The sequence below is a fragment of the Coturnix japonica genome, chromosome 3 (genome assembly GCF_054131305.1).
Source record: "Coturnix japonica strain WE chromosome 3, WE-NBRP24, whole genome shotgun sequence".
NCBI classification, from domain to species: domain Eukaryota; kingdom Metazoa; phylum Chordata; class Aves; order Galliformes; family Phasianidae; genus Coturnix; species Coturnix japonica.
In genome coordinates this window covers 27,953,700-28,025,788 of record NC_140665.1, presented here as the reverse complement: position 1 = coordinate 28,025,788, position 72,089 = coordinate 27,953,700, and the positions used below count along the sequence as shown (strand labels likewise).

General features: G+C 38.1%; 1 long non-coding RNA gene across 1 annotated transcript; it reads right to left on the bottom strand.

Moving 5' to 3' along the window:
• Positions 1 to 58,448: 58,448 nt before the first annotated feature.
• On the bottom strand, positions 58,449 to 70,685 carry LOC107311131 (uncharacterized). Its single transcript, XR_004306809.2, has 3 exons — positions 70,562 to 70,685; positions 69,483 to 69,548; positions 58,449 to 60,246 (listed from the first exon to the last, which is right to left on the bottom strand). It is a non-coding gene; the product is annotated as an uncharacterized LOC107311131 (long non-coding RNA).
• Positions 70,686 to 72,089: the final 1,404 nt, after the last annotated feature.

The following is a 72,089-nucleotide window of genomic DNA, read 5'->3' as shown; positions in this document are numbered from 1 at the left end:
ACATTGGCATGCCATGTAGAGAAAAGCTTTTGGGACTGTTAGCTTGTTTTAATCAGCATATATTTCATTTAAGACTTCCATAATCCTTGTTTTCCTGCACACTCAAACTTCTCAGAGCCTTGCAACTGTCTTAAACAATGAAGGAGAGCTCAATTTTCAGGACAACCTCCTGTGATTTTGGTTGCCAGTTCATTGCTATATAGCTACCTGTGTGCCCCGGTGGCGCAGTGGTAGGAATGCCACGTTGCAACACCGGAGGCCCTGGGTTCGAAACCCCCCTGTGGCGCAAGTGGTAGAAGTGCCGCTCTGCTACACAGGGGCTCGAATCCTGGGGGGTTGGATTCGATGATCTCTAAGGTCCCTTCCAACCCGCACGAGACTATGATACCTATGTAGAAAGAGATAGCAAAGTGGGATAACAGGAAAAAATGACACAAATATCAAAGGCCGCATCTGGACAACAGTTACAAGTGAAACTACGGTTGCCTACAGCTCAACTGAGATTTCATCTTTCAAGCAACACGGTACCTCCATACTTCACCAGCCATATACCAGCCTTCACCCCCTCCTTGATGCATTTCCTAATGAGATTTGTTTGGCACTGTGCCACAGAAGTTAGATCCATCCCTAATTCACACAGAGGGTAAAGGAGGTTAGATGTAGATTTCAGTCAGACTAGAAAGTTCAACCTCATTCGCAGCTCTACAAATTTCAAAAGTTCAGATTCAGTCAAGTAACGCTTCTAAAATCTAAGGGTAAAAACATAAACATTTATTATGTTTTTGAGATGGGTGTTGAATGGAGGAACGGAGGGGAAATAATCTAAACAGTTTTACCTTAACAAAGTCCATTGTGGAGCTCTCCTTTCAGTATGGGAAGGCACTTTCAAAACATATCTAGCAATGAAAATGTAACTCTCTCATGAAGAATAAAAGTTGTGACAAGCTGGCTACAGATGGAGATGACAAGGTTTTGCCTGCTGCAGACAGCTCAGAAAACACTCAGAAATGTACTGGACTCGCAACGAGTTAATGGATTTCAATCAGGGCCCAGTGAAATCAAGTGCAACTAAAAATGCATTAGCTGTACCATCCTCGTGTATTTATGAGAAGGTAAGTAATGCATGAGGATGCTGTTTTCTTGTCATTATCTCTTCACATCTAAGGGTTGATACTACCTGACTGACACAGGAATCTTATTTTGCCCTGAGTCTTATAACTTCATCCAAAAAACAAAGGTATCAGTCTCAAAAAATCTAGTTTGCTTTGCAACTTCACTGGCCAACTTCCTGCCTGACATTTTTGAACACTTCTTTAAGGGAGAGATTGGGTGTTTTTCATTTTAGGTTTTGTTGTTGTTGATTTTTGTTGTTTTTGTTGTTGTTGTTTGTATGCTTCAAATCCCTTTCTGTAAAGTGAGGACAACATTGTTTTATTTGTTTATTCTTTTATAGCATGAGTTTTCTTCTTAGTACAGTGGAAAACTGGCTTTATCTTGATGTTTCCAAAATAATAAAGTAGAAATTATAGAGAAAATGTAATAATACTTTCAGTTAATTCAAGATGATGTATCCTACTGACTTTATTAGCCCTGCTATTGCTTGGAACAGAATGAAATCACCCTCAGCTGAGAATTCTACTTTCTATTTCTATTTTGAAGACACAATTGTTGAAATCCATTATAAATAAATGAAGGTTGAGGTGATCTAAACAATGTACTTACAAAACTGAATCTTTTGGCAATAATACATGTCACTAGATTTGCAAAACTATTCATTGCATCTGTTACGTCCATAACATTTCCAGTAGGACTGGAAGATAGAGAACTGAAATCCCAGAAGTGAAAACTCTGTCAGATGCAGAGAAAGGCTGGCACTCTTCCATTTGGAAAGCCATACTAATGAAATTTCAAATGCTCTACCGTATTTTTTACAAATTCAGAGTAAGTTCAAACAACTGCAACCCAAACTTAAATATTAAAATTACTTAAATAGAAAAAGAGGCATGGACCTGTTGTGAATGGCGAGAATCCTCAGCTTCTTCCATCTATCTGGTGTTACTGTGAACACATGATTACTGCTCCTTTTCCAAGTGTTAAAAAAAAAAAAAAAAAAAAGAGAGATTCAAACTTCCTACTGGACTCTTGTGAAATTTAAGCATTCTGAGATCACTTCTACCATGACAATGTAACAATGCCTTACTTTCAGAAAAACAAAATGTGATCTGTAAATACACTCTGAAATACTTATACTGTTAACATTGGTTAGAAATGTACAAAATGACTGTAAATTTTATCTATGGCAAGATTCTAATGCTTAGAGCTTCCCTGAAGAGCCACTTCCATATCTAAAGACCAAAGGAAGACTGGAGAAAACACTGTCTTTCTGGCTGCTGAAGAGCGATCTCGTTTACTTAATTATATTCTGATAGTGCAAAGACTGACTGCTTGGGTACATTAGAATAAGAGTTTCATGCTTCTGGAAGTCCTTTGCATGGTAATTCATATTTTTTTGTGCTGTCTTTCTTTGCAAGTAGAACTCATCCTCATAATGTCTATGAATTCTCTCCTTCCCTCTCCCACATATTATCTTCATATTCCAGAATTTTTTGCTTAAGTCATGTTATTATTGATTTTTTATAATGTTTCTCAGGAGATTTGATCTGAAACTTCATAAACTTTGTGTCTTAATTTTTTCAGCTAATACTGAAACTCATCTCTCATCAGTGTGGAACGCAGTAGTGGCCTGGAGATAAACTGCAGACTGGGAGTTGAAAGAAAAGCTTGTAACAGGAAGTGACCACAACAGAAAAATTATATATATATATATATATATATATATATATATATATATATATATATATATTTTTTTTCAGTCTCAAAATTAATCATTTTAACTAAAACACACTGAGTTTTTCATAAAGCAACAAGGATTTTTATCTAAAAGTTGCATAATACTTATTCTGCAAAGCACGTAGAAGTACATTCTCACAGCATCCAAGCTGTGCACAGAAGATATACACATCTGGAAAAAGGTGAACTCCTCTCATCATGGCTTATTGCAAGCCTCTAAGGCTCCATAACATCATTCCCACAGTTTCAGTGGGATGCTTGAACCAAGTCAAATGCCAGAATATATGTAAACTTTCTGTCAGACTAACCATTAGACACTGAAATGATGACAGGGAAATTAATTGCGGCAGGAAGAGGACACACTTCTTAGAGTCATTTCCCTGAGCTCACAGCACTCAGCTCCTTGACCCAGATTTCCTTTGAACTCACATGCCATGTCAACCAACAACTGCACTTTGCCACAAGCTCTGAGGAAGAACATCATATTGAGTTAAAATTCCCACTTTTTTTTTTTTTTTTTTTTTTTTTTTGGAGGCACTCTGCATACCAACACTGACCAGATATTCTCTTACTGAAATGCCAGCTATTTCTCTACAGCTAAGTACCAGAGGGTCAGGGACAAAGTGCAGCCATTAAACTACCATAAAATCATCCTCAAGAAGTGGTAGCATGGTGCTCTGGGAGGAATTTGGCTTACTAACACTCTCAAAAATGGTGGCAAAGTGTGGGTTAGAGGCTAGCGCAAGGGCCAGGAGGGAGCATGCAGCTCAGGTGACAGCATACTAGGGACTATCACCTTACTCAGTACAGGGAGTTTTGTCTTACAATACAACATATTCCAGAGGGCTTTTTCCCTTGTAGGGCCAAAACATGCCCCTGCTCAGTATCAAGCAATATGATGTATGACTAGCAGTTTGTGCCATTTGGTCTTCAGGCCATAACATGTCCCTGAAGATTTTACTTAGCATAAAAATGTAGACTCTAAATTCCATCAAGCAGTACGAGGCTGACAAAATCTTTGCATTAGATTTCTTTCACTCATGAAAATAGAGACAGAATTCATTTTTCTCCTCCACTGCTGTTGTGTTTGGCAGATGATCTCAGCTGCTTATGGATTTTAAATTGGATTTAGGAGATTTACTTTTGTTGTGATAAAGAGATAATCTCACCTGTAGATCCCTCCTCCTCATTCAACTTTCCATTCTCTTTAAATAACAAGCAAGAAAAAAATGAAGTCTAATGTTGCAAGAAAACTGCAGTAGCAATATTAATAATAAAAAACTGGAAGCACTAGGAAGGAAAAATGGCTAACATTTGATTTTGATCTTTGCATCACTAAGCAGTAAAGCATTGTATCATAAGAAGTGGTGGAACAGGAGGGAAAAATCTCTCTGAAATCTGGGTTAACCAGAAACTTGTGTCAGGAAATACGGGATCTAAGACCTAGTACTCATGCCAGTCAATTTAATTTTTTCACATACATTCAAAAATGCATGTTTTCCAGTGTGCAATATTTGATCAGACCTGAACGAGATTTTAAAGCAGGCTCCAAGGATTTTCATAACTTCATCATCTTGCAAGTTCACACGCTAAATTTACATAAATGAAGACAAAGAGATTTTAAAAAAGCAGGGAATGTAATGAAAAATGATGTCATCCTAGATTTTAGGAGGAACAAAAGGGATAAGAGGAAAAGATCCTTAAGAAAAAATAAGTACTAAAAAGAGAATTTATCAAAGAAATATGCATGGAAAAGACATCCAAAGAAATAGCCATTCACTCTAAATGGCTAATAGGTCTTTTCATCTGTAGATCTTGTATTCCAAGAAGTAAAAGAAAGTTCATTATTATAATTTTACTAAAGGGGGAAGCTGAAGCACCAATTTTGGTTACCCCAGTGAAGGTTGCAATTGACTGAATGACACACACAGCACACTAGCTGTAGTTAAAGAGTGATTTTCTTAATCAAGGATATTGTGAAGGATGGCATTAAATGCTTTGCACAAGTTTAGGAACATAACATCAGGTTTGTTTTGCCTTATCCACCAATACTATAACTTTGTAATTGAAAGTCACTAAATCTATCAGTCAAAATTTGCCCCTAGTGCAAAGACATATTGGCTATCACCCAGTCATCTCTCTGTTTTCCACGTGCTTTAGCACAATTTCCAGAAGGATCTACTCTACTCCCCTCCAGGAGGATCTTGTTGGGCATAAAATCAAGACTATCTGTCCTGTACTAATCTGAGTCTTCTTTTTCTCTTCTTAAATCTGAGGGTTAAGTTTCCCCTTTCCCAGTCAGTGGGAAATTTACCAGATTACCATGACCTTCTCAGATATGACAGAAAGTGGCTTAGCAACTTAGTCATCAGTTTTGTCAAAGCCCGCAGATGCATCTTCTCATTTCCTATGGACTTGAACACTTCCAGATTACTTAGATGGCCTCATACTTGACCATCCTCTACAGTGGATAGCTTTATTCAATATTTCAGTTCTCTTTAAGGCTTCAGGAACAGATCTCATATTTCAAGGTTTGACTATCTTATTCTTAAAGGAAGAGTTGAGTGAGACTCTGGTTTAGATAGCTCACATAGAGAAAAAAGTACTGGGACTAGGTTGTAAGACTAGAATGGAATATTGGTAGAGTACTGACAACATTGTCAAGGGGAAAAAAAGAAAAAAAAAATTACAACTATCATGTATTTGTTGCCCTTTTCCCTTGAATTACCAAAGCACTTTATTAGCTATTGATTACTGTTTCTCCAGTTTTCTTACTTATTTGTCCTCATAAGCTACTGTAACTCAAATACTATGAATATGAATGTACTACGTCTTTTAGAGAATGTACTACTGGCAGTAAACAATAAACTTCTACACTGTTTACTCTGGTAGAATCAAAAACTATATGCAGTTTGCTTTCACAACAGCTTCAATTTAAATAGTGGATATATTAAAACACATTTTTAAAAAAAGTAATTAAATGGAAGCAATAAAAAGTCAAATCTATACTTCCAAATAAATCTAGGAAGTTGGTATGCTTAAAGAAAAATAGCGAGTAAGCACCGAATTTAATGAAGACAAAAATCAATTTCAAACAACACTATTCCCCTTCCCTCCTTTGGTGCAGACTACATTGCCATCACTGTCAACTCTGTCACAGCAAAGACTAGCCTACAAGCCTGTAACATCTCCCATGTGCATATCACTAATTAGCTGCAGCGCAGAAGCATGTTCGGATTTTAGCTACACAAAATAACAACCCAAGCGTATGGATTATGACAGACAAACTTTAACATCTTGAATTCATGAAGTGTTGGTAACTGGCAATCCTCAGCCCACACAGAGAGCAAAGAGAATGTTTTGTACTGTTAAAACTCTTTTTTTCTCTCCATGTGCGGATGACAGGGGGTTCACAAGTGATTTTTATTACAGCTCAAAGGACCAGTCAAAAGATCTGGATATCACTCAGAGGGAGTAGGTATTCTGTGTGTTGATGGATTAGATTCCTAATGAAGCATGCCTCCCTGGGAAGTAGGTATAATTAAACACCTTTTGCAAATGAGTAAAGGGAACCATTATGGACTGAAATGACTTGCCCAAACTCAGAAGGAGTCCGGGCTAGTTTCAGCGGGGATGGAATTGTTTTCTTCAGAGGGCCTGGTATGATAGTATAATCTGATTCTAGGGGGAAAACAATATTGAGAACACATCAATGTTTATAGTTGATAAGCAGTGTGGTACAGAGCCCACGGAGCTGGGAGGGAACAGAACCTCAAGAGTTTTTTGGTTCTGGAGGTGATATGACCCTTTACAACCACTGCAGTAGAGACTGTGACAAGCTGCACACTGGGCACCAGAAATCCTGTGGTGGTTTAAACTGATAGGTGCTTAGGTGGTGCTCAGGCACCACACAATGATTCACTTACTCTCCCCTTCCCAGTGGGAGGGTAGGGAGAATTGAAAGGAAAAAAAATAATGGAACTTAAGAGTTGAGATAAAACAATTCTCTAAGATAAAGAAAATGAGAAGTATAATAAATATGAAGGTGAATGTATGTAACAAGTAATGCACAAGCAAGTACTCACTGCCCTCTGACAGATGCCCAGCTAGTCCCCACCCCCCGGCAAGAGAGAGTGAGATGAACTCCCACCCCCTTCAAAACTCTGCTCCTACATGATGACATATGGTATGGAATATTCCTCTGCCCAGTGTAAGTCAGCTGTTCTAATTCTATTCTCTCCCATTTCCTTCACTGAGAATGACCTTGGCTCTGTACCATACTGGTCAGCAACCAAAAACAATGGTGTGTTATCAACATTGTTTTTCTCCTAGGATCAAAATGTGACATCACAGCAGACGCTCTGAATAGTACAGTTCCATCCCAGCTGAAACCAAGACAGAAACATAGAAAATGCTGGGACATAAGTTAAAAATCTCTATAGATTCATGAACAGAATCAGTTATATGAAGGATGAGGTTGGAAGGAACCTCTCGTGGTTATTTGGTCCAAGCTCTCCTGCACAACAGGAGCCACAAGCTGTCCTGGACCACGTACAGATGGCATTTCAATACCTTTAGAAATAGAGACTCTGCAAGCTTTTTGGGCAGCTTGTTCCAGTGCTCATTCATCTGCACAATAGATTTTATGTTCATATGAAACCTTTTTCCATCTATTATATTTTTTTCCATCATCTGTGGTCAGGACAATGGTTAGGGTTGCCTAGAAACTCTGTGGCTTCTAGCTATCTTCACAATACGAGAAGAAATGTAGTGACAGCTTATCTGTTGTCTGCCTTTCCAGGGAAGAAAGAACATGCTTTGCCCCTTGTTCACCTTGGAAAGGCCAGTGAGAGTATGCTGTTGGAAGTTTTTTGTGAGTATCAATTAGAATTTCTGGATCTTCCTTACACTATAGTGCCTGTGCTGTTTATCTAGGTCTGCTTAGATGAAGAAAAGTTATTTTTACTTCCCTGTTCCCAGTATTGTACTTGGGTAAACAGCTCTGTAGGTAATTTTCCCTCCTAATCAATGTATTTTCATTTTCTCTTTCAATCTCTAAACACAAAATTCACTTGTCTTTTTCTTGTTGCATCACTATAATAAATGCTTTCTGAACTATTATCTCTCAACTAGTGTCATTTTAGCATTCACTTTTGTCTTGCTACATATCAGGCAATACAAAACACTGCTCTGAAAATAATCCTCATCATTCCTTGAGACTCCTACATGAACCTCTTCTTCAGGTTTTCCAGTGACTTTCATCCCTGCTAGAGCTAAATGACAAAAAAATAAGGCTAAGAGGAGGAAGGTGCAACTGAGTATTTGGAAATAAGACAGTACATTGCACAAATTATGCCTTCTGACTTCCCAGAGTATGATTCTTCTCAAATCCTAGCTCTCACTCACCCATACCACTCACTGTAACACCGTTATTTACTCATTGCTTCATACCTTTTTTCATGAACTCAGCCTCTATCCTTCAGCATATATAATGACAATGATTCTCTTTCAAATCTCTTTCAAAAACCTATTTTATGATCAGCTCTGTCATCTTTTTGCATTTTTCTCTCCTTTACTTCTTACATCATTTCCCTCAATAAAGATTCAGTTGTTGGGAGTGCCCTGAAGAAATAGTAAAATGATTTCCATGAGCTCAGCCTACTGAGAGCATTCTGGAGAGATGCAACATTCTGTGTTTGTTTCGAACCATTGAGAAGAGAGCCATGTTTCCTGAACTAAGAAAGATGTAGATATCCTCTTTGTACAAGTGAAAGACTAGTCTCTGTGGCAGGAAGAGAATATCGTGTCATACTTCATTGCTACTTCATATGTCTCTTTTTAAAGTTTAGAAGGAATCAAGCAAACAATTTAAAATCTTTTGGGGGACTAAGAGATGAACAAGGTGTTAATCTAATGTGACCTGCTGTTGAATGCATTGCATACCAGAAGCAAGCTTTGTTGTAGACCTGAAGAAAGTCCTTTGTTAGAGACAATGGGAAACACACTATGTTTGAACTCTCATCTCTCCTTAGAAATAGCACTGGGAGACAATGGTGATTAGAAGAAAATGCTTTTGCGAAGAAAAGAGTCTGATGGAACTAGTTCACAACAGGAAGATAGGAAGGATAAAGAAGTGAAGCAAAATATTCTCGGCCCATACAGCACTGAATTAAGGCAACATCCCTGTTGGTATGAATACACAAGCATTTTGTTCCCCCTTTAACTGCTGCTACTCCATAACCTTATAAGATGATGACATCTCATTGGTCCTTCTGTCAGTGGTGCTAGACCACTAACTCAGAACAAAAGGAAATAATGTTGGAGACGGGGGAGAAACTGTCAACTAGCTGAGAAGTGCATCTGAGGAGTACTGGAGGAAGAATCCTTCTGTCCTCACTGTTTCCCTCAAAGAACTCATGACATGCAAACCACTACTACCTTATTCCATCTTTCTGTTCCTAAAAGGAACAAGTCCTTTATTTGCAGGAAAAAGTAGTATTTCCATTAATCTGAGTTTCATATCTTGGAAAATTAAGACCACAGATGAGTAGAGCCCTCATCTATTCATAGTAGTAGTCATGAAGCAACCTATGACTGCTGACTTCACAGACAACAGATTTTGCCTCATTTCCTTATTCCTGTCCACTTTACATACATCCAAAGTATTCTGGCTAATTTTTATTCCATCTCTAACTATAAATATATTGACACCTGTATATTCAGAACTGTCTCAAAGCACACTACCTACCTGCAAAATTTTTTTTCCACAGTTCATGAGGTCTAGGATAAACAATCAAATCTATTTGATTAGATACCACTGTGAAATACAATGGAGAAATTCAGGAATGCCATCTTCTTAAGCTTCACAAAAGCATTAATAGACACAAGGCCCTGTTATGCCTGAATATTCCCAGTGACTCCTACTGATGTCTAAAAAACTGAAAAGAATATATAGCTACTAGCAGAAGGATTTATACATATTGTGCACATATATTAATCATTAATATTAGCCTCCCATTCTTCAGAAATTTTTGTGAGGAAAATAAAGACAGGTGTAATAGTAGTACATACTTTTACTTTTTCACTGAACTAGTTCAGGTGAGCACTGTACATAACATCACAGCACATAACCATTGCTAGCAGTAGAAAAAAAATACCTCTTATATGGAATGACTTGACAAAGTGCCCAATAGAATGTACTGCGCAAGTAAAATTCAGTGGACTCAAAGACACAAAACAAGCCTTAGGAGCTCCATACAGATATAGTCAGCATGGCTGATAAAAAATGGCACAAAACTAATAAACTACTTTCCTTTCAAACCCAAGCATCCATCCTCATACCCTGGCTATAAATGCAGAGAGATTATACATTGATGCATTTGTTCACTAGAAGAACTACGAAAAAGACATTTTTGCTTTTTCAGAGAAAAAGTTATTCTGAGAAACTGAAAAAACTGCTGCAAGGTGAAAGCAAGAGAAAAACAAGGAGGTGTACCAAAACAAGGAAGGATACCAAATAACATGATGAAAATAAAACGAAGATTTGTGAAAACAAAACAACACAAATATTCCTTCTCCTTATACATTAAGTTTTGTTTCAATGAAAGGATAACCACAAAGATGCACACTCAAGAGGGTTTTCCTTTTGCATTTCACGGGAACAGAGCCAAGGGATAACTCACAGTAGACGGAGGTCTGTTTTCTCCTGTTCTGGATAGAAGTGGTATCAGCTATGTTATGCAAAATGGCAGCTCATGAGCATAAGCACAATTGTCTGGTGAACTTACAGAAGTTCAGCTCAGTCCTGAATGAAACTGTAATTCCCTGAGACACAAACAAGAAACAAAGAAACTGTTGGTTGAGGGACTGAGAAGTAGATAAATGAGCAATTTTGACTCCTTTCTTAAAGTTGCACGGAATGGGTGAGCTTTCCACTGATTTCAAATGAAGTAGAAATACCTGTTGTGAAATTATGAGGAAAGGATGATTCCTAATGCATTGAAATCCTCCTTTGAAATTGGTTTATAGCAGCGCTATCAAAAACACTGCAGACAGAGGCAGGGGACAGACACAAACCAAGTTTACAGTGTAATGATGTAGAAAACAGGTGAGGATAATCTTTTTCCTAGCTTCTTCCCAGATTCATAATTAAACGTTTTCAGAGCTCTAATTATAAATCAAAGCTAAGTTCTTCTGTGAACCAGCCTTTGAAAAAGCTGTAATTTTGCCCCTTAAAGCATTTTGTCAGTTATTTGAATGCAGAAAGGGTAACATCTTTCTTTTATATATGTTAGGCAGAGAAGGACAGTCAGCTGCAAAGTATGAGGCACAGTGTATGCCTTACATTAAACAGAGACATGGATAAGCTTGTGAATAGCTCAGTCTGGTAAATTTATTCATCTTTCTCTTCACACAACAGTTGTGGTAAAACACAAGGTAAAAATGAGCACACTGCTCACAGTAGAATAGTCTCACTATAATTTTACTTCTGTAGAGAGTAACTGCCAAAGACAAAATGCTTTGCACTGCAGTGTAGTGAACATATTCCAAGGAGATTTATGAAGCCTTGAGATATTTAGGAAGGCTCACTGTGCCCTGGGCTGCATTAGGAGAGCAGCAGCCAGCAGGAAGGTGATTGTGAGGGCCCATCTGGAGTACTGTGTCCAGACTTGGGGTCTCCAGCACAAGGAGTGGAGCTGTTAGAGTGGGTCAAGAGGAGAGTTGTGTCCTACACTGGATGTCAGTCAGGTGCAACACAATACAAATCAAGAAGGTAAAAAACAAGCTGACATGAGACTTATGTAAACAAACTGGGGTATTACACTTCACAAAAAACTCAGATTCTGTTAATACTAATTCATATGTTTAGTCCCATATGAATTAAGCTTGGATTTATATAAACTTGAAAGGATACTTCTGAGTTACCACACCTGAGAAGCACTAAAGAAAAGAGGAACACAGCAGTGATCAGTCTCTGCCTTACTTGACAGTTTGATTCAGGTGTTTTTTTATGAGCTTTTTTTGTTTGTTTGTTTTATGTTTTTTGTTTTTTTAAAAACTTTTTGCTAGTAACTTTCCTAGACCTCAGAACCTTTCCTCAGCAGCAGCTTTGTGTCCTCGGGAGGGCACAAACACCTGTTCTCACAGCCCTGCCCAGCTGCAACTAGTCTTATCTGACAAAGTGGAATAAATAAGTTAATAAATAACGCTCACTAGAATCATCTACATCAATCATAAGGAGCCTCCAGGAAAACACTTGGAAAAGGTGGTACAACATGAGTAGAAGAATGATTGTATGGGGAAAAAAATAAAATAACACTTAGTTCTGCCACAGATACAAGTTTTCTCAAGCTTAACAGCCTTGATTCTAATGTCTCTCATCTGATAATCATAGTTTCATTCAAGGTAAGCAAGTAAAACAATAAAAGCAATAAAAACAAGTTATAAAATTGATTAGAGGGAGAAATGCTTCTGCTCTCACAATGTTTTTCTCTCAAAGTAAATGAAATTAATACAAGACTTTAGATTAAATTCCAAAGGGAGGAAAATTTAAAAAAAAAAAAAAAAGAAACAAAATCTAAACAGGAAAATTACTTCTGCATAGTGCATGTTGAATGTTCATTTTTCCAGTGAGAGAAGACAACTGTGTTCTACAAGCAACAGGAATCATGATTCCCTGTTCAGATGATCATTCAGTTGGCTTTAGGTGAAGACTACTCCAGCAAGCAATGAAGTCTCTCATTCAATTAATAATATAAGCCTTTTTTTTCCTGACATATTAGGGTCTGATTAGTACTTCTGGATCTCAACTAATGTTATATCTTTGTGCCAGAGGACATAAACAAGCTGTGTTCATAACAGCTAGAGGAGGTAAAATAATTCTTATTGAAAATTATTCTGATTCATATAGTCTCATTTTTAGAACAAGTTGTTCACAATATTTGCACCTACTTAATGTGACTTGCATTCACTTAATCCACCCTATAGGTAGCAGTATTGGACTAATAAGATGGCTACTGACTCTTGCAAGTATATATATCTATTCCTGTCTTGTGCCTCTTCAGAAAGATTTTAAAATAAATGCAACACCATTTAAAATAAATTGAGTTTAACACCTCCTTGTCAGTGAAAGTCATTCTTAAAGTAATAAGGCAGAAAGATAATTATTGTTTTTTCACATAGATAAATTATTCACAGTCTACTTGTATTAAGGACTGGCTCCCAAGTTGAAGAGAAATGAGCTAGAAGATGCCGTTTTTTAGAAGAGGAAGAATTTGCTCAGATCCATTCACAGACAACCCTAATCTGTGGATAGCAGGAACTCAGTTATGTGAGCTGGAGAAATAGGCTGTCCACTTCATAACCACCAACTCCAATAAACAGACTGCATTAGCTCTGGGATTAACTGATGCCAGAAAAATGAAGGGATGGAGGAACTGAGGCAAACAAACACTTATTTATGAGTACGGCACAAAATACTGTAATTTTTTTTTTTCTCCTCCTTATATCTACAACAAGAAAACCTGATTTGCAGCATGTAGAGTATGAAAAATGTTCTTAGAATCATAGAATCACCTAGGTTGGAAAAGGCCTCCAAGATCATCCAGTCCAACCATCCACCAATAGTTCCCACAAAACCACATCCCTCAGTACAACATCTAAATGTTTCTTGAATGCTTCCTAGGACAGAGACTCTACCATCTCCCTGGACAACCTGTTTCAGCACCTGACTGCTCTTTTGGAGAAGTAGTATCTCCAAACATCCAATATGAATCTCCCCTGGCACAACTTGAGGCCATTCCCTCCACTCCTATTTGCTAGTTAAGTGGGAGAAAAAGCTGTCTCCCACCTCACCTCATCCTCCCTTCAGGTGGTTGTAGAGAGCAAGAAGGTGTCCCCTGAGCCTCCTCTTCTCCAGACTAAAGCTCCCTCAGCAGCTCCCCACAAGACTTTGCTCCAGACCCCTCACAAGTTCAGTTGCCTTTCTCTGGAAACACACCAGGGCTTCAGTGCCTTTCTTGTAGAGAGGGGCCCAAAACTGAACACAGTACTCAAGCTGCAGACTCTCCAGAGCTGAGTATTAAATGATGATCACCTCCCTGCTCCTGCTGGCTGCACTGTTCCTGATACAAACCAGGATGCCACCTGGGCACACCTCTTCTGATGTACATTTGGTTGAGATTTCCTTGAATCAAGAAAAGTAAAAATAGAAGGATCACAAAAAACTGGTATAATTGTAAACTTGTGAAACCAATATTTACACTAAAAAACAAACAAACAAAAAAAAACCAACATTCTTTCCTAAAAAATGTCTGTCTGCAATCCACATTTACCAGGATCTTCAGTGTCAATAGTTTCCACAAAGTACAACACCATGCACCCACTGCCACACAACATCTGCAAGCGCCTATCACCCAGAAATTGAGGCAGCTAGTTCCTCACCATCATTTCAGGTCAGACAGTTCTGACCTCTCATTTCTGTGCTCTACCATAGGAGTGCATTGCAACTTGCATGCTACATCCCAAAGCCTGGACCTATTTTATCTGCTTACATTTAAATGAATAAACTTCCAATTTTAATTGCTTAAATTCATTTTAAAAAATGCATTGTCTCAGTAAGTAGTTAATTCTCACTTCTGTAATGACTTTATTATATGACAGTAGTTTAAACAAATTACTTGCTGTTCTTAAGGAACTTTTAAATTCTGCTTTTAAAAAGGCCAAAATATTTGTTAAAATTAAGTGATTTTAACTTTAACCAGACACAAGTGGGACTTATTAATTGCCCTAATACAATACAGAAGAATAATTGTGGAACTTGTAATATGTTTCTCAATCTTGAAAAAATATATGTTTTTTTTCAACTAACTAACTGGAACTAAGGAAAATTTCTTTCCTATTCCATTCAGTGCTGCAGAATTTAAAATATATCTTTGAAATATGAACATCTTAGATGTCATGATGTCTGCTTTAAACAGGAAAAATAATATCATAAATTTACTTAAAAGCTTTATCTAAAAGATTAAAAAACCATTTTAAAAATGCAGTGCATTTTACAAAGCACTGTTAGGAAAGAGGCTAGTAGATCTATATGGATGCTTAAATACAAGCACACATTCATAAATGTATCCATATACATACAACATACAGTGCAGCATTTACAGAATTATAGAAACATTTGAGATGGAAAGGATTCTTAAGGGCCATCTGGTCCAACTCTCCAATCTAGTCTGACCTAGAGTGTCTCCAAGGACAGAGCTTCCACCACCTCTGGGGAAGCCATGCCAGTGCCTCATCACCCTTAATGTAAATGACTTCCTTATGTTCAGACTAAATCTCCCCTCTTTTAGATTGAAATCATTTCTCTTTGTCCAATCACAACAGATCCTACTAAAGAATGTCCCCTTTTCTCTTATAGTCTCCCTTTAGATGTAGAAAGGTTGCTATGTCTCCTCCCAAGCCTTCTCAGCTATGTTTATAATAGTGTGCAAACGCTTTCAGCATAAATCTATATGAAGCCTGAACTCTAAGCATGTTCTTTCTCTTCTTCATACCCTCTCCTCTCAAACTTTCCTCTTGCTCAGCTCCACACAGAAACGCAGTTTCTGTAACTGCGTTAGGATGTTCGTATTGCCAACAGAGCTGCCATATCTCTCTGGTGTTGCCTCCATTCACAACAGGAATGCCCACACACTCAGATTGAGCATGGAACTCTATAGGACCACAGAAAGGAGCAAGACATTTTAGATGTTCCATCAGAAGAGAAGCTGTTGATTTCACCCACTATCTCTTTGCCTTCCCAGGTCCTTCAGAGATCCTCCTCCACCATTTCTGCCAGATCCTTCATAGTTCTTCTTAGGTCTCCAGGACACCTGAAGCTTCTGCTTTCACCTTCCCACATTTCCTACTCCTCTTCAAGGAAGCTTTCAATCCTGCTAGTCTCTTAGATTGCATTTGGCAGAAATTTAAAGACTTGCTAAAAATCAGAAATGATGAGCAGAAGCAGGAAGACCAACTGTGAAGAAAGAGAGCAGGCCTGGAGAGAAGCTTATTTATGCAAACCAACTGAAAAAATGTTCTCTTGCAGCTGTGCTAACGTTGGCTGAACAAGATGTCACAACCCCAAATAAAACTCAATTTAGGTTCCAGCTTCAGTGAAACAACACAATAATATAGACAATTAGAAGAAAAGAGTAATTCCAAATCCATGCTGATGGAATTTATCCTCTCCAGCTGGTTTTTCTGAGACAATACTCATCACACAAGTCACAGGCCCTTTGTCAAATGTGTAAGGTGTTCTAGAAGGAAGCAAATCCACTATATTTCTGAGTTGTTACGGGTCTTCATTACTTTATTTTTATTCCCCAAATTAAAAATCTTCCCCCACCCCCCCACCCAGTTGCTTTGAATCGAGTAGAAACCTGCTTATTTCTCTGAATTTTTTAACTCATAAAACTGAGAATTGTAAAATGCACGATATAAAATAAAGTCAAATACAAAGATAAGCTGAAACCAAACTTCTCTGAGGTTAAAACACTGGTTTTAGCAAGCAATTCAGACATACAAAACAAGTAAATCTTGATGCCTTGGCTCTGCTAAATGAAAGTATGTGTATCAAAAAAAAGCAAATCTCTAAAATCCAAAGTCATCACCAACTCTCAAGTAAGTCTGTGGTGTGGGCTTTCATGCCAGACTGAATTGGTAGACTGACTGCTTCTTGATATTAGAAACCCGTCTCCTACCCAACTAGGGAAAAGTATTTTCAAATGACTCTAATACTACCGTTTGAGTAGTTGGCTCATGGTCAAAGGAGAAGGTTTTGAATCATTATCCCATGGTGATTTGGCCTGAATTTGGTTTTATTGATGATTCTGAAAAAAGGATGTTTACAAAAAAAAAAAAAATCACACAAGTAGCAAGTTGAACAAGACTGCAAGCTCCTCAGAAGACAGCACTGAAAGTGCTAAATGTACTGAAAATGTGGGAAGACATTTTGAAATCTGTAGGATGAAATTCAGTAGACACAAGGCCAAAGTAATCCATGAGAAGTGAATAAGCTGACTGAGCAGAGAAGAATCAGTAAGTACAGCAGGTCACAAACTGCATATGACAAAATAAATGAGATACTGTAGCAGAAAGGGAAGATCTCATACTAAGTCATGTTACTCAAAAGTGCCGTGCATAGGGAAACAGTAATTTTTCCAGTGTACACACTAACACAACAGCACAGGAGACTACTGCCAATTTTGAATGATGTTTTTGGAAAGAAAAGGAAACAGATTTAAAGAGAAAAAAAGAAGGATTCTGTTCATCATCTGTGAGGAAAGGTTAAAAGTAACTGAATGTTTTATGCTAAGAAAGAAAGAAGAGTGGGGGAAGATATATTAATATTTTTCCATTAAAAAAAAAAAAATAGTGACTATAAAAGCAGATCAACAGCTTTCTAGCTGCTTAGAAACAAGAGAAGAAGATACTTGTAGAGATTCTATTTAGTATTTAGAATTAGTTTCTTCCAGTAGACACTAGAGAAAAATCTAAATCATTGAAGCTCTAGAATAGACTTCTTAGAGAGAGCTGCAAGAGATTTTTCTCTGAAACACTGTAAGAATAGTTGGACAAATACCCAGCAGAAATACTCTCAGTATATATGAGATAATGCAGAGAAGTACATTTTGGTCTCTTGAGGTCTTTTCTCATCTTGCATTTCACTTATTCAGCATTCACAACTATTTGGAAGATTATTCTCAAAGACAAACTTAACTTGTGGATACAGTTTCTTTTTCTCCACCATTTTAAGCTATATGTATATTAGCAACTTTATATGTAACCACCTGGGTTGCTGGAATATATGATAACATATATTTAGTAAATTATATATTTGGCAATCCTTCTTATGATGAGGGGGGTGGAACTAGATTATCTTAAAGGTCCACTTCAATCTAAGCCATTCTATAACATTCTATGGCATTATTTTTTCTTTCTTGATGTTTCAACATTCTCACACAATGCAGAGTCACGTTCTACTAGAAGCTGTTTCTCAGAGCTGATCAAAATGAAGCATGTTACCCTACTTAATTTTAGTGAGATTTTAAAATTCTGATTATTTTTAGTTTGTTTGGAAGTTTGATAACTCTTCTATGTGCTTATCAAACAATGATTTTTGATGAATATCTGGCATGTATTTAAAGAAAAGTAACAACAATCATTTGTTTTTAATATAGAAAAAAAATATAGAGATCAATTTCAAGGAAGCATAACACACCTCCTATGCAAATTTCCATCAAGAGAAAGTAAAACTTGCTAGTATGGCAAAAGTAAAATGTTACTTCCTCTAGAATCTTTCAATTAATTTCTTCCCATATTACTCCAGTTTACTTCACAATAGAAACAAAATGAATTTAAAAAAAGAAAAACAAAAATGCCACTGCCTGGGGAAACTGAGTTTTCCCCTACTTACACTTTTGTATTGGTATTTTAGTAAGCTGTACTGCCATTTCAAAGCCATCCCCAAGCCTGCACTACATTTAGCACAAGGAATAGTTCTCCTGCAAAACCACATAGATTTGTAACATCACAGAACAACCTCTATTGTGATAGAGAAAGGCACAGGTTTGCTGGTATAAATAGATCAACAGCAGGATGAGTGTTAGAGTTAAATCTGCCTGGGATCTCATTTCTTCCCAGGCATGATCTACACAGCTATGCTAGCAGAAGCCTGAGGTCTTGATTTGGCATCAGATATTCTGCAATTGGCATCAGGCTCATTATATAGGCGTATTTGCCTCAGAAGAAAACTCAGTACATCTGAACTGGAGTCACAGAGCAATCATTTAGACATACCAATGAAATTGTACTCTTTTTCTTCACTCTGAAATGGAACAAGAACTGCTGTCACTTTAATGTGAAACCTTGCGCTATAACTGTGAAATCAGAACAAAGCCTTGAGGACTCCTTGAAGCTTCCAATGGAGTTATTTCTTGGTGAGAATTGCAATCCTTGAAATAGAGTGAAATAAGGACACAACTCCACTTAAGGTACCTGAATACTTATTTACATGGTTAACATTGATCCTCTAAAATAATAATTTAAATGTTTTCACCCTTTTTTAAAAGCAAAGGGGAAAAGATCCTGAGGCCACAAAAGGTATCTGATGGCTATGAAAACCAGTACAGATCACTCCAGTCTAGTGCTACAAAAGACAGCATTATCACATTGAGACTCAACCCAACAAGGCTGTCAGGTAGAGAGGTATCTCCCCACCACATAGCAAAAACAGAACACTGCAGTTGCAAAAAAAAACATTCCACTCATTTTTAATGCAACAGTGCTTTAAACTAAACACAAATTAAACCACCTGACTGCTAATAAAGGCAGCCTCAAGAAACTTACATGTCTTAATGAGAACCCCTGACATGAGCATTGCATATGGTGGTTGAGTACAGTAAGTTATTTAAGATGAAGTGTTTGAATGCACTGAACATTGATTTATTTGAAAAAGCAGCACAAAAGGGCAAGTCAAATACAGCCCTAGAGAGGAAGGTAAAGCTGCCACTTCACACCTTCACACTCTTCATTCCTCCACACTGTAAATGTCTGCTCTATCAAGAGACTGACTTGCCTGGTCTGCCTACCAGCTCGTGTGCTTTGAGATCTCTGTCAGAAACGCTTGATCCTGGGGATTTAAATCAAAAAGCCTGCCACATTTTGTGACAGGTGAAATTGACTTATTTTGAAGCCCAGTCAATTTGTCAAGTTGTTGGAATGGCAAGATTGTCACTTGTTATTATCAGTGACATACAGTTCAGAGCAAAGCTGGCCATCAAGTTAACTGCAAGCAAATTCTCTGGGATGCCAGCTGCAATACAAACAAAAATCCACCACCCCATTAATTGAGGTTTTGAAACTGAAGTGACTTCTGGCCAAAAGCATGAAAAATAATTCAGGCAGTGGAGACTGAGAAGGAAATTATGACAAACTTGTTTTAGGCAGCATTGACTGTCTCTTCACTGTGTCTTTCTGAGAAAACATGGATTACGGCAGAGGACATCAGCACTAGATAAGGCTGTGCATTCCCATTGTATAACTCCTTTTGCACATCTCTGCAGTATCACAGGTGTCAATGAAAATGCACCAGTGCAAGGAATTGAAGAATCAGGCCAACTGTCTCCATCTGAATTTAGTTTTGATGCTTTTAACTGGTTAGTCTGGGAGGGAGGGTCTTCTTTAACAGAGGGAAGCCCATTTAAACAAATTTTTCACTTGAAAAGTATGCAGACTCAATGGAAACCCAAATAGAAACATCCCTGGTATTTTTAAATGTGAGTTACCCTAATATTTCTGCTGTCAAAGAGCACAGTTGTCTTACTGTCAGGTAATCCTCATTCTAGAGGATAGTGAATAGTTGTGAAGAATGAGTTTTTTCCCTTCTCGGGGAGCAATACACAATAAAATATGCTTTAAATAAATAGCACAATTGCTTCACTTTTCTCTGACAGACATAATAAATTACTACTTTAAAAAAGGTTATGAAATCTACTTGTGTAAGTTTCAAGGTGGTTTCAAATCCTTAGGAAGATGAAGCTCCTTTTTCCCCTGAAATAAATGCAGATATGAAAGAGCTCAGAAAAATCTAGTTGAGCAGAGAATACTTCCCAGGTAAAGAGGCTAAAGGAGAGATCCTCTCCCACAAAGGGCTCAAAACATTGAGTTCAAATGAGGACTCTGTGTAGAAATCTCAAAAACACTACAGAGATGGGTCTGGATAACTTACTCTCCTTTTAATGAGAGACGCATTGAAAATGATGAGTTATGTCCCCAGATTCTAACATTTAGTTTCCAGAAGGATGGGAGGGGGCAGGGCTATGCCTGAGACAGGTGCTAGACATGTCACTTTCCACAGCTTTACAACAACACCAGAACTTACAGAGCAGGGAAACAGAACACAACATATGAAAGAGAGACGTTTAAAATTTCTGTACTCTGAAGTCATACCTCAGGAAATGTAGCTATGCCAAATTAGAGACATATATAGTCACAATATTTTCCAAGAAAAAAGACCCAACATGTTTTTGTTCTGATTTAAATCTAAGTCCAGAACTGCTCATTTTTCTTGTTCATTTCTTTTCTTTCCCTCCCACCCACTCCTCCCTCTTTTTAAGTGACATCTCATAGAAGCAAAACAATAGGATGCTATATATATTATATATTTTTATATATATATATTCATATATATATAAAATATATCTGTGTTACTCTGGGCTACACTGAATTACATTAGATAAAAACCAGTGAAATTTTACACCTCTTCTTTTTAAATCATCATTCTAAAAGTAAACTTTTATGCCCAGAGGCCAGTTTATCATTCTTTTCCCCTCACTTGTGCTGTTATCTGTCATCCCCACCTCCCCTTGACATTCTCTACTTTTATTTTTGTTTGGCATCTGCAGCAGTTTGTAAAGGCTATTACCATGTTATTTTGTTGGACTCTAATCAGAGGAGACACTGTCAAGGTGAGAAGAAAAAACATCAGTTTCATCAAAGGCGAGAACTTGCAAACCAGTTTGCTGCAAAAACAGTGGGGTTTTCCTATTCTAAAATTTCCACTCCTTCCCTATCTGGATAGCTGAATAGCTAGAAAGCTGTCCAGTTAAGAGGAATCTGTTTGAAACCAAATCAATAAATAAATTACTCATCAGAGCTCCTTTACTTTAGTTGAAATTTCTGGTTGACACTTCCAGTTTTTTCTTGTTTTCTTTTATACATTTCTGCACACCATTAATTCTAAATAGTGCACTCATTGCCATGGGTGTCCTTCCCAGATCCAAGTAGATCTGTATGTGTCCATCTTCATGACCAGACTTTTTATGTGTAGGAAAGAAGCTAGGAGAAAGTGGGATATGCATAAGGCTCAGATCTGAAGGCATAAGGCTCAGATCTGTTCCCCTTCCCACTGTCATCTAAACCCTAAGGGTTAGGGGTCAGCCTCTCATGGGAATATTCCATATAATCCTTAACTTGCATGTTGAGAAATCCTACTCTCACTCTTCTTGCCCACAGCCCTGTGTTCTTTCTTTTACTGAGTTTAAAAATTAGAACTTCTGTGGAGAATTTTCTCGCAACTTAATTGTCCCAAATCATCAGAGCCTCCATCTTTGATTTCTAATAAGAAATTTCTGTCTATCCCCTACCAGGAGCCAAAGACTAACTACCCATTGCTTTCTTCCTGTCATGAGCCTTCAGATTATATTGAAAATTCATCTGTTTTAGGCTGCTGAAGATGCAGACACTGTTTTGTGACTACATACTAGCAAGGCAAGGAATTCTTTTTGCTCACAGCCTGATTGTGCAGAAATATTGTACATTGTGTTTTGCTTATACTTGCCAATACAGCCATCATCTCATGCCTTTTGTGAAAGGAGAAAACTTACAGTTAAGCTCTTACTGTCAAAAGGACAGTTACTGATTTCTTAATACCCACGAGCCCAGGAAACGAATAAAAATCAGTGAAGAGAAATGTTTTGGGGAGAAAAAAAAAAAAAAAAGGATGCTCCTACATTAGATAAGTCATTAGATAAGTGCAGTAAACAAAACAAACTGGTACAGAGTAATAAATGTTTGTGTTAAAGTAGTTGTCTCCTCCAAAGCAGAGAATGCCACCATTGGTTTCAGCATGGATCATGGGCTGGGAGAAAAAAACGCTTACATAGAGAATAGTTTGAAAACAGTTTGTAGCACTGTTCAAGTGCAACAGCAACAATTGCTCTTTTTATAAGAGAAGAACTGCAAATCCTCAGTTATTCAAAGCAGCTCCGTCTTGAGTTATAGAGGGCACATACACAACGTTAAGGCAAGTGATTTTGTCGCACAAAGGAACACCAATTATTAAGATTTTCTTGGAAAACATAGCTGCAAATGCTTTCTGACAACCAAGGCCAAAGAAAACAGATGGTGAAAAATTCTCAAGTATGCAGAAGTTCAAGCTATCATGAGCTGCTCTCCTGAAGCACATAAGGTAGGACTGAGAGCCCAGTAGATCAAGAAGAACATGCAAAGAATAGACAACAAATATCAAAGGGTTTCTGTGGCTCTTTACCCAATTCACTTTCACAGCTTAACACCCTCCCAGGTGATGAGATATCATGATATTGAACAGAATCCTACTCTGTATTCTCACTAATATATGCCTAGAAGCTTCCTGAAAACATTTCCTTTCGAGCCTCTTTACATGACTATAGTTGCCAATACAGAGACAAAAAATAATTTCCTTGAGAGACAGAATAAACGTGTATTTTTATCCCTCTCCAAAACCCATATCCCTCAGTTAGCAGATAGAGGAGTTTTTATCCTTCCTCCTCAGCTGAGTTTTATAAACACAACACAAACAGCTTTCCAAAACCCCACATCTATGTGGGGATGAATTAATTTCTCAGTCATGTGAAAAAGCTGATCAATTAAAAAGGTAGCAATTCACCTATGTGACTGGAAGGAGTGGAGCCTGGCTGCAGCTCTCTTAGACCCCATTTAAGGGCTGACTGCCACTAGGGAAGGAGCCCCAGTTGAAGATGTCTCCCTTGTGGAGTATTTCCCTGCAATCCTAGATCCTCAGAGACAGATGATCATTCCTTTCCTGCTGGCCCTTTTGCCATTCCACTCCTGCATTGCCTTCCATTGCACTAATCTTTCTGACTGTAACAGTTTGTCACATTTAATTAGAAAGCAAAAAGACTTTTGTTTGCTATGGCATCACTTTAAAATAAATAAAAACAGCCACAAGAACATCACAAACTCAGTATGGACAGTTTGAAACACACATTTCAAGCTCAACAACTTATTTTACTTCACATCACAGACAGGTACTGTGAGAGCAGAGATTTCTAGAGATAGCTTGGCGAAGCCACTCACCAGAGCACATGAACTGCTTTAAGCAGATTGTGGATTCCAGAACCCCCTGGCCTTCAACTTCATGCCATCCATTTCATTATTCCTCCTTTAAGCAGGTTTTCCTTTTACTTATAGGTTCATTACCCTGAGAGAAAGACTAAGCCATATTCTTTAGCCTTTCTTCTCTGAAATACCACAGCATGTTAAAAATCCCCTCAGGAAGCACCTTTACCCCTCAGAGACAGGTAAAATACCCTTTTTACTGACACTGCACTACTAATCTGAACTAACATGCCATGCTATTAACAATGGCAAGGCATAAGAAATCTTCCATGCCAAGAAGGTCTACAGACATCAAGCTTGTGCTTTGATATGAGAACGTTCAAGGGATTTTGGTATAAGCAGTGATAATGCTTTTCTTCCCATCTCATTCCCAGTCCTCCATCAGAGTGGAAGATTTGAAAGCAGGACTTAGGGCAAATGCGTCTCACTGCCCTTCACTTGTCCTTCCTCTCTCTTGTCCAAATAAATAATGTTTCATGAAAATGAATATTAACCAGGAATGGTAAATAAGAATTTTCTGTTGACCTCTAGAGAGCTAAACTTCTTGACCCCTTTAGCCTCTGTCTTAAACATATGAGATAAAGTCCTGCCTAACCTGTGGTGGAAGAATCTTTCCATCACAACCACTGTACTTTCTAAATAAATTTAAGGAATACCATGAAGTTATTTTGAGGATATTTATATTTATTTCTTAAAAATTCACTGACACTTCATTGTTTTTGCAGAAATGTCTGGTACCTGCTATACACTCTACAGAGTTATAGCTGTAATAAAGACTTCCTTTCTTGTAAAGGAAAGACACAAGTACCCTCACATACTATTTTCCTTCCGAGGACAATGGAAAGGAAAATCCTAGCACATTAGGCTTTCATATTTCAATGCTTTTAAATCTCTACTATAAAGGAAAAGAATTCAATTTATTATTACCTGCATGAGATGCCTCCCTGAACTGCTTTCTTTCATGTTGCTAAAAGGGACAAGCTAATACCTTCTACTACAAGTTTCTAAATAACCAGTGTTTATGGCAGTGCCACCCACCTTTTGTAGAAAGAGCCAAGATGCTAATTAATTCTCCACACCTGGTCTTACCTGCCTCCTGTCATTATCTTAGGCAGCTGTGCACCTTCTGCTATAACAAATGAAGGATTAACACCTGCTTCCCTCTTCCTTCTTGTGCAGGGAATACAGTTTATCCTTTCTGCAATGGAAATATTAGTTTTGGGGGGCTAGAAGTCAATGATCGAATTCCTGCCAGCCAGAGTGAAATTATGGCTGGAGTCAGTACTTTATATTCTACCCTCTAAATTTTTTTCTTTCAATTGTCAAAACTCATTCATTGGTGGAAACTCAAATTTAAACATTTAAAGCTTTGTAACCACAAAAGAAAAGCTCTCTCTATTTCTTTGTGTGCCTTATGGGATCACCTGAAGTCAGAGAGTACTTCTTCAATGGAAGGAGAGAGCAAAAGTGGAAAACCAATATAGCACTAGAAAATGTTTTACCTATTGAAGGTTTAGCAAACAACATAGACAGACAGTTTAAGCAAGCAGATATCCACACAGCCAGCAAAACCTTTGCAGAAGTTTTCTCTTTCAGCATTTTATACCTTAGAACATATTTGTAGTGAATGGTAGAAAATTTCCCTGTCATAAGATGAAGCTGAGAAGACTGCATAAAGGTATATAACCAGGCCCCACGTAAAAGACTGCCCAGTATCTCATTCATACAATGTAATGTCTTCAATGACATCTAAAGGCAGCAGATTTACAACAGAAAAAGGACATTAATTTCCAGCACAGCAATCAGTTAAATTAATCCACTCATTATGCAACTCTCAGTTCCACATTGCTATTTCACTTAATAATGCAAAAAGCTTTGCAAATTTGAAGAAAGGATTTGGCAGGTATATGTATAAGATTAGCATCTGCTAACTTTTATCCAGGAAAATATCACAAGAGAAAATATAACCACTCTTGTGTTTCAGGACAGAAGACTCTGCCTGGAGGTCAGAGAGAAGAGTGACAGAGAAGTGAAACAGGCTGCTCAGATAGGTTGTGGATTCTCCTCTGGAGATATTCAAAACCCACCTGGACACCTACCTATGTTACCTGCTGTAGGGAACCTGCTTAAGCAGACAGTTGGACTAGATAACCACCAGAGGTTGCTTCTGACCTCTGCAATTCTGTGATTATATATTCAAAATGTCCAGTTTCAATAAAATGCCCAGGTGTACAGCGATGCATAGTGACAATAATGTAAAGAAGGTACAAGAGAGGTGGCAATAAGTATCCAAAAGGTTATTTAAAGGAAACACTCACCCAATAGAGGCCTCCAGTCTGCTGGAAAACACTGAAGCAATCTCCACCGAAGAGCAGTCTCAAAGAAAAGTTGCTTCAGTGGTGGTCAGCCCTTAAATGAGGTCTAGAGGAGGTGGAGTCAGGCTCCACCCCTTCCAATTACCCTCACCTGTGCTCCCACAGCTGACCTGAAACTTACCTCAGCTGATTAATCAGAGGTTCAGGCTGCGATTACCAATTTCCCATACACCAGGCAAATGGTTAACCTCACAAAATAAGCACCACTGTGAAGATTACTTTCCATTGTTTGAACATCTACTGACTTTGTTAAGGAATATGTTTCATATTTCTAGAGCTTTGGTAACATTTGATAATATTGACACAAAAACTGAAGATGTGTTTATTATTTTCTGTATTTTGTTCTCACTAGTGAATGTTCACATAAAGCTCTAGAGACAGTGTGACCACACAGTGGCTCTTACTGATGAGATTACTTATTCTGTGTTTTTTAGGAATGTGTCTTATAACTTATAACACCTGTCTATGTAAGTACCTCAAAATCTACTTGCATATCTATGTTCGTGTACCTTGCAGGCAACAGCCATGTGAGAAATGGTCTGGGCTAAGGCTTTTTGTGTACGATTAAAGCCAGTATATTTCAGCCTTAGTGTCAGATTATCACTATTACTTAGAGCTTGTTACTTTGTAACAATAAAGCGCATCTTCTGTAGAGTCTCAAACTGAAAAAGATAAAGCCAGTATGGGAGTAAAAAAAAGAAACAAACAAAATAAAACAGGTGCACAGCATTTTTCCTGCTTATTTATTTATTTCTTCCTGAACTCTTCAGTCATCAACAGAAGATTACTTCTGGTTATGGCTGTATCGTTATTGATGTAGCTAGAAATATACCATATAAAAAAGTATAGGCTGGCTAACCCGCAAAGGAAAATCCTGTCTCCGCATACGAAAAACTGTTTTTCTTAGCAGACTTCTGCCTCTGTAGAGGACAGTGGAGGTCATATGCTTATAACTGATGGACAGATTTGAAGCCAGCAGCACGTAGCCCACACATTTTATTGCTAATTTCTGAACTTGGTATTTTCTGCATCCCATATTCTCTTTATAATTACCAGGATACTAAATGGTGAATGAGAGCATATCTCAAAGGATAAACCTGTTCTGAGCTTGATACACATGATTTCTGGAGGTAGGAGAAACTGAAATTTTGCTGAGAAGATAGTTCAGCTTTTAAAATACTGATTTCCTCTTGAATTCAAACCAAACTGCTTCATATCCCATATTTTTACAGACAAATTTTTGAGTCTCTTGGATGTATCAGAATGCTTCATTTTCATAGTGTCAAATTGTTTTGGTTTGCTGAAGTTGAAATGCTTTACGTAATTATGTTGAAATACTTTATTTTGTTAATGTGAAACCACTATAACAATCTCTTCAAACTTCAGTGCAATATAACATTTAAAAATTCATGGAAATTCAGTATGAAAAATTAATATGAGTACAACAAAAATCAATTAATCAAAATGGTGCCGTCAAAATGAAATGTTTTTACCTTATCAAAACAAAATGTTTTGACGTTGCCGAAATAAAACAAGACAGCTGAAGCAATTTGTTTCAGCTTCTTTCCAATGAAACTTTCATCAAAATTGACATGTTCTCTAGGAATATTTTGATGCTGATGAAACAATATGTCACAATGAAACACTGTTATATGTAAAATGTTTATGCCACCTTTCATTTTGGGAAGAGGAAAAAATACATCCAAAGGGATGGCCACAATGACACGGCAGATTTTGCAGCCACGCTACTATCTATGGCTACTTCATTTTCACTTCTTCCAAAAATAACCCGCTAGGTTTTACGTGTTGTTCCTTAGGTGAAGGTGATTCTAAAAACCCTGCAAAGATTTGTCTTTCCCTATTCTTTGCTACAGAGCAAGAGAACAAGAATAGCTGTAAGCATTTCATGACAACTCTCTCTTCTTTCTTACTTCATGATTGGGTGTGATTTTCTCTCCTGCACACTTACCCTTCATGCCCCTTTCTCTCCTCGTTTCCATGGTACAAAGGCTTGGGCAAGCTCCCTTTTACCTTCTGCATGAGTATTCATAGTTCCAATTAAGTTAAATTCAGCTTCTATGATTTGAGAATTCTTATCAGGAATACTTAACCTGTGCAAATAATATGCATAGACAGAAGTATTCCTTCTGAATGCTAATTAACCATCATTCAAGACTTCATACATAATCAAATGTCCAACTGCACCAAAAGCCTCACAGCTAAAAAAAAGTTCAGAAAAGGCAACAGAAATTCTTTGCTGGCAATTCAGAGCTGCCCAATGCCCCTGAACATGTTTCCTGATTCATGTTGTGAATTCACCTTCTTATTTTAACTGGAAACAGAGGTAGCCCAGCTATTCCTCCACCTGGCATGCAGACAATAAAAGATGGTGATGAAGGGATAAAAAAAGCTAAGAGGGTTGTTCAGCTTTCTTCATTATCCAGAATCATATTTTTAAATCAAATCTTGCAGAAAGTAAGTGATAATTAATTCTGTGTAGCTCTTTCTAAAGTGACTGCACTCTCATCTATATCTTCTCCTCAATTTTTTCAATTTTGCCTTTTTTCTTTTTCTTTTTCTTTTTTTTTTTTTTTTTTTTTTTTTTTTTTTTTTGTCTTTCTAAAATATGCCTGTTTTAGGCCACAGCTCCTTCTTTTCATGTACAAGTCCTAATATTGGGAGCAGGGTCCAGACAGCCAGATTTAGGCCCAAGGAGCAGGCTGTCATAAAGCTGAACATCTTTGAGGGGACCTGTATAACTTGGCCACCTGAACAGCTGTGAGGGCACTCTGGGTCTGGCAATGTGATTCTTCTCACCAGCCTTAAACATGTGTGCCGTATAAGTAAAATCCAAGCTCTTTGCCAAAGTGCTTCCTGATACAAAAAGTATCCACTCAACCTTTTTCTGGCATCTGTATTTCATTGAGCAAATCATGATCTTAAAGGCTTCTTTTTCTGCTGTGGGACCTTAGCGCAAATGAAACCTACAGACATTTCCAGTGTTAAGGACTGTAATCAGTCAAGTATCAGGCTTACTAGCTGGGCCTATATTTATCCATGCTATGCCACGTGATACAAAGTTCATCCATGCCACAATCAGGCACAAGCATGCCAGCGCTCTCTGTGTCCCTGTACCCAGGGTTTCCCTTGAAACCAGGATGAGGGAGATATGCATGTGAAAGGGCTGATGTGCAGTTAACCATGCCTAAATAAGAAGTCAGGAAGTCTAGGATACAGTACAGCATCTCTCTAAGACCTTCACAGAACTGCACATCTTGACACATTAAACCAGGAATACCAAGAGCTACAAAGCATTTCAACCAGTGGACCTAAAACACCCAAAGCCTTCCTACACACATTTCTCATTAATGTCCAATTTTTTTTTAAGTAGGTCAATTCTTTCTCTTAACATTCTATCTAATTCCTATGGTTCTGCACTGTAAAAATGTTAGAATCTTTTGCTGTTATCATGCTTACATTATTTCTCCCGTAATGTCCAACTATTTCTTTATCCATTTTGATACGGACAATTAGTTTTTCCCTTCCATCATTTACACTGCTATTATGAGCACATCAGGTTATGATCACATTCTTTTTACTTCACAATCTTATCTTTTTTTTTTTTTCCTTTTTCTTTTTGACTGTGTATTTTCTACATTTTTGCAAAACATTTCTTCATTCTCAATCTAAGCATGGAAAAATTGAATGTTTTGCAAATCTACACAAGTCACTTTTATTTCTATACCTTTGCATGAGGTCCTATAAAATGTATAATTCAAATTATAAAGTCCAGATAGACCCTCTTGTGTTCTGTTATATGCTCCCCATCCTCAGGCCCACAGAATATAGTTGTCTTTTTTAATCTTCTACCATCAACATAAATTTTATTGCAATCCTTCATTTTATAGGCATTTCTGTCCGTTATATCATGGGACGAAAGAACATGTTAACTTTTCTACTGATATAAATTCTGCTTTTGATTTGCTCAGTTGTAAAATGGCTTGTTCGGAGGTGAATCCTAAAAACTGTAGTAAGAATATATTAAGTGAAGGCCTACCGCTGCATTTTGAGCTGGAGCCTTTATGTTCCATTTGCATTGCTAGAAGCATTCCTGGTTTTGCACCTAAAAATAATCCTTCCATCTTCCTATCAGTCCTTAGCTTAGGGACTGTTCTAATATGTGGTGCTGTTGATCATGGAGAAGCTTGTATCATTACATGTATTTTCATAATTATGTATCAAGTGTAAAGATATATAAATGGCACATTAGGAGGGAGAATAACTGGACAAAACACAGAGAAAAAAACTGACAGGAACAGGGATGAGAAGATTTTGACTGATGGCTACATGTGAATGACTAATACATAGATGTATTAAAAAGATGAACTGGAAGTACAGATGAATGAATCAGCAGACAAATGGATGGTTGAATGGACTGTAGCTGTACTGGAGGGAAGGACAAGTAATGTGAATATTAGAGAAAGAAACTGAGTGGTGTTGTGAAATTTGTTCTGCCAGATTGATCCCGGTTGGATCTTTTCAGCAATCAGCTGGTTAGCAGTGAAACTGAGTTCAATCCACAAATGTGCAAGAAAGATGAGAATTGTCTTTGAACAGAGGGAATCAAAATTTAGAAATGAAAGTAAAGATCTTAATGATGGGAACATTATGAAAAGATTAAATCTTAGCAGAAGACTTAGCAATATAATGAGGAAAAAATGTAGAATAAAGTTTCAGATCAAATAAAATTCCTTATATATTCTTCTGCAAATGAAACCCAGAATTTGGATGTACCTCCTATTTTTATCTATATTTTCCAAAAATCCCAGTCACACGTTTCAAAGGTCAGGAATTTCACTTTTTGGACCTTACTGGCATTGAAGCTTATAAAGAAATTGGTCTTTTCATGTGTAAATGTGATGCAGTGATCTGTCTGTAGAAACACTTAAGGGCGCAATAGAGAATATGCTGTCACCTACCCTGATGATAGGGTTTGCAGCTAAGGGTTTTCATTAACAAAACTAGATAGCTTAAGAAGATGAAAGTTAAAGAGCTTTTCTTGTCAGCCTCTACTTTAAAATATCATCAGGGTGATAGTACTTGTCACACTATATTTATTAATTTATCATGTTTTAGTTTTCAGTATGTATTTGTACAGTGCTCTGTGCACACAAACAGTACAAGTATTTGCAAGACTTTAACCTTCTAGGTCACAAACCTTTAAAATCTGCTCAAAAAACCAATATGAAAATAACCAGCAGTTACCACACCTTAATACCAGGATCCTTCCCTGTGCAGAACCCTGCTAGCAGCTCTTTAGTAAACAGTTGTCCCACTTATTTTAGAGATAAGGCCCAGCTGCAGTATTTAGTACCCAATGGCTGGTCAAACTTGTTACTCACATGACTTTTCAGAGCAGCTCAAGGTAGCTAACATAAACCCAAAACAGATTTTCACATTCTTTGGTTAATCGTGATTTCTACTGACATAAATATGTTCTTTGACCAGCATTTGCCAGAAAATAGAGACATCCGTGGACAGCTATAGCAACTCACACTAATGGAAACAAGATTCCTTCTACTTAAATCTAAAGAAGCAGTGGACTTTTGAAAGAATAAATATGCAGGGTTGAAACTACATTTTTTCAGTTCACTTTGCTGACTTTGTCCCCAGGTATTATGTTATATGACTTTATGTTTAAACCTATTCATTTCAACATCTTTTGAACATCTGGTTAGATCTGAGAAACAGGACTGCAGAAATAAACTATGGTATGTCCCATTATGTGCTTTCAGTATGTCTTCTGAGTAGTTTCTGATTAGCTTGCTGGAAACAATATCTGGTCAACATCTCAGTGAAAGCCAGATGTGTTATCATCTTCTGAGCAGTGCAGCACTAATAATGATCAGCTGACTTTTGGTTCCTCTCTATTTTTCACTGCAATAAAGAGATGATGTTCTTTTCCTGCACTTGGCAGGGTTACCTTTCTAGCAGCCTGAAGAAATTAATTTTGAACTGGAATTCCAAACCATCAAATTCACTGAGAAAGGATTCAGATAAAATGCTACCTTATAGTCTCTGTTTTTTGGCTTCTCCTAAAAAGAGGGGTAAAAAAAAAAAAAAGAAAAAAAGAAAAAAAAAGAGAGAGAATTCTTTTATTATTTTAAAATGTTCTTAGGTCATACATTAAATGTAATTTTACTGGTGATTGGGATGTCGCTGTGATTGCTCTGACTACTGCTATCCTTTTCTTCTTCACAAGACAATTACATCAAAGTTCTCTTCTTTGGCATCAGTTTCATCCTTTAAAATGCCCTGTTCTATTCCTCAAAAAGAAGACTTATTTTTCCAAATTCAAGCATGGCTTCTTATTTTTGCTTCTATCCTGCCATGTTTGTTTCTCACTTACAAATGAAAAGCTACTGGTTATTAATAAGTCCCCACACACATTTGACTTTCAAATAAAGTCAACAAACATATTTCTAAAAAAGTTCAATAATAATACTTCTCAATATTTTGGCAGTAACTGGCTTTTCTAATGTAAAACTCAAAACATTACTATTTCCATCTCATATTGGTGTTCTTTTTCCATGGAGGGTCTATGGTTGAGGAGTTTTGAGTTCCTTTATGCCTCTTAGGTGAATTATTTGTTATTACTGTGGTCTTCCCTTTTGGCAGAGGAATCTGTCCATCATTTACTATGTCATTTATTACGCATTTATCTTTAAATCTAAAGGAAAATTTATAAAATTTATCATTTTCCCTCTCAGTACTGACTCTTTGTTTTCTAACAAGAATTAGTTTTTTTCTTCAGGGATTAGGCAACACACACACACACATAAACATTATTAAAAGAACGTCTAAGCAAAAATCCAATTTCATTAAACATTTCAAATACTATTTCTGAGGGGAAAATGCAGACAATTTCTAATTTTTCAGCCTTCCTGAAAATGTCAGTGCCTGCCCAGACTGGCTTCATCTGAATATCACTGTGAGCTGAATGCCATCAAAGTGATTGCCTGAGACTGGCGGAAGCAATGGTGGCACCTGGTCAACCTCCAGCTTTAAAAATGAATGAGTAGCAGAATAATTACACTTTATTGTACCTGCTAATTTATCCCGGAAAATGCCTTAATAAATTGATTGCATGTTTCAAGTAAACCTGTAATGAGAGGATTATTTACAAAGGCCACACAGAAGCTGTTATTAAAAAGCAATCAGAAGGAGAGAGGAACAATGTCAGGAAGACTCAGTGGGGAAACCTGAATAGTGGGGGGTCTGGTATTTGATTTGTATTATCTTGCTGACATTTTAATTAAAATGTATTTCTCTCATTTCATTACTGTCTCACACTCCATCTGAATTAACTTTCACACTTGGTTAAAGAGAAAGACTATTCTTAAGCATTAAGACAAGGTGGTGCCAATAGCTTTGCTTTCATTTCTCAGACCAGAGCCTGGAAAATCCTAATTTTCAGATCTGGATTCTGTTGACGCTGAACATGAGAGTGCTGGGTGAAGGGCTTTCCTCGGGGATCTGCAAATAGCAGGATCCAGAAAAGGAGGACCTCTATTGCTTGACAAAAGGCTCTTGGCAACACTGAAGGAAATGGAGACGTCTGCAGACCCAGAGCAGTGCCTTTTAGTTGATTTAAAATGTTAATAGCATATAGAAGACAACCAAATTTTTCAGACCCGTTTTGTTTAAAATACTGAAATTTTTAAGTGGTAACTGAATTAAGCTTTATACTAAATAAAAATGGCATATTATGCCAAATTACCCTCTCCTCCTTCCCCTTCCAATTTGTAAATAAGTTTTAAAAACAAGCAAAATATTAGTTAGCTGAAGCAGTGTGAAAAAAAAAAAAAAAAGGATTAAATAAACTAAAGATGTACAATTAATTAAAATTAGTTAAACTGTGTTTGCACTGGCCCAGTAAACCCAAGCGCTCTGTAACTGCAATAGTTACAGGGAAGGAGATCCAAATGATAAAGATATCTGGGTTTAAGATCATCTTACCAGTATCTGAAGAATTTTAAATCCAAGAAGTATACAGGATATGAATAATGTTCCCAGGAGAAAATAGCAGAAGGGCTGGAGCCCAAACCAAAGTGGGGATGCCAGGAAGGCTGGAAGCTGCTTCCCCAGGCAGCTATCCCACTTTCTCCTGCAGTGTTGCCTCCAGATGGGCAAAGATAGATTACTCTGGACCTAAATGTAGAACTATGAAAAGGGATTTTCTGAATTCCTCTCAATTAGTATCTGAAGGATTCACTAAGGAAACTCTTGCAAAACGTTAGTTCCATGATGGGAAGAAGTGCCAAACAGGGAGTGTTTTAACTGTGATGCAACGCTGCATTATCTCATGGGAGCTGCAGATTAGTTGTGTCCTGTTTGTGTCCATGCACAGGGCATGCAAGTCAGATGCTTGCTAGGATAGTTCACCAAGATGAGCAACTGTGAAGGCTTCACTCAAGGAAGGAGACAATAGAACATCACAGGAAAGGTGCACAACCACCTGTGCCCACTCACAAATACAGAAGTGATCACAAGGCCCACAGATCCACTCTGGAACATGACTTTCCTGCAGAGTTTGTCAGCCTGTGTTAAGATCTCTTTCAAGACAAATGATGACATTACCTGAACCATTTCAAAAGATACTGATATAACACTCTCTTTGTCACCATCAAGACTATTATCACTCCATCATTTACCCATTTCAAAGTTTGTATCGTATTGTTTGTGATGCTAAAATAAATAAATAAATAAATAAAAGTAAAGTATGAGCCCATAAAGTGAGAGAGCTGATCTTGCTGTGTGTAATAAGACTACACAATAAAACTCATTCTCTGAAGCATCCTTCAAACTAACTGTTGTCTAAAATGATTTCAGATTAAAAATTGAGAAACAGTGAGCATAACATATAGGTTGCATTAAACCAGGCTATAAAGTGAAAAATTAACACAGCTTTCTCTTACGAGTCTAATAAGAGACTGAAGAAAATGAGAACCAGGAGGATGATTAAGCACACTCCTAGCAGAGCCTCAAAATACGATAAAGACACAGTGATGTGAAGAGAGGGAGAACCTTCTAGGCAGAAAAAAGAGGGAGAAGCCCTGGAGGGTTGCTGCAGCAAATTGCTGGAGGACAGATTTTTGCAGGAACTAACAGCAGACAAGAGCTGCTTCCCAGTCCCAAGCTCTTTCTGCAGTGCCTGATCTGAGTTATAGCAGCAAATCTGCCAGGTATTCAGAGATGCAGTAGGATCAAAGCCATCTTCAATCTTTTTGCAGTTGTTTGACAAGACTCTGGGTAGACTAAGTCTTGAGATATTAGAGTCGTGGCAACAAAATAAAACCGAAGACTGAACTCAATGAAGATCACCAGTCCTGGCTCTTTTGATGCAGCTTTTCCCTACAGTATACCTGCAAGCATATTTCCTAGTTACTTTCCTGTTTTTCATTGCTATTCTTTAAGGTGAAAACAAATTTCACTCCAAGGCAAATGTCACTCCCACTTGCATGAGTTCCCTTCTCACTAACAGCAGTTTTTCCAACAGCCTATAAATCCTCAGAGGAACTCAATGTGACAAAACCTTATATTTGGCAGTTTTCTTATAAAATGTACAGGCTTCTGGCAACTAATACAGAAGGAAATGATCATCATTTCTACACTGCTTAGTTTTATGGTATGTTAAACTACTGATATACTGATTCAAGAAAAAAGCCCTCAGCACATCTCTTTGTGCTGACTGATTCTTAGAAAAGCTGATGGTACCAAGGAGTTGTAATACTGTACAGTAAGCTGTAATCTTTACTCATATTAGAATCCATTTGCTTTACTGTAGCATCTAGGCATTCCTTATCATACCAAATGCGTAGCAATTTTTCAAATACATGTGATCTTTATCATTCCACATGTTCTATTGTATGTAAGCTCGCTAATCACTGTGAAACATCTTCTCTCCCTAAAACCTGGAGGAATGGATTGCAAGGATATTAAGCCAAATCATTGTAAGTCCACATGCTGCCTGACACTTCAAGAGAAAATCCATTTAGTGGTCAGTGCAGTTTGCTGAGCACTGATATAATCTGCTTGACGCGGAAAAAGCAATTTTGACTTCTGGGGAGCTTCTAACCAGACTTAAAGTTCCCAGTTTGTTTCAGAAGCAGAGGAAAAGCAATGAATTGGTCCACATTTAAAATATTTGGCTCTCTGGGACCAGATCTCCAACAGTAAACAGGGTGTCCTAGATGTTTTCTGAGCATCAAATAAAATCATTGCCCTGACAAGCCACTGATTCTGCCTAACAAACAGCAAATGGAAGGTAGGATCATGAAACAGGCGAAGAAATGTAAGCACCCCCTTCTGGACACATTGCCTTCATTAGAAGTAGCAGAAATACATGTTTTCAGGTTTTCACAACACAACTACTCCTCTTCTCCATCCGGTCTGTATACTTGTGCTGACCTGGTGTGCTGCACATTTGTAAGGATGTACAAACAGTTCTTTTCAAAAGGGGAGCTTATAAAATAGATGCTGCTGAGTAGTGTGGAAACATAGTCCACCGCTGTGTACTGAACACAGATCTCTTCAGCCTGACCAGACCTTAAGCACATACCTTACCTCCTTCCCTTCTACAAATACTAGGAGCCAAGCTGCCATTTCCCTCTTCTCAGGCCTCAGAAAAACAGCCACACACCAGCATGGTTAGATATAGCTAAGTCAATTTTATTGCCCAGAAAGCCGTACTTTTATAGCAGACAGACAAGGGTGTTTGAAAATCACACACACTAATTGGAGGAAAGCTACTGCAGTAACAACCCTAAAACCCCCCTTCAAAGCCGCAAGCCATTCACTCTTTTCCTAGAGGTGTCCTTGTTTCTCATGCTGTTTATCCAGCTCCACAGCTGCTGCTCTGTGAAGTCCTTATCTTGCTCCATAGCTGCTGCTCTGTAAAATCCTTCTTCTATTCCCACATGCACCCTTGTTTAAAGTACCTGGAATTTCTGGTCAATTATCCTTCAAAAAACTTCCAAGGTTGGCATTCAAACAGATACAAATAGGAACAATAGATGTTTTGCCTTATAAATGTTTATTCAAATGCACACATATGAGCATAATGATGTTTGTGTGGGTTCACATACTATTATATGCACATATGAATACTACTGTGCGGCTATGATATAAATCACATAATGATACAAACTTTTGACCCAGTGGGAAGATGAACGCATTTCACTTTCCTGTTTTAATGGTAAAACAGTTGTGACTTAAAGGGCACTCAGCACAACACTGCTCAGATCTGCATCACTTGTGAGTGACTCTATAGTACAGCTAGCTGGATGTGTAAGTCAAATGATCAGTAATAGAATTTGAGGTTTAGACCAGCACAGAGGAAATACACAAAGTCCTGGATTCAAAATGCTCAACCAATCAAATTTGTTTAAGCTGGTAACTTGCTGTAATGACAACATATCACAGCAGCTATGGTTATCTCTACAGAGATAACATCGCACCATTTGGGAGCTGTTTTGTTTTGACTTTTTTTTTTCCTCCCCTATTCCATTTACCCGTATTAACAGTTGTTTCTTTAGGGACACCTGCAGCTTCACTCTTTTGTGATAATGCATAGGCATGTGTGGCTTTGAGAGCTATTTATGTAATATTTCCATTAACAAGCCGTAATTAAACCATCTAATTAAAAAAGCAGTAATCTATTTAACAGCATTTTAATTTTATTTTTTTATAGGATGCCTAGCAGAACAGTGATTAAGTTCCTCTGTTAGATGAGCATTATGGCTTTTCATAAGGCTCCTAATTATTCAACACAAAATGTTAAATAAATTAAATTAAAGACATAATTTTATTTCTCTGGGAAAAAAAAAAAAAAAGAAAAAAAAAAGAGTAAGAAAAAAAGAAAAAGGGGAACAACAAAATACAAGAGAGTAAAAAACTGCTCCAATATATCCATTAATATAGTAGGGATTATTTTTAATGTGTTGTGTATTTAAACCTAGACAAAAACTGATTAGCAATGTAAAGTATGTGAATAAAATATTGCACTTACTAGGCAAACAAATAGGTAGCTGTATTTTTATTTCCAAGAGGCACCCACTAGTGGAGCATAGGAACAGCCCTTTTGGCTCAGAGCAGTGATCCCCCAGCCCAGCACACTGCTCCCAGCTGGGACAAAAGAAAAGGCTGTCCAGGGAGATGCACAGCCCTGGTCTCTTCTCTCTCTGTTCCACTTGAGTTTCCTCAGCATTCACCTCTGCTGGATGGGGATTCTAGACTGTACATCCCGTCTATTCCCTTCAGCATCCATTTACAGATCAGTCAGCTGGGGATTTTTCTAAATCCCATGCTGAGCCTGATTGAGCTCTCTTCTTCTGGAGCCTGCTGGGCTAGCAGCTTCCAGAATTTCCCTATCCTCTCAGTAGCAGTATGCTTTCTTTCTGTTTTAAAACTGTTGTCTACTAGTTTTTGGCCAGTGCTCTTTGTTTCTGTTATTGCAGAATTTAGTGAAAAACAATACTGCATTCACCTTATCTGTGATCTGTATCTTATCATAACCCTATCAGAAATACTCATTTTCTTTCAGTTCAGAAATGAAATTCTGTTTATGCGCTAACATCAGCAATACCTTTCTCATCTCCATTCCTTGTATTTCAAACTGAAAGACTAAGAACGGACTTAATTTCTCTATATAGCAAAAAATGCACATCCTTTAATGTATTTGCTCAAGTATCATTTCCATCTCTGAATTTAAGTGAACATCCTAGAAATGTGGGGTTGAGGTACACAAAAACAGGCATCAGTGTTATGAAATTGAATACACACATAACGAAAGGTGCCAACAACACTGAATTTCTTCAGGGAACAGAACCAAATTCTTAATAGCTTTTAAGATTTTCTAGGGACCATCACGCTAGCATTGCTAGCTGTCAAGAGAAAACAACAACAAAAAGCTCAACAAAATAAAATCACAGTCAAAGTCCATATAACTGTTGTAATTTAATGCAAAGGACTCACACTGACCTCTAAGTGTGACTAATTCCAAAAGCACATTTTAGGATGAAGACTGTAGAATTCCTCCTATTAAGAACACCATGCTACAGAGATCCCATTTTCATTTTCCAGTTACTTTTCCTAAGCATGACCACCTTCACCAGTGTTTCTCAGGTTGACTCCCTCTACCCTCATTCATTTGCTTTCACTAGGACTAAAGTTTGTGAGAGCAAAAGTCAATCAGCAAAAATGGAGTGCTATTCCCAAGAAGGAAATTTTAGCCTTTGCTCTGGCTCAACAGAACAAATTTGTACTCTGCTGAGACACTTCCGTACCTCTGGGCTTGGGGTTTTGGTTTTGTTTTGCAAAATTTGTAAGAATTAACTGTCCTACAGGAAAGCTACCTATCTAAATTTCTTAGTCACATCATTCCTGATAAGGTGGAGCTAGGTGTTTTAATTTCAACAGGCTCTTAAAGATCCCATCACCAAGGGACTCCTTGTGTGGCCTCACCCAGAAAGACCAGCCATAGGCTGGTCTGGGGCTCTGGGTGTTGGATTAGAAGAGAGCTTTTAGCTGTTGCAAGGCACAGTATCACAGCACACACGCGGTCTCAGAGCCAACAGTCTCTCCCACATTTTCTAGTCTGCCCTGCATTTTACACAAAAACAGCATGGAGGAGGAGGAGGGATCAGCCTAATCTAAATGTAAATCAGAAGGGGAAGAAAGAAAATGGACAAATAGGCACTAAAATGAGAATTTGTGGGAGCGAAGCACAGTTCCCCATTTCAAATGTATTTATAGACCTGTTTGGTTTGGACCCAAATCTTTTGCTGTTGGTGTTTGCCTCATTGCCAACTCCAACAATAACAAACAAATTAGGCCAAAGGAGGATGTTTGCTGTTCAGTCTGAACACAGAGCAGAGATACGTAAAATGAGATTGTGTAAAGCACAAGTTAGTGAAATGAGAAAACAAGAATGAAAATATTTATCATTTAATTTGTTGTTAACATTCCTCAATCAAAAGCCAGAATGTAGCGCTTGTGTCTTCTCCATCTCTGGAAGTGGTATGGCTTCCCTTTTGCTCTTTCCACAGGCAGGAGATATTTGAGGCTGTCATGTGGGAATTCTCAAGTGGTATAAGATAGGGTGCCAGGGGAATCATAGAATAGTTAAGGTTGGAAAGACCAATATGTTTATCCAGTCCAATGTAACAATTCTAGACCACGTCTCTCAGTTTCACATCAGATGGTGACTCCACCACCTCCCTGGGCAGATTATTCCAAAACTTCACCAGAACCTGAGACACACACCCAGACTCTCAAGGAGCAGTTTCATGTGCCTCACCCAGGCAGCAGGAAGTTAGGTTGTGGATGAACACTTCAGCTCTCAAGCAGTTTTAGAGATCTTGGGCTGACCAGCAAGGGTCTGAAAAAACATCAGGCTCTTTAGTGGTTCTTTAACACCAGACAAAGCAAACAGTACAAGAGATGCTTACATGTAGCTCTAACTGAAGAAGTCAAATCAAATCAAATGCTGAACTTGTTTAAGCATATGGAATTAAGGATGCAAATGTAATTATTGACAGATCCCTACTCTCCTTTACAAAATAACAGCACACCTTAATTAAGACTGATCCACCTGCTTGAACACAAAACCCTAGGCACAAATTCATATTTCTCAATATGAGCTCCCTGATACCAAATGAGTGGCAGGTTAGTTTCTGGTTCAGCCTAGGTCATGATGCATGTTGCAATCTCTATAGAGGAAGCTTCTGCTGGACACCTCCTGCACAAATGAATCTCACTTTTTTTCATATGAATAGGACCATGGAAGCAACACGCAAAGCTTCACAACTGCTCTGTATGAGCATTTACTTGTTCCTCCAGGGAAACAGGTTTGGTATGAAACCACAGAAGATAAGGCTTATCCAGCACTTTTCTGTGTTCTGCTCCTAGACAGCACTGAATTGATTGCAGCAGAGAGCGCCTGCAAAAGGCATGGGCCTGCTGTCAGCTGCTGCTCAGGTAGCTCTAACAAAGTACACTGAGATGTGTCCAGCATACCAATGATAAGGACACTTCTGCAGGTAGTGCTGCCTTATCTGAAAAAGAGAGTGTTTCCTTAGATTGGAAGGTTGTGATCTCAAAATTCTCTTTATTTCCTTTTTCCTACCAAAACAAAACACGTATTTGGTGAAAGAAATAAAATCAGAAATTGAATTTACTTTTTCCTTATCATATAAATATGCATATATATTTATTATTATTAGAAAAGACAGGCAACAAAAACCTAACCAAATCATAATATGACAGTATCAGCTATTCCAAATTGTCCAAGATAACTCAAAGCCAAGAGTACACAGTACCTACTTATGTCAGAGATCTGTTCATACAGCTCACACACTTACAAATCTAATCTCACAAATTACTTTCAAGAACAGTTCCTTGTTGTGGCACTAGACTTGTCCAGGTCCCATTGTTAGATGATTGATGTTCAGTGTGGCACTGCCTCCTCTAACAGTACTGGAAGGATCTTCAAAGGTAATGGTTTGCTTCTTACCTTGTGATGGTTTCACACTGTTGACTTCAATTAGATATTGTAGTTTGAATTGATGTGATGTGAAGTTAGGTCAGAACTGCTTCCCTACAAGGATGTTTAGACACAGTACAATGAAAGAAATGCAGGTTAAACACCAGGAAATAACTTTATAACAGTAAAAACATTTTATAGGAACAGTCTGCCTGAGAACACTGCGAAATATCCAACTGTGGAGACTTTTAAGTATGGGTTAGAAAATAGTTTTCATGCATAGAATAGATATGTGAGATTCTGCATTGGGGCAAAAGGTGCGATTGTATTTCCAAGGTCCTTTCCAGGATCGTGTTTGGTTTTTGTTTTTTTTTTTTTTTTTTTGTGATTAGCAGTTTGTGTTAACAATATTTAAATAAGTTGGATAACAATTTTAACAGTAAGTCATATGTCATATTTGACATTTGAAATTTGATCTATTACACTTGTAGGTTGATTTGTTCTCCCTAATTCTTCCTGCACTGCTTCGTTGGCCTAAACCTTACAGACCTGTATACAAATCAGATTAATTAATTTCTTTTCAGAATCCTAGGGAGCTATCATTTTAAGACCCAGCAGTGCAACATTTGATTTACTTCATGAAACTTCCTTTTTATCCAGTAGCGGGGAATGAAAATATGTCAGCAGTTTTACATCAAAGAGAACATCAAGGGGAAAAAACATCCATACAGCTAGCTGGTTCTTTCTCAATCTCATTCACATACTTAGGTGAAAAAGAAAGGCCAAGGAAGGAATTTTCAGATGAGAACTAAAAGTTACATAACTCTGGAAGAAAGATGAGATATAATGAAGCTTTTATGCTGCCAAAGTCAGGAACCCTCATAGAAGTCAGAGATGAGTTTGGAAGTTGTAATTATATCACTACATTGCTCAATATGAAGTCTTCCTTTTCAAATATACTGGTATTAAACACGTCAGAAACAGGAAATGAAACAGGTGGCACATAAAAGGTGAAATGGATTTGTCAGGTTTCATTGTGAAAAAATGTGAAATACAAAATGAGTAGAGGAGAAGACCTAAAATAGTAATGAAGTATCAGCAGTGTTAGATAAATAGTTTGCTTGCTTGCTTTCCTCTTATTTTTTTCTCTTTCAGAAAATGTTATTTCTTACATTAATAGCTCACAAGGTGTATTAATTCTGTTAAACATGGTTCCTGACCGTTACTTTATAATACTATTATTTTTGAAGACAGCTTTTAAGTGAGTTTATTAAATTCCTGTGTTGCTGTTGACATTATTTCTACAAAGGAAATTAAACCTTACATGTGAATTTCATCTACTTCTTTAGAATAAAAACACAAGATAAAAATCAAATCAATCTTGCTCCTAGAAACTCTGGACAAATCCAAATGTGTGTTATTGTTGCAAACTTGAGCTAACTGAATGCACTCAACACGAAACAGGAACAGCCAACATTTTGCATCTATCACAAATGATTGTGCATTACAAGAAGTTTTCAGTCCTACCTAGACTTGAGAGAAGGGTACAGTGAAATCTGAGTCCTGCTTGCTTGGGGAAATAGGGGAAGAAGGGGAGAGGAGGAACAAGAAAGAAATAAAGGGGGAGAAACTGTCAAGCCTACATACTAATACATGTTTTGAAGAGTACTGCATACATAAAGAATTAGACATGCAAAACCAGAGGAGAATGTATGAATGTGCAGGAATCAGAGCAACATCTTTCTACTTACTTTCTCAGAGTTGACAAAAAGAGCTTTATACTTGGACATTACTAAATGTAAAATCTATTTCCCCTCAAATTAATGACACAGAAAATACTTCATGCTGGAGCCTAAAACATAAATAGGACTTTATTCCATATGCACTCAGAAAGAAAGAATGATCATAACATCAGCAGCACAGCTAATACCCAGCTCACCATACCTACTGCCATCGCCTATGCAAGATATGCATTATTGACTTTGCTGTTATTGCTTTTCTAGGATGTGAGATGCTGTTGAGAACTGCAAAAGTGTCTTACTTTGGTTATTTTGGAGGGGCTATTTGTTTCATAACTAGTTGACAACCGAAGCAAAGAAGCTTTCAGAGCAAGAATGATTCTTCAGCAGTGTTTGCACAGGATCTGGCACAGCAGGTCCAGGGTTCAATTAGATTGCTTGGAGGTACAGAAATGCTACATAGGGTGTTAAGAATTATGTGCAAGTAACACCCACAATATTCCTCAAATGCAGATTGATCACTAAGTTTCATTAGTGTTAATGGTTGCTACCTACAGAGAAAAATTTATTACCTCAAGCCAAATACCTTTTATTTACATCTTTGAAAAATAATAATGATGGAAAGTAACAAAGTAAAACACAATAGTAAGTATGTGACCCAAGCGTGTTTTCAATCACAAACTGCCTGAACTCATCCACATAAAATGACAACTGTGTCTGAAGATGACAGAAAAATTGTGATATTTTCCTAGCTTTATACTCCAAAAATCACATTGTACCACATTCCAATACTTATCCTGGGTCCATAGCTGAGCAACTTTTCTATATTCAGCTACCACAGATGTAGCAGAAGGAGGCCTGTGATTTGAGCCTAGGTGTTATGTCAGAGATGAGAAATATCTAGCCAATGACCTATTTATTTAAAAGCATACATGGTAGGTGTAAGGTGGAATGATACAAAAATGATAACAGCTATTCAAAAGGTTATTTACAAGGAAAACTCACTGATATGGACGCCTTCTCTGGGAAATGCTGAGGCAATCTCCACCAGGGAGCATTCTCAAAGAGATGCTGCCCTAGTGCTGGTCAGCCTTTAAATGAGGTCTAGAGGAGGTGGAGTCAGGCTCCACCCCTTCCAGGAGCACAGCTAAATTACTCTCACCTGTGCTCCCACAGCCGACACTTGCCTCAGCTGATTAATCAGAGGTTCCCACTGTGATTACCAATTTCCCATACAGTAGGTAACAGAAGGGCCAGCATATTTATTTTCCTATCACTTGGCCAAATAATTCCAACGCTCTAAGATAAAACTAATTTTACTCCTGACAGAGAAGTGGTTAAAAAAAAAGTCAATTGAAAACATCCCTTATAATCTTAATGAAGTAAGAGGAGATAATAAAGAATGCATCCTTATCAGAATAACACAATTAAGCAAATTCAGCTTGCAGCAGTGCATTACTTTGCATTTTGAATTATTTTTAAACAGGCTCCTCTCCTGCCTAAGGTGTGAGTTGATAAGTAAATGGTCATTTCACGTGTTATCATGAGTATAACAACAGAGTGAATAATGGAAAAGTTTTAGACCCTTCATTTTTTGCCAGAAAATTGGTTCCTGTCTCTGATAGCTTAGTGGTCTTAGAGAGGCATATTTTCCAGTATCATACAACATATCTATCAGAAAACGTCAGTTCTTCAGTAGGCCCCACTGCCCCCATTAAATACAAAAGGTACTCCTGATGTTCCTGATTTTTCATTGCACTGGAAGTCAAGTGAAGTCACTCACTGCTTGTAAAATTTTGAGGAATCAATCTTAGATTTTAGTAGTGGTAGACATACATGCATATTGCCTAACTTTTTAAAATATAATTATGTAGGGAGACACCCAGAAGTTTAACGAAATGGAATTACTATAAGTCAGGAACATCAGCATCTCCCTGCATAAATTTACAAATGCTCTGACTCCAAAAGGTGAACAATATGGTAGATGGATATCACAGCATGTGAAACTCAGAAAAGACAAGGTTTGGCTTCAAAACACTTGAGTATTTCTGCAGTCCTCTTGAGTAGGCTTTACTGAATGAAGAAAACCACCTGCTGCTTCAGTCAAGCCAAAAACATCACTTACATGTCTTTTGCATTACTTCTACTCTTCATCTAATTGAGAATCTTAATGCATGAAAGTAGAGGCAAAAAAAATGCACAGGTGTGAGTTACTCAATTTAAACATATAACTGTCAGCCACTGGAAAAAGTTAATGTTCACTTTGGGGTTAAGGTCAAGTGTTTTCAGAGCTCATTTCATTCTGAGATTTTCTCTTGGAGAAACTGGTTTTCAGTACCAGAAAAACTGCACATTCCAGCCTCCCTGTGCAAAAGCTTTTCTTGCATCCACACACATCTGATTTCACACTGTGCAACTTTTCTTCCTCGCTTTTTACGTGGACATCCTGAACCAAATGTAGAAAACTAAAGAAAAAGATCCTTTTTTCTCACCTTCCTGTCCTTTTAATATTTTATATTGCTATCATTTTAAACTGTCATCAGGAAAAGCAAGAATAATTCTCTATTACCTTAGGTAAATAATTACTGGTAATGCATACACACAGCATAAAGCTGTGCTTTACAGATGTCAAGGAATATTGGAATTAATGAAAATGAATGGTTTAGCTGTACTCTGGGCCTCCATTTATCTAGGTCTTTACTTGTACATGAAGCTGAGCAAGATTAATATCTCAAAACTTGTGAAGAAGGAAAATTCACCTGGAGAAAAGGACTAATCCTTCTTAGAGATTCACCTTTTCCACAAAGTAGGTTTACTAATACACTTAAGATTTTCCACTTCAAAAAGCCAAGCATTTCACTCCTCCTCCTCAGCATGGTGTTGTGTCTCCCTCTGATGGTATCTGGGCCACATTTTCAGGCAAATCAACAAGCTAAAGTCCTGCATAACAGAGGAGGTCTTAGCTCACCACATGGATATAAATTAGAGGTCCTACATTTACAACCTACTACTCTACCAAAACGTGATAAAGGACGACAGAACAGCAATAATCCTCACATAGTTAAAATATTTAGTGGTTTAGGATCTGGTGATGAAACAAACATTTCACATTACAGGTATCATCATTTATCTGTCCTCAAAAATGAAAGGAAAACATCAGCAGGACAGTCATGGATTTCAGTAAAGATAGTTGGGGTGTTTTTAGTTTTTGTTATGTTTGAAGGAGTGCCATTGAGCTTCAGCAAGAACAAATTATACCTGCTGTCTCTATGCTTGAAGCCTTTCCATCATATCTGAATCAGCACTACTCCTAATTAAAATAAATAAATACCAAAAATAAGTTACAACACAAAAGACTGATTTAGTTAGAAAAGATTAGAATGCTAGAAATGTCTGCAGGAGTCAAGACCAGTGCCCTTTTATTCTTCTAGGAATACTGACATAGAAATTCACAGGAAACCATGTAATCAGAAGTGAATAACTTTCTTTTTGCTTCTCTAAGCTATGTGCTTATGGAATGGTGACTGCTTGGTGTTAATAGTTGTCCCTAAGGGGCTCAGTCTCTTCATTTGTGTGCCCATACAAATAAAAGTGGAGGTTTAGTGAAGGCGGAACCTGTTTTAGAAAGCTCACATACAGATTGCTACCTGTATGAATCTACTTTTCTTTGTCAGTTTATGCAGGCCCCATAGAATTAGTTCATTGATTACTTTCCCGAAAAGCACTCTGAAGGAGAATGTTTTTTATATATTGCAGGTGACACAAGATTCTTTGACCCTTAATTAACAATTGTTATTCGGATCTAGCTGTCAGCTAAGTGACTGTAGATACCACAAAGCTTAGTGCCAGCTGATGAAGTCTGTTGGTAACCTGTGGGTTTAAGGTACTCTGTTTAAACATGGGGTCCTGACTGATAACAAAGCATGGGCAGAGCAAGTCAATACTTGCCAGCAAAATATGAGAGTTGTTTATTTCCATCATCACACCACTGGCTACGTGGCTTCCAGACTGGCTTTAGCTAGTACCAATTTCAGCTGCCTATGAGTTAAATACTGCATTTAGATGTTCCCAACAGCCTGATCACCTCTGAATCCCTGGCAAACTGCACTCTTCTCTATATACAAAACTGGAAATATCTGCAGTTGGAACTGTGTTCCAATTAAGGTAAGATTTATCTCTTGCTTTGAGATCTCCTTCACAAACAGAAGGTTCTTAATGGGAGAATTTGTTTCTTTGGCAAGGGTTAGTCCAGTGGGTCTTCACCTAAGCCTGCTGCTGTTCCCAGAGCTAAAAACCACAAAGACCTTGATTCCCTCCCTGGGTGGGCTGCCAGTTTAGACTCTTCTCAGAGATATCTGAGTTTCAACTAATGATGGCAGTATTTTTTCTATAGTTTATCTAAACTTTTATCCAGAGTAATCTATGTTCTCCCATCTCTACACTGAAAAGGCTTCATTTTATCTTCTGTATGGCAGGCAGTAGTTGTATTAATTTGTGAATGAATCTGTGAAGATCACACACTTATACAGGACACAGATGATGGCAAACAGTGAAAATGAGCTTGTTCTAGGAGGACAACAATAGAAGTATTTTGTGTCTTCCAGTCATTTGATTTGGAAAAGTTGAAAATGCAGGAGCCTTGTATAGGGGCCTGGCTGGGGATATTACGAACATTAGCATTTGCCAAGTTTCCAGTCCCTGTCTGAAAAATGTATTGCATCAAAGGGCCAAGGTACACACAGCCAAGAAAAAAATTGGCTGCAGCAAGCTGAGCACATTGGCAATTGAGAAGAGTTGAATTTGTTTGGTCAGACAAAAGGTTATAAAATATTGCAGCAGGTAGCTTCTAGGTTAGATCGCCACCAAGGTGAAGGGACTGGCTTAGGAACTATAGGATCAAATTTGCATGGGATATGGGATATTTTGGACCAAATTTCAGGAAATGTTTTCAGACAGGAGAATTAGGCTGCCAAACAGGCTCTCAGCTCCTCTGCTTTCAGCATACCTTCTGAAGAGCTTTAACCAGAACTCAAGGGGAACATGCATCCCCACTGGACACCCACAGGAATTCACTCAGTGAACACAAACAAATTTATCCTGTCACTTTCTATGCTGCCATCTCTCTCTTTTTCATGCACTCACACATAAAAATAATAAAGTAGTAACACATAATTACCTCAGCTTTTGAATATAAACTGTTTTGATACCACAGGATAGAAATGGTTTCTGATGAAGACCATCTTTAATTGCACAGCTGGTAAGAGCAAAGAATTACTTTACTCATGGAGGCCATTAAGCCATAGGAAGGCGCACATATGGGGAGGAGTGGGCACTTACACGTTTAGAAAGAGAAATATGTATAGGCTGGCGCCTAAGAAAAACCAAAGAAAATAAACTCTAGAAGTATAGTGTGGTAATTTCCTATTAGTCCTTCAAGCCTCAGAACCCAGGAGACCGCAGTTGCTATAGTGTATAATGGTACTGCTGCTTTCACAGGTAACATCTGAGATGTGCCCCAGTCTACATATGAAGCCTTGAGTTACAGTGCATTGTCACAGCATCAGCACCTAACCAATCCACCCACTCACACTTTATAGAGTAAGAAGGAACACTTCAGTCTGTTTCAAACCCCTGAACAGTTAATCTAACTGATGTTTTTAAGGTTTTAGCAGGTCCTTTTAATAGCTGCCATGCTAGTGTACAGTTAACCTTTATTGCCGTAAGGGCCCTATTAAGAATGAGTTATGTTCATCTCCTTTAAGGAAGTATTATGCTTCCAGATGTGCTGATACACTTGACATATGCCCTATGATTGCTGGAGCTCTCAGGCACTAAAAGACTGTTGTTTTCACAAATTCATAACTTTTGTTAATACTGTGCGTGCACATACTTGTAATTTGTGTATGGCACTCAGGAACTGAATAATGAAGCTCCACGGAGAGAGAGGGAGAGAGGAAGAGAGGGAGGGAGAGAGAGGGAGAGAAAGAGAGAGAGAGAGAGAGAGAGAGAGAGTCAAGCAGTATGACCACACTGTATGCAACTTCACATACTGAAAACCCACTCTCACAAACACAGACTATATAGAACCAGTTTCCTTTTTGCTTGTTTCAATTAGAACATCCATAAACATTTTCAGTTGTTACTATCATCACATCAGTTTGAACACATGGAATAGTTTGATTTATAAGTATACGCAATTATATTTCTAAATGAAAGCACTGAATTTGGATCATTTCAACTAGTAGATGCACACTGTGTCTTGCTGTTCACCATTCAGAAAGCAGAAAGGCAATTGCACTGCCGTTGATGTTGCAATTGTTACCACTAATAATCACTCATCCAGAAACCCACACCCAAGCTAATAGATTTTTTTTTAGCTCACTTTTGAGAAGAAAAAAAACAAAAAACAAACAAACAAAAAAAGAAAAAAAAAAAAGAAAAAAGAAAAAAACCCTTTCCCTTCTTGAGAAGAGGAATATTGGCTATATCTGCTTTCTAGGCTGAGGAGTTTGGGACTGACCTGAAACCTAAAGTCTTGATGTCTCACCTCCACATTTCTTCTGTAGGAAATATAAAATAAACCCAGTTTTATTTTGCTAACATATTTCATCCTGATATGCTTCACAGTTGGATCCCAGGATCAATCACTTAACACCAACAAAGGACAGCTTGAGGTTTAAAGAAGCTGTTGAATGAAACATGGGGTGCTGGGTACCATTCACCAAGGAAGAGCACAGTACATATCTTGGATCCATTGTGGTAGGATCAGAGGGAATGTTCTCACAAGGGTTGTCACTAAATTAGTTATGAGGTACAAGTGAGTGGATAGCAGATTTGGTCTCCTGACTGGCCTTGCCCAGTCATTTCTTCATACACAGCAGATTGCAACTACTGGGACAACACTGACCAATATAAAACAATACCTGGTTAATAATGCATTTTGCAGACTATCTGTTCTTCAGCTGGCTACATGTCCCAGCTCAAATAAATAGCAAATATGCTTTCAGAAATCTGAATTAGTCCACAATTTATGACATATATATATATATATATATATATATATATATATAAAGCAGAATATAAACATGTTACAAACATTTTGTTGACAATACCTGATTAGCTGAGATAAATAAGCAACACAATAAGAACACTAAGATAGACCTTTGTATGAAAACAATGGTCCTCTAGCTGTTTCAGTACTATATTTCTATTTCTGTTTCCTCATTCTTGCTTAGTTGTATCTCTTCCTTGCTTGTACATTTTGGTTTGGCTTTATTTTAGTCTATGCAGACAGAACACCTGTGTTCCTCCAAACCAACAATGCACCACAAAATCATACATGGATAATAAGTCCTACTTGAAATGGCAGAATCAACAGCAGCTTCTGAAGGTGTGCTTCCATCAGTCTCTCAAGTGCCTGAGTAAGAACATTTACCCAGCAGCTCAATCAAGCAGTAATGCCATTCCTCAAGAGTTCTAGGCTCTTGCTTCATGTTCAGCACAGTCAGCAAAAGGGAAAAGACAACTGTGCAACAAACAGAAGAACAAAATGAGTCCATACCACCAAGGATGGATGCTATTGAAGAGAAAAACATTACCCCTGTATACTTAACCCTTTTCAGGTGTTCAAAATTCCACTTTCACAGCATTAGCCTTGTTGCAATGAGTTGTCATCAGGAATGGCATGCTAAGGCCTGCAGGTTGCATTCACAAATCAATGACACCTATCAGAACTGCTGTGCCAGGGTTCCAAACCATGCAAATGGAAAACAGCTCTGACTTAGAGGCTCTGCAGAAAGGTTATCCCAGCATGTTATCACAAGTGAAAAGCTCTACTGCTTGACTGCCATATTAACTGAGACTATGGTTGAGAATTATTACAGTAGAGTTATGTTTATAACTTCTTTATATGAAAAATAACCACTCATATAAGCTGATGGCAAGCTTCAGAGGGAAAGTACCATCCAGCTGTGAAAACAAAAGCAATTGAAAGCTGTTTAATTGAAATCACTTTCTGAAATCAATGTAAAAAGCCCTTCCAATTCATTTTATTTCAAGGCAGCTAGGGGTTGGGACTACAGAAATTCTGTCATCTTCTGGTCACAGACAGGCATCTCTCAGCTGTGACCCTCTGCCTTACAGCCATCCCTCTGCACAGTGGCATATAACATTAGATCTCATCCCACAAGGGGTCAAAATATTTGAAAGAACACAAGGAAATAATCAGACAAAAAATATCTATAAGAATTTAATGATTCTGCATTATATCCATGGAAAGGTTATTGGCATATGACCATTTTACTGACCCATCAAAGGATTATATATACCAATCATCAATTGTCTAAGGAATTCAAACACTGCTGATTGCAAGATAGCTGTGAATGGTGTGAACGAGTATTAAAGAACACACACTCAGAAATGTTGTTTTTGCTTTTCCTTTATCCTAACCTTGACTGGATTCTGTTGGCAGTTTTGGCTGGGTCAGTTTCTCTGAAAACATAAAAGCAGATTTAAGTCCTGCTGAGAAAGCTTTGGATCCCAATTTGAAACAATGGCTGTTAAGAATTAGCCCAATTCTGACTCTTCCTCTCTGAACTGTGCCTGCAAGTCCTGCTTCTTCCACAGTGCCTTCCAGGGAAACCACATTAAGGTGCATCTTGACATGAGTGGTTGTTCTAAAGCAGAACACAACATGCATTTCTGAGTCCTCTACATTTATCCATAGCTTTTTACCTCTTCCTCTGTTTTTGAAACCTAAGGCAGAAATCAACTGTTTAAGTACTTGCAGTGTGATCAGCTGAGGCATAAAATACAGCAGCACACATATCACGTAACTATGAACGTTAATAATTCAATTAAATTCCAGTCTAATCATTTCTCACACTTCAGCAAGCTCTCAAGTGTCTGTCTGATATTAGAATGAGAACTACTCATTTGTTGAATAGAAATCAGTTTAAAGCATGTACTAACGTACTCCTGACAAATAACCACCACAAGTATCCCATATGATAGACATGGGTGATGTTTGTTTGTGGTTTTGTGTTCATGGTTTTATTGTTGATTATTATTTTTTTTTAAGCTCGTCAGAGATTTGGTTAGCTTTAAGTTAACCTCAGAGTTTTAATCTGAATATACTGTTATATTTTTTCCACTTCAAAATTCAAACAAATAGCATGCAGTAAAAACACAACGCAGCCACTGTGATCACTCACCAAGTAGTGGCTAGCTGGTGAGAAATATGCTGCTGAAACACTCGCACACCAACCATTGATTTGATTATTCCAAACAATGAGAAAAGCCTGTTTGTAAACACACTAAAAAGAGTGCCTAATCCATCAAACAAATTGTTTGCTACAGATGGTTCCCCAACGATATCTATAGTTGAGCAAATAAAAATAGATGGCCATATAAGTATGGCATGCAGACCTTCTGGGTTATCTTGTCTACACGTTTATCATCAGTCACAGAGTCCCAGCATCCACATGTGAGCCAGGAGTGCTCATTGACTTCTGATTGATTCTGGCTAGGTTTAACTTTAATCTTTTCTGCAGGGTTTTCTCTTATCCTGTGGGGTCTAGTACTTACAGCCACAGAATCTGTATTATGAATTGATAAACTGCTAGAAAAAGTGTTTTCTTAAGATCATGGTTTCTTTCAAAAAAAAGAAAACAAAAATGTAGGGCAGAATCTGGAAGGAACAGTGCATTGCTAGCTGACACCGAACTATCTAATAGTAGCAGCCAGTACTAGTCTTACAAGAGAGAATACTGAAGAATTTAAGACAAAACAGCTCTTCACAAAGCTGTTGAGCTTTAGCTTACTCATGAACACAAATCCCACAGCAGTGACAGCAGAATATAAACCTACTGGTAAACCTTACAAAGTCTCATATGTTAATTCCCTTGCAGTTTTGTGCACCTTCAATGGGACAAGAATGACCTTAATGGTCATCCCATGCAGTTGCATTTCCAAAATATGCAGTCCACAGCCAGCACAGTATGCTGTAATCTGACAGGTTGCATGCTGGGAGCAATTTATACTTGCTCCATGCATTTCATTGACCTCTAGTAAACTTCCAGGTGGAATTCAAGATAACAGTTTTAACCTAAAAATCCATCAGTGCTTTGAGGTGTTTTCTTACTTAGAAATATCCCTTCTGTCCATATCATATGCTGTTGTTGTCTCTCAGTGGACATGTACCCACATGGTACATCAGAATCCTCCATTGTTTTTGCTATCACTCTGTGCAAGCTATCACTCCTCTCCAGAGCTACACTGAGCAGCAGTGGATCTATACACAGGTACACCCCTTACTTAGCCCATTACTTGCAATGGATTGTTAAGATGCCTAGGGCACAAAAATTTCAATACGTATTCAAAAAAGAGCAGAAGATGAATAAAAGTTGTCTTCTACTTTTGCAGTTAACTATCCATATGCTTACATTCATCTCCCCCTCCCAAGCACCTATTCAAGGTCTAAGCTCCCATGTCAGATGCCAGCTATTTGTGCACAGTGTGGCACTGAGGAGCTGCACCAACACACGCTCACCTTCCTTACACTTCCTTCTTCTACACTCATCGTGCTTAAAATTTGACATTAAGCATCCAGTGAAGCAGCGAGATGCTGATTCCTTCAGTTGCCTTCTTAAATACCCCCAGCATGCTCTTTTTCCTCCATCTAGTCTCCATATGATTTTCTGTCACTTGCCAAACTAGAATCTCCTCAGCACTTGCTTACAGGTCTCCTATGGGCTATACCATTTTCATTTTGTTGGCAGAGAGTTTTTTAGTGCCTCTGACCCCAGCCTAAGCCTATTCTCTGTGAGCAAAATTATAGCTATGGAGCTGAGCGCTAGAGAGAGAAACTCACAAAGTCAGGTTATTTGCACACACATTGATTTGTGGTAACATGTTAGGACCAGACTGCTTCACTATTACATGAACAGATGCCTTTTGAAAGAACAAGAAGAGGATTTAAGCTAGCAATTTAAACACCAAACCAATAGGTACTTTAGAAATGAGATAGAGGGAGAATGCTATCTTCTATAGCTGCTGTAAAGCCCAGCTCCCTCAATATTTTGAGTTCATAAGAATGGCAGGTTGATAGCTCCCTTTCCATGCATTCAGAAGTGCAGGCAGAGATGGCAGATGCTTTGCCTTTGTGTTAGGATACAGTGTGCTGATTTTTTTGTAGATCTTACCAAAGCAATCACTAGCCTGGAGACCTCCAACCAGCTGGTTATGCAGCTGTCTAATAACTATCAGATGGCTTCCTGCTAGAAGAGAAAGGGAGCTGAGGAAGATAGAGTGAGACTAATTAAAAAAGAAAAACATTGAATATGTTGCTTTTAACTTCCCACAGCTTGGTAATTCAACTTCTTAAATTAGCACAAGATAATAGAAAAAGCCAGAAAGTGATCAGGGGCAATCAGTGAAATGGCATCAGAAATCTATCCAGTATCCATATCTTCCGTATCTTTCACTGCTGTCATGATTGTTATGGTATTTCCAATCTTTCTGAAATTAGTTATCCTAAAATGAGTGATCGGCAGTGCAAGAAATAAATAGAAAAAGCTTCTTTCTTTCTGAATTTCCAAAAGAGGAACACTTTATTAGCACCTTCAGAGTTGGAATTGGAAGAATTACATCTAAGTTTGCGTGGAAGTGCTGAGTTTTGATCTATGGTTGAAAAAGAAAACGTCTCATAGCAAATACATTTTTGTTAAAATGTTGCATGTGTTGATGTTATGGTACTTTCTATTCCAGTGTGAAATCATGCATTTGGAAATACATTTGATTAAGCAGGAGTAGCTTCAGAAAGTGAATGAAAAAAAGGTGTGTGGCACAGCACAGCTTTTGTGCCTCTGCGCTTGAATGGGATTGAGGCTCCCACTGTTCAAAACAAGGATTTCAACCAGTGTCTCCTACTCACAAGGACTTGCTTCAATCACTGAGCTGAACAACAGTCAGAAACATTCCTACTTCACTCTTGTCTTTTGAATCCAGGGTAACACTGGCACAGAGACAAGAAACTACATAAATAGCCTTAATTTTGTAGCTATATCAGTTTTTCCACTTAGTGTCTGTGAACATTTAAGGCAAACATGAAGTAGTTTCACTTCAAGCTTCAAAAGGACTGCTCAGTTCAGAACACACAATAGCAAGCAGTTGGGTCACTCTCCTAAGGTACAGAAAACTTAGTAAAGACTATACATCCTCAGAGAAGCATGGAGTGCTGTGAACAAATCTTACAACCACAACAGCCTACCCCAATATGTTTTAAAAAGGACAAAAGAAAAGACCCTCTAATGTCACTTTTGTGAATGAAGCTTAAATGCACACAGTGTTTGTCTAAAAGGACATAATGAAATATGCCTGAATTTATTAATAATTTTACATAGACTTAATTGTTCTTTTTTTAAAAGGAATGAGAACTGTATACATATGCACCAGCACATGATTGTCCACCTCTAATTACATTAAGATCCCCAGAATCAAATAAGATCAGACATATGCATTCAGAAGTGGAAAATAAGAGTTCTGGTATAGTTAAATACCAGGATAATATCCGCTCCCAAAACATTTCATGCCATGACAGAAGAACCAAATACTTTAAAACTCTAATATACTAAAGTTAAAAATAAATAAATAAATAAAGGTAGAAGAGAAAAATACAAAAGGCAATTGACTTATTTCAAAATCAGTTACTGTCAGGAAATAACTGGTAAATCCACTGATTGTGAAACCACAGCAGACTAGAATTTAGCCCAGAACTTCAGGCTACTGAGGTCACAGATGCCATCTCAAGCAGAAAGTTCAGCCATAAATACTCTCTGGGTAAAAACTCTTCTGTGCAAAGGCAGACAAGGGCCTGTAGGCAGCTTGTTAAGGCTTTGCATTAAGTCAGTATACTTGATGTTACGTAGGAGGAAGAATTAAGGACCAGAGCAAAATCAGAGAGGAAAAATTATGAAAAGTGAAAAATGAATTTGTGCAACATCCTAAAGCATTTTATGAAAGAGTAAGCAGAGCTGTGGTTAAGTGTAAACATAAAATACAGTGTCTGGCCTTTCCCTCATCTTTCAGAGTAACTTGCTCTACCAGCATTCTACTTCAATGTAAACAGCAGTTTGCAGTACTCAAACTCATCACAAAGCTGCTCAGAAAGAAAGGCGCCACAAAGATAGATTCTCAGAAATAGAGCAGAGCATAAAGTAAAGTGAGATGGAAACAATACTTCCCAGCCTCCTGTTCCAGGAAGGCATATAGAAAGCCTCTTTCCTGATGATATCTGGTCCCGAGGAACACAAGAAGAAAGAAAGGTGCCTGGAGACAGGGAGCAGGTGAGTCGTTACTGTATACAGAAGTAAGAGAAGGAAACCAGCTAAAGTGAAGACTTCTCAGGACTCAACAGATAAAAATACATGTAAAACTCAAAGTGTAAGAATTACTCATACTGCTCCTCTGGAAATCTAGGGCTGAATCTTGGCACTGTAATGTACAGTATGCACAGAAAGATATCAAGGACCAAGTCACACAACATTCATGAGAGTTAGTCCTTAGAAGCAATGAAAATGCTGCTGATAATTTCTTTGTGATATCAAGCAAAGCATCTTTGAGAACATCAATAGACACATAAAAGAAAAGGCTGACCTACCCAGACAGCGAAAAGCGCCTCCAGCTATAGAACACTCCTTCTCACAAAGCAACCTTCAACCAAGAGGGTGTTCTCCTTTTACAGACTAGTCCTTAAATGAGCCTGGAGAGATCCGATCACATGAGAAGCACAGGTGAATTGCCTGCACCTGAGTTTCCAGGGCCAGCCACTCCCTTCACCAGATGCTCAATCAGGCTGTGACATAACGGTTCCCCTACAATGACATTAAAATTATTTTCTAAAAGAAGATTTTTCCTAATATTCTTTTCTACCTTTGGGACTTACAAACCTGGATTGCATTTTTTAGTTTTCCTCTATAAATGTGAACTGTAAGGAGTCCTCTACTGAATTATTTATTTTTAACCAAGAACTGATATTTCTGCAGCACTTCCACCTACACTCTCCAGCTCTCTCTCCATTACTACACTGCCAAATATCGTGACTTCAAGATCTCCTTTTAATTTTCTGGGATACTATTCATCATTCCTCAGCAGCAAGCCAGAGGCATTTGTTCTTCTCTGTGGGTTTGCCTCAAACCGTCCCCGTTCCCTCTTACATACAATTGACTTCCTATTGCCTCCATTACTTCTAAGACTAAATGACAATACTAGAAGGATAGCTATTAATAGAAAAGTTTAAAAAAAAAATAAAAATCTCAAAAATCTCAAAACAACTGGAACTTCTTAGACTGTTATTTTTCTTGCTGAGAAAGAGTTTTGTGGGATTTTTTTTTTTTCTGCTAGTATAAATACAAAATACAGCCACTGAGAAAGAATAATAATGAAAGGTTTCTCCCTGAGTGCCTGCAAACCTTTATGAAATTAGATCACCAAAGTCCAAATTCTCCTTTGTAGTTGATAACTCCTCTGAATCTGCTGGTGCTGCGTGCATTTACACTACTAGCTTTGAATCTACATAGTCTACAAATACACGGACATAATGGCCAGGCAATGAACCACAAGGGAGAGGCAGTGTTCTGGGTATAAAGTAGGTGACTGGGATTTTAAATTGTCCCAACTGTTTCTCATTTTCCCAAATGTTCTCTGATGTTCTTTCCTTTGACCAGTAGCTGTGACATCTGATCTCAGAGTTGAAGATGAAAGGAAGGCTTAATTGTGGGTTCCTGATGTTCTTCTTTGTTGTTTTATTTACTCCTACTCCTGTCACAGGAATTTGTTGCTCCTGTCAGGACACATGGCACAGAAAAAAAGCTCATGAAATCTGGTGCAGGAGAAGAAATGGGAATGGAGAAAAACATCCAGCGCAGAGTGATCAGTGTACTCCTGGGTATTGAATATTTGATGAGGCTGCCTGTTCAAAAGAAGAATCAGCTTCGCTTATTTCAGCCGATAAAAGTGCTTTAATGGGAAGAGAATAATTTGTGCTGAGATCCTCACTCCGTGATAATGCACTACCAGGAAGAGATCTGCACATTCACTCTATTCTTGCCCACTCCCTCACACATATATAGCTGTATAACAGCTGCCATTTCTACTACAGTACTTAAGGATGACTTCCTTGTATGGATATTTCAAGCACAGATAATTTGAGAGATGTTCAAAAAATGCAAAGAGTGATTGCATCAATATTGCAGAGTGCAATATTTCTTTCTATAGAAGAAGGAAACACTCACTAAATCATTTCTTCTTGAAAGTGAGACAGTTACCCTCATTAGCTCTATCAGTGGCAGTTTCTCCATCATCTCTAATTTTCATAAAACTTCCAGCATATAAAAGCACCCTTTGCAAGTTCACCAGCAAGACCTAGTGGGGAATGCATTCTATTTGTGTCTAACTGATAAATGTAGTGTAATGGAGTGACAACACGTAAGAATATTAAATAAATAAATAAATATACAAATAAATAAATAATTCATCTCTATATTAGACATAAGTTTCAAGTTTTGTTGTAATTGTTCTGGAGGAGACTTCAGAGTAGAAGGTGAATTTTCAATTGCAATGTTCTCATGGCTTTCCTAGGCCAAATGTGTTTGTTTTGCTTTATTCTTAATTAGGTTGAAAATACTTGTGCTTAGAATTATAGAACAACTTGGGTTGGAAGGGTCCTCAAGGATCATGAAGCTTCAACCCCCCTGCCATAGGCACGGCTGCCAACCTCCTCATTTAATACTAGACCAGGCTGCCCAGAGCCTCAACCTGGCCTTGAACACTTCCAGGGATGGGGCAAAATGCTTCTTCATTATCTGAGCAAATCCCAATGCTGTAAAGAGAAACCCCAGTTGCTTTAGATGCTTCTTAGTAGTGGTATTCTTGGACATTTCTATCTAAGAAAACTCTAATAGTCTCCATAGAAATTTCATGACACAATCCGAAGGTGAAAAAAGCATGTTCTTAAAAAGAACAGGTCATGGTAGTCCTTCTTCCATGGAAATATGAGTTCTCAGTGGCTTACTGTCATATCCTAGATCTTGTCGGTGATAAATTTCATTTACTTTTTCGTCCTGGTAGCTCAGAGACAGTCCATACACAAGACAAAGCACAGAAAACTACCTGACTCATGTATCATCAGCAGAATTATTAGCTGAGATTCAGCAGCAAAGCCAAACTTCCCCCTAAGTCAGATCTGTGAAAACCTTCTGAGAAAATGAGCAATTATAGGGGACAGTGGACAGAACTCCATGCTGGAAAGCTAATACAAAGCAGAAATTGCCTTGTACAATTTGCATTACTGGCAAGGAAGATGGGTAGAAAAGCTGTTCAGCGATGAATCAGACAGCCTTGGGGTGAGTATCTCTACAAGAGTCCAACTGTGGGACCTCAGAAGACTTCAAATAGCTTGAAATTTAAACCAAGCATCAGCTTTTCCTTTCTCTTCGGTGAATAAATGTAACAACAGATGCTGATCTAACTGGGCTGGGTTGCCAGGAAATATGTGTTGCAAGGACACTGGGTGATCACCTCATTAGAGCAGGTGTCTCAACTTCCCTGGAAGCAAAAGACAAAAAGAAAACACAACAGAACCTATGTCCTACTACATATTTCTACCATTCGGAATAATTCTGTCTGTATATGTTACAGCTGGAATTCTAACAGTTGTACAGTAGTTATTGCTTTTGAAACAGTCACACAGGAGCTTCTTGTTCAGGACCTCATTGTGCCTCCTTCCTAGAAGCAGTCTCTGAAAAAAAAAAAAAAGAACAATATAAATTTGAGGATAGATCTAGTAAGTAGAATCACTACCAGAATTAGAAGAAAAGAATTACTAGGATTTTAGTGCATTTGTATATAAATTTCCTCCACATACTATTTCACCCAGTCTAAGCACATTTTTCAGTTGCAGATTTTCTTTTTTGGTAAAGCAAACAAACAATCAGAAAAAAACCCCGAACCATATATATGTATAGATTGATCAGAAAGACCCTGAATACTGCCCACAGTTGAAGACTGCCAAGGATAACATACCAGCTTTAGGAGTGCTTAAAACCTGGAGAGAGAAAATACCTCAGTTTGCCATATAAAACCTGTTTCTGGGGGAAAAGATACATTTTGGTACATCTAAACTTTAGAAGACAGTGCACCAGTGTCCTGACTGACACAAAGACCAGACGAGGTGTGTTCACAAGACATCTCAAAGGAGCTGTGTAGAGAGAAGCAGGTGAAAGCAGAGGTTTGGTCAGTGCAGCTCTTGCTTTGACAGAAGTAAATGATGCTGAGATCAAAATCAGTGGTTAATGCCTGCAGGGATGTACCTGGACATCAAATACATATGGGGAGAGATGGACACTGCAGATGAAAAATGAGTTGTCAAGGCAGGGGCTGTGAAAAGATATGGATTTTGTCAGCCTGTCCTCCTCCATCGTATCCACTGCAGTCAGCCTCATGCTCCCATAAGCAGTAAGATCACTTGCAACTACTTTATAAACAGATGAAGCCATTAAAAATTATACCTTCCCATGAGAATTGTCCTGACTCTTGTATCTAGCGTATGGTACCTTCTGTTTTGCAGCCCATACCCTGGGCTTAATGAGCAAATCACCCTAGTATGAGATACTATTTAACCAGTCAATATAGGCAGTATAGTAATGAGCGCAATTAAAACACCTTATGGCATATATGTTTCACAAACAAAAGGCACATCTGAGATATGGAGGCTGCTGGCAGAATAGAGAAGCAGCCTGCCTCTTTGCGAGATTAATCTGATGGAGAACAGAGTGTAGAGATAAAAAGAGCTCTGATAACCTGATCTGATCTTCTGAGGCACCAAGAAAACACAAGACCGACAAAACTGGTAAGGACTTGAATGCTGCTACCACAACACATGGAGGCCTGGCATTCTAACCAATGACCTCTTTATTTGGTGTGACCTGATCTCACATTAAAGAACACTGTTATTTACGTCTTGCACATATCTGTCAGAGAACATTATTTGTGCATCTCATCTTTGTAGACAGGAACTTTCTTCTCTTTTTGCTTCCAGATGGATTTATGGTATCACCATGGCAGGCTGCCCAGCTTGGCCAAGATGATGAGTTGTGAAGATGGCACTCACAAAAAACAACCTCCATCCACCCCTCAAGATTTTTTAATTTTTTAAAGAAAGCAAAAACCCTACTGGCAAGCGCTCTAAATCTAGATTCAGTCCAATTAAATGAAAATCAACAAGGGACTGGGTGGCATATGGAATGGGTAATGGCTTACAGAGACCTTCTCCTGAGGATTGGGTTTGAGGAGTAAGAGAATGACTCATCCTGGTTTCTACTTAAAGTCACATGCAGAAGTCACAAATAGAGCTCAGAATGGAAAATAGCTACAACATGCACAGCTGTTTTTCTCTGCAACAGCACGTCAGGGAGAAAAAGAAGACACAATTTCCACTGAAATCTGAAAAGCTAAGATCATTCCCCAGACTTTAACTCCATCCTTGCCAGCTAGGCATGGATAGGAAGAGTCAAGACACTAAGGAAAGCAAAATGCAAGAACATTGTGGGTTGTTATACAATAAGGTTACAAGGTGCTCTAGTTATAAACCTCCTGGGATGTTAGATATGCTGCTGGTAAACCTTGCTGTTTCTGTCCAACACAGACTTTGAGTAACTTATGTATCTCAGACCTCTTGTCATCTATAAGAGATGTTGTGTGGCACAGTCAGCAGATGAAGTTTCAGCTTTCTTCTCTACCTGGGTGGTAGGAAGGAATGGAATCTGATGTCAAAGGCAAAACAGTATTTTGGCAAGGTTAAGCCTTTGCTGCTGTTGTTGAGAACTATCATGGAGCTCTGGCATGAATAGTATTTAGAACGATTCCACTAACACTGTGGAAATAATAAATGATATGGGCTGTGTAAGTATTATCTAGTGTAACTCCTTACAGACAAATGCTATCAGTAAACAATTTCTCAGGTGAGATGAGCAATCACCTGCAGTGTGTACCACTGTTTCTGATCTCCAACAAATGCATGTCACTGAAGAGGTGGAAAGCTTTAATAAATCAAAGTAGCAATAGTTAGTCAAGAACAAATATAACTACAGTATCTAATTCATATAGTCGTAGATACAGAAATTAACACCAGAAAGGGACAATATCTCAGCTTATCCAACCTTCTACCTACTACAGGCCACATATTTTTTCAACCAGTTATCCCTGGATTAAGCCAGATAACTCACTTAACTGGAGTGTATCTTTGAGGTGATCTCACCGAGACATCAAGTCTCTTCCTATATGGATCTAACTTTGTTTTGGACAGGGAATAATCCTAGCTGATCCCTTGGAAGCCGATTGTCCATTGTGGCTAACAAGAAATTGTTTTTGCCATTCAATGGTTCATCTCTTATGATTTTATTATTATTTACTGTCACAAAGTAGATGAAACTGTTGAATAGAACCAGATTTAATATTGAATCCTCTGGGTTACCCATTTAGAAACATTTTCATTCATTGATGTTTCCTTACTAACAGAGAGCATTTAAATTTGTCAGACAGTCAGCTTTTATCTATTCAGTGTTCACTTCATGATATTACATAGAGATTTTTGTTAAAAGAATTTCATGTGGCACTGAGTGAAATACCACAGAAAAAGTCTATTATGTCTTCGCAGTTTCTCTCATCGACCAAACTTATAATCTCATCAAAGAATTAAATTAGGTTTCCCTGACAAGATCTATTTTCCATGGAAGAAAAAAAAAATATTGACTAGTATTAATTCTATTACCACACTTAATCTTGTATCAGCTGATTCTTCTATCAATTTCTTCATTTTTTTTTGCCAAGGAACCTTATCAGGTTAATTGCTCTATGCTTATCTTAGCTATCACACTTGCCCTTTCTAAACTCTGGAACAGTGTTAATAAGCATCCGCACTTCTAGTGATATTCTTATGTTTAGGGGGAAAAAAAAATGTAATTGATCCAGTTAGCTCCTCAGCCAGTTTCTTGAGAAATCTTAGGTAGAATTTATCACCATTCATGACTCTGAAGTTCACTGAATCATAGAATCACCAAGGATAGAGAAGACCTTCAAGATCATCCAGTCCAACTGTCCACATAAACTACCATTATGCATATATTTTTTTCACTTCTACTTGGATATCCACACAAAAACAATCACATCACAGAGATAGTCTAAATCATTTTTAGTAGCACTCTTTGTTGCACATTGCCTCCACAAAATTAGGCTGGCTATTTAATAAACTAAGAAGGGTACAGTTACTTACACTGACTCGAAATGACACTCCTCAAACCACCAGGAGCAGAAACCTGTGGGACTCCTCTCACAGACGTAAGTCATGCTTGTGATGCAAAGTGATGGACTGACATCTGTACTTGGAAGGCACTTCATGGCACTTTCCATGTAAAGCTTTCTTTGTCTACAGTCGACAGCCAGTGGACAGACCAGACTGCAAGCATCACTCATGGAACTGAAAGTCCATCCAACCACAACTCTGTGTCAGTACTCATTTCACTTCTTCTTTTCTTCCCTTTTCAGTAATTCTCTCAGAGGTGATATAAACCTTCCTGGTACTGTAGGATGATGATAGATTCACAGAAGACATGCTTTCTAAGCAATGTACTTTTTAAAAGTAAGCAGTAGATGGATCCAGGCTGATTCCCACTAGTCATTCCTGAGGGCAGAAACTGAATTTGCCTTAATTGAGTTCCCCATCCCAATTGTAGCACCTCCTGGGGACTTCAGTGCAGAGGTGTAGGATACCAACTTTCTTTCCACTGATTTTCTTTTAATAGCTTTAGTTTATGGACTGAAATCTTTTCACATACAATCTGATGTGATAATCATCTGCCTATCACCTGAAGGACTGGGATTCTGCACACCTCTGCTTTTCTTCTTGCAATACAGCAAGAGGTGCCCGGTGAGTGCTCTTCCAGTGTGCTGGCCACACTCATAGCTTTAGGCCTACAGTTGTCTGTGCAAAGACTGCTTATTTGGGGATTCACAGATCCTAGGATACCCAAACTTATTGAGATATCAAATTCTTGATGGTCTGCACAAATTAAATTGCATTGTCAACAGTCTCTGTTTCTAAAGCTGTGCAGGAAGATGGGGATACAACAAAATCTTAAGTAACAGAACATGAAAACAAAAAATTGCATAAAAACTGCACAGATAACACTAGATAACATAGATAAATCAAAACCCATTGCTTGTTTATACAAGCAATTTCCATTCCTTCAGCAAATTCCAATCCTCCAGCACTGTAAAAAATCACTTAAGTCCTCATTAAGATGAGATAGAGTTAGGAAGTAAAGGGTAGAAAACATTTATGATTTGTCTGATGTTGCATCAATATTCTTGGATTTACTCAGCTGTGAAATGCAGAACTGATACATTCTTGCCTTTGTTCTTCCACACGTCTTCTGAGCACTAGGAAAGCTATGAGCACACATCCATGTTCACATGAACATGTAAACTTTTTTCCAGGTCAGGCATGTTTAGATCAAGTGACTGGATTTAAGTCTTTCTGAAAAGAGGAGCTGCTTGTCTAGATCAGGTCTGAATCCAACCAGGATTTTCAGTTCTCAAGTATGTATCAACACAACAGATTCTGAGACAACTAGGTCTTCAACTTAACAAAACACAGCCAGAACTGGAAAAAAAAAAAAAAAAAAAAAAAAAAGTGGTTGCAACTGAAAACTGAATTATAGAAATATTTCTTATTACAAAACTTTAAGTGGAGCCAATTTCTTCTCCTCAAGCATGACAGAAGTACTGAATGTCTAACTGATCAACAATGGATTTATTTTTTCTTCCACTATTCTCTCATGCTACTTCCTCTATATACTCTGGATGAAAGCAAGTTGGCTTTTAGCTGCAGTCTTAGAAAAGGGTCAAATTAAGCACTAAATGAACCTATAAACATTTATCTGCGACATATTCAGTATCAGCTTTTTCTTAACCAGTATCTGCATGTTCTCTCCTGCTTTCATGACCAAAGTAACATATTACTGTATTATGAGAGACCGTTTTTGATCTTTTTAAGGTGAGCTTAAGGTGACATAACATTTTCTGCTGTGAAATGTTCTATGGGCAGCTAGGGGAAAAAGGTTTATTGCAGCTTTATTAACATATATTAAATAAATTGACGACAAGCTATTCAGCCAGCTGATTGAGGCAGAGACTCCCTGTAGATATTTTGGTTGCACATTAAGAAAGTTGTCACAAGTAATTTGGACTGGAGCATGAAGTTATAGACTGCCAAATGTTGATTAATTAAGTCGATGTTTGGATTAGTTCTGCTAGATTGTTTCATTAGGGAAAATAACTGAAAATATGGAATAGAGCGGTCTGAGGGAATCCAGGAAGGATTTGCATGTGAGGTTTCCAGCAAAGAGCAAGGGATGAGACCAACCTGTATGTTTCTTAAAATATCGTATGACCCTCCTCCTGACCAGGGCAGGAATAGAATCATAGAAACATTAATGATGGAAAGACCTCTTAGATCATCTATTCCAGCTATCAACCCATGCCTGTGACTGTTCTAGACATGTCACTTCAAAAAATATCTACCCTTTTCTTGAAAACCTCCATGAATAGTGTCTCTATCACCTCCCCATTCCTATAGCACCAGGAAAGCCAACTTGTGTCTGTTGTACAAGTGACTGATGTCATAGTAGTCATTTCCAATAGCATAGGAATAGAGTCCTTTATTTGCTGTGTGATGCTTCAACTTCAGTGAAAATTGGCAACTAATGTTACATCCAAAATATCAGCCTAAAGGTATGAAACAATGTACGGACATAAAAAAAAAAAAAAATTAAAAATGATTGTATAATTATTTATATTAATATCAGCTTTTGGCTCTGTACAACTCCTCTGTAGTACTGGAGAAGAAAGTACCTTGATGAGCAGACCTCCTGCATCGAGAAATCATTTTCTTATTTTCTTGGGCTCCTGTAATTTGCCTATAAATGTACTGCCATGAGACTTCACTGAATTTAGCTGCATTCTAAAAACAGTGAGATAGTAAGAAAAAATTATGGCTTGCCAAATTAAATTAAAACAAAATAATCCATGAGTTTCAGAGGTGAAACAAGCTGTTATCTCTATGAAGTAAATAATATCTCACTCAGAGTAGCCCAGTGAGAGAAAAACATTTTTCTCCAACACATTCAGCTCTAATAGGGAGAGAGAGGTGGGAATCTGGACTGGCCCCAGACAGAAACCTGGCCCAACTTGAAGACCTTGGGGGCAAAGAGGCATCTGCTATAGGACAGAGGCCAAGCCCAAATTTCAGGGAAGAAAAGCAGTGCAAGTGCGTCTCAGCCATAGGCGGTGATGTTGCAGGTGCCCAGCATACTGGCCACAGAGCAGCAAGATCTCAAAATAGAGCAGCACATTGCTGAGCCACTGACACCCTAATAGAGAGCTTGTACTGCATAAGTGAAGTTATAACACAGAAAGCGAACTCATCACGCTTGTCATGATTCATAATGTAAAGCCTTCTGCCTGTTTCTAACTGCATTTCACAGTCTTTGTGATCCTGCTTAACTAAAAGGACACAGCCACAGCTGACAGGAGGGTGCTGGGAAAGCTCCAGTATCAACACCAAGCAAGCAGAAGGTGGCAGGCCACCAACTTTTTGACAACCCTGGTCTACAAGCCTGATTGATGGGTAAGGTAAATCACAGGTTCTCAACTGTTCACTTTGAAATAAGTCATGATTAAATAAGTAACAGGGGTATTGAGCTATTTGTTATTAAAATGAAGGAAAAGAAGTATGTAAACTACTCATTCTCAAAATAAAAATTAAAAAAAAAAAATAAAAATAAACTAACAAACAAAAGACAACAGTACAACAGTTGTATAGCCAAATTCCTTCAAATAGCCAAATTCCTTGTTTACTAAGGAGAGTATAGACACTCACTCTTCCTTCCAAGCTGGTTTCTATTGCAGCTTAGATCAGAATACTGAAAAATTAAAAGAAAATTCTAACTCTGGTCTTATATAAAAAACTTCCCATAAGTAAGCTACTTGGACTTTCACCTCATTAAGTCTATTGTCATGTCAATTGCCACACATCTGGCTGGCATGGAGAATGCTCATGCGGCATTTAGGAGTGTTCATAATGGGTGGAAAAGGAAAACAATCAACCTACATCCTCACCTTCAAAGGTTTAAGGCTACTGTGGGTGCCTGACCTTTTGCCAGCCTGGGTTACATTGAGCAAAGAGGAACTGACATTCATTGACACCTGCTGAACATTTATGGAGACCAAATGTAGTGCATGTGAGCACAGTAAGGTGCTCCTTAAAACTCTGTTGCGCAATATGTGTGAAGAATGTTATTTATGCAGCTAAGCTGGACTGTGTCGATCCAATATTCTAAATTCAAGTAAATTTAAAAAAATAATAAAAATAAAAATTAGTGAAAATTTCCAGATTTCTGTATTTGTAGAAAATTACCCAAGTTTTTTGCTTATTAAACAAATTCTCTATCATTCTTACTACTCACCAGAATCTCAAAGTGTCCCCTAACCACTGTTGTTGCAGTATGCATGCCCACACTGCAGGTGACTTGATACAATGAAAGCTTCTATATTTGCAGCCAACAACAGAAATGTAGTGGGAAGCAGGGTGGTTCTAGCCAGAAGTCTAACATAAAAGGAGGTAACTGATACTGAATCCAAACTATTATCCATACATTAGAAAAAAATATTAATAATTAAAAAAAAGGGTGGGGGAATGATTCTGAATCACTTCTTATATCTGCCCAAACTGTTCATGCATCTTCTGTTATGTTATGTTATGTTATGTTATGTTATGTTATGTTATGTTATGTTATGTTATGTTATGTAACATATCATCTGGTCTAACACATTACAAATCTGGCCTTCTCCTTACTAATCAAATTGGATCTACAGCAGCTTAGATAATTTCTGAGAAAAGAGGCAGAAAGTGTGAAGGATAGAGCAAGGACAAACTACCACTGACTGCAAAAGAGAGATCCGCACTTTCCAAGTGATTTGCCTTGTCACATAACAAAGAATTGCTTACCCACACCTTGAACACATGCTTTGGGGTATGTAAAATTCAAATCTACTTTTGAAATTATGGGTCACTTCTCATGAGGAGCTGGATTTAACCAAGTGTTTAAACATGCTCAGTCTAGCCATTTTTCCAGCCCTTATTAGCTGAAGATCCTCTGCTGACCATACTTTCACATTTATATCAAGTCAAGGTGAGGGTTTCTAAAATACCTAATAAATTTCACATATAGGCACAGTATGATTTGAAGAGAACAAATATCAACTAATGCTGTTTCTTGACTTCTTCTAGTCATGACTACTAGTCAGAACAACACAGCAAGCTGCAAACAATCAAGAACATTCCTGAAGACCACTGAGGATAACTTTCTGGTGCAGGTCTTACACAGACTATCCAGAGTTGAATGTTACTGGACCTGATGCTCACCAGTGTGGAGATCACTAAGGAGATTAAGACTGGAGGCAGTCTGGGCAATAGCAACCATATCCTGGTAAGCTTCATAACAGCCTGTCAAAGGGCAGAGTCAGGACATTGAACTTAAATTCTTTATTCAAAGGTAGTGAGCCACCAGCACAGGCTGCCCAGAGAAGCTGTGGGTGTTCTGTCTCTGGAGGTGCTCAAGGCCAGGCTGGATGGGGCTCTGAGCTGGTGGGTTTCAGCCTTGCTCACAACAAAAGTGTTGGAACTGAGCTTTAAAGTCCCTTCCAACCTAAACTGTTCTATAGTACTCACACAAGAAAGAATCTCATTAGATGACCTCTTCATTTAGTGCATGGATGGAAAAAAACCTGCTGAAATGCCTGAAATTCTGACAAGTGTCAGAACACTGTATCAGAACTTAGTTGTGCTTTCCATGTGTCCACAAAGTAATGTGAAGTTACAACCTCATATTGGACCTCATATTCAAATAGCATCATTACCTTAACATGAGCCAGAATTCTGACACTGAAATGCCCAAGACTCAGCCAACATGGAGCTTGTCTGACCTGCAGAGAATGGAAAAATGGCGTTCAGTGATTTCCTTGCAGCTGCACAAGCAGGAATCTCAGAACACTTGGTTTATTTGCTCATACAAAAAGCTGTTCAGTTCCCCTTTTCAAGGCATTTAGAAGAATACAAAGGAAATAAAGATCTGAAAATAGAGTTAGTGTGCAGGCCTGGAGCCTCGTTATACTTTCTTTTGCCCATGATAACATTTTATTAGCTGTGGTGATAAAAGCTACTTAGAGGATTGGTAGTGGTTGTAAACAGTCTTTTCCTCTCTCCCAACACTGCCTTGGGGACCCACTCTGGTGGTGCTTCAGCACATGGCATTGCTGTACAGTGACAGAGGGCAGTGGGAAATGGGAAAAGGAAGTGCTTCTGTGAAGTGCTGAAAGAAGCAGGAATTGCTGCAAGTGCTTTGAATGTACGGCAACAAAAAAAAAAGGGGAAATCAACTCTCAACTTACATGCCTGTGCATGTTTCACGGTGGTAACTGGCAATAACTCCTGATCATAATTCACCTATAGGACTTGAGATCTCCTACTACACAAGAAGTCCCTTAAAATGTCTGTGTTGGACTCAGTTCGCAGGGAGAGGGATGGAAATCTCATTCTGTGTATCCTTAAAACTGGAATGGACCAGTGTGTGTGGTCCTGTTCCAGTTCCATCTTGGGGTGAAGCAGAATCAATGTCATTTCAGGGGACTTTTTTTTTTTTTTAATTCTACATCTAAAATAACAATGAGGCATAATTATAAATTCATATTCTTTCCTCATTTAGGAGCTGTGTACCCCTGAACTACGTGTTCCATCTGTAGTTCTACAGATTTCAAAGCACCCTGCTTCTGAAAGAAGTACTGTCAGCAGTTGAAGATGTTAGAGAATGCTAGTAGCAGCAGGAGATAATGCCAAAATATGGCATGTAACCACAGCAAAACAAAACGCTGAAGATGACATCTGCAGTGATCAAATGATAACTAATTTATGCTTTTAGCCAGAATAAAAATTTCCTCACCTTATTTCAGCATGTTGCATTTCTGAGAGTAAAATGAGAATTAGCAGCTTTCTGTCAGTCATGAGATAGCCTGTCCCAATTAAGTAGAGTCAACACAGGCTCTGTAAGAGAACTGAGCAGGGAGGGATGTGAGATTTTCTTCTACTCACCAATTTTTATTCCATGTAACGTGAGGCTTCATAGTGCAGATGTAACTATGGATGTGCAGATTCCTGCTCTTTACCATTTTCTGTAAGTCTCAAAATGTCAAAAATTTCTTTCCAAGAAACATAACTATTTTTTTTACTGGACTGAAAAACTGCTCATTTTAGGTTGAACCAAATCAATGTTTTGATTTATTTATTTCTTCTGGAGATTATTTAAACATTTCAGTTCAAACACAGAGGAGGATGGTAATGCAGTTCTTAATACAAATGCCAGGAAATTTAATTTTTAAAATTTTAAACTGTCAAAACAAAAATCAAACATTTTGATTTCTTCAGAAAGAAGCAGCACGTGTTTCTTTTGACATATCAAAAACTATGTAAAGGAAGTGGGCAAAATTTAGTTGTAAAATGAGTACAATTGACAAGAAAAAATAGCATATTACCATTATATATATATATATATATATATATATGAGATAGCATTTGATTCTGTAGCAATTGCGAAGATTCAAAATAATAGAAATCCTGTTCTTTTAGATTGCCCCTATTTTCCTCAAAATATGCAAATCCTGTTGCCAAAGATTAGTATCAGACTCTCATTGTCTGTCTCTCAAACCCAAGGACAACGTACTTCTAACACAAGAGGATGAACCCCTGTCCCTGCTTTCTGCCCTCTCGGTTATTCTGAAATGTGTAACACAGTGGGGCTGGTGATGTTTGGGCTGTAGGAATAGGAGAGCTGCAGAGAATCAGTTACGCCCAAGGCAATCTAACTGTCACTGTAAACTATACCTTATGTCAAGGACACATATATGTGTAATATGGTCCACCATGGGGGTCATTTCCAGGGTTCAGAATATCATAGACGGCAGCCTTGTTCAGTCTTGCCCTCACACACTTAAGGTCACATCTTGCATTACCAAACTCATTTTAAGGGGCTGAATTTAGCACAGTAGATGGCAAAGCACTCTGCTGCATAATGTGCCTCAGTCCTGAGCTGGAGGCCTCAGGGAGCCTCCAAAAGCCATTTTCTCTGACTTTTGGCCTGCATGAAGAGGCCAAAAGCAGTCACACCAATCTCCACAGGCAGCAGGGAATTCTCTGGATGGGGTCACAGCCTTGCTGCAGAAACCTACCTGCCTGCACTGAGGAGAGGTTTTGCACTCTTCCTCCCTCCTAATAGCAGGCATTTTGGCTGGCTGCTGCACACTCATGTCAACAAAGCCCAGAGGGGCTGTAGGCTTTGGTCTGCAGGATTAGGAAGGTGAAACCTCCTACCAGATGAGGATTACAGTGATGCATTTGCCACTGTTTTTCTCCTGTTCAAAAAGATGCTGTCTGCCAAATCGAGGGGTAGAAGGAAGCATCTCCCAGGGGCTACC